General features: G+C 34.4%; 5 protein-coding genes and 1 long non-coding RNA gene across 7 annotated transcripts; 3 read left to right on the top strand and 3 right to left on the bottom strand.

Annotated features, from left to right (window-relative positions):
- Window positions 1-513: 513 nt before the first annotated feature.
- On the bottom strand, window positions 514-4,161 carry LOC130806328 (14-3-3-like protein B). Its single transcript, XM_057671351.1, has 7 exons — window positions 3,965-4,161; window positions 3,545-3,851; window positions 3,357-3,444; window positions 2,513-2,622; window positions 2,275-2,423; window positions 1,006-1,061; window positions 514-910 (listed from the first exon to the last, which is right to left on the bottom strand). The coding sequence occupies exons 1-7, from the start codon at window positions 4,035-4,037 to the stop codon at window positions 908-910; spliced, it is 786 nt and encodes a 261-aa protein (XP_057527334.1). The 5' UTR covers window positions 4,038-4,161; the 3' UTR covers window positions 514-907.
- A 1,225-nt stretch (window positions 4,162-5,386) lies between these two features.
- Window positions 5,387-14,857, bottom strand: LOC130805358 (long chain base biosynthesis protein 1-like). 2 transcript variants are annotated; one of them, XM_057670126.1, is made up of 13 exons: window positions 14,644-14,857; window positions 13,853-13,958; window positions 12,954-13,048; window positions 12,470-12,561; window positions 12,094-12,187; window positions 11,941-12,013; window positions 11,719-11,851; window positions 11,110-11,284; window positions 10,529-10,669; window positions 10,164-10,259; window positions 6,871-7,012; window positions 6,092-6,219; window positions 5,387-6,011 (listed from the first exon to the last, which is right to left on the bottom strand). In XM_057670126.1, the coding sequence occupies exons 2-13, from the start codon at window positions 13,956-13,958 to the stop codon at window positions 5,853-5,855; spliced, it is 1,434 nt and encodes a 477-aa protein (XP_057526109.1). In that variant the 5' UTR covers window positions 14,644-14,857; the 3' UTR covers window positions 5,387-5,852. The 2 variants fall into 2 exon arrangements, with proteins under 2 accessions (XP_057526109.1, XP_057526110.1); XM_057670127.1 differs by lacking the exons at window positions 12,954-13,048; window positions 13,853-13,958 and having other exon boundaries at window positions 14,644-14,798.
- Window positions 14,858-18,644: 3,787 nt separating this feature from the next.
- Window positions 18,645-29,281, top strand: LOC130806736 (protein CONSERVED ONLY IN THE GREEN LINEAGE 160, chloroplastic). Its single transcript, XM_057671932.1, has 10 exons — window positions 18,645-19,133; window positions 24,479-24,525; window positions 24,623-24,695; window positions 24,773-24,868; window positions 24,947-25,027; window positions 25,327-25,418; window positions 25,961-26,056; window positions 28,386-28,454; window positions 28,545-28,718; window positions 29,030-29,281. The coding sequence occupies exons 1-9, from the start codon at window positions 18,810-18,812 to the stop codon at window positions 28,681-28,683; spliced, it is 1,017 nt and encodes a 338-aa protein (XP_057527915.1). The 5' UTR covers window positions 18,645-18,809; the 3' UTR covers window positions 28,684-28,718; window positions 29,030-29,281.
- Window positions 19,141-24,472, top strand: LOC130806735 (uncharacterized). Its single transcript, XM_057671931.1, has one exon. It carries the CDS (start codon window positions 21,435-21,437, stop codon window positions 23,007-23,009), a length of 1,575 nt encoding a protein of 524 aa, XP_057527914.1. The 5' UTR covers window positions 19,141-21,434; the 3' UTR covers window positions 23,010-24,472.
- Window positions 29,282-29,596: 315 nt separating the features above from the next.
- On the bottom strand, window positions 29,597-37,272 carry LOC130806734 (phosphoenolpyruvate carboxylase-like). Its single transcript, XM_057671930.1, has 10 exons — window positions 36,612-37,272; window positions 34,393-34,787; window positions 34,061-34,145; window positions 33,738-33,960; window positions 33,225-33,328; window positions 33,049-33,136; window positions 32,692-32,846; window positions 31,203-32,201; window positions 30,685-31,071; window positions 29,597-30,236 (listed from the first exon to the last, which is right to left on the bottom strand). The coding sequence occupies exons 1-10, from the start codon at window positions 36,777-36,779 to the stop codon at window positions 29,940-29,942; spliced, it is 2,901 nt and encodes a 966-aa protein (XP_057527913.1). The 5' UTR covers window positions 36,780-37,272; the 3' UTR covers window positions 29,597-29,939.
- Window positions 37,273-42,181: 4,909 nt separating this feature from the next.
- Window positions 42,182-52,448, top strand: LOC130806529 (uncharacterized). Its single transcript, XR_009040319.1, has 3 exons — window positions 42,182-42,646; window positions 43,209-46,765; window positions 46,853-52,448. It is a non-coding gene; the product is annotated as an uncharacterized LOC130806529 (long non-coding RNA).
- The last annotated feature ends 3,882 nt before the right edge of the window (window positions 52,449-56,330 follow it).

The following is a 56,330-nucleotide window of genomic DNA, read 5'->3' as shown; positions in this document are numbered from 1 at the left end:
AAAGAATGATCAAATAATTTGTTTAATCCATTTTAGTTATTGATTTATTTAAAAAAATTATCAATAATTTTTGATATATTAATATAGAAGTTTAAATGTATATAAAGTATTATGTCGTAGATACATAAGAAAAGTACGAGTTAGGAAGGGTGGAAAATTGTAATGGCTAGATTCAAGATGATAGGGCTAAAGATTTGTAATTCTTTAATTTTAAATTGAAACAAATTATATTAAATTGACTCATTAATCTTGTGCACTTTATATTTACATGATGAAATTGTAGATGATGCTAATTACCTGGTGTCGACTTGAACCAACTTCCTTATTATCACTAATAAGAATAATATTTCGTATATCTAAGCTTTTAAACCCTGCCAAGGTGAGTGTCATTAATAGCGTGTGGGTAATGAAATGCGATGTTGGCTTGAACTAAGGCATATGTCCGTACATTATTCTCAACAGCCCCTATTGCTACACAAAACTTGTAAAACAAAAAGCAAAGACGTCAAAAAATGATGGACTCAATCATGATAATATCAGCCATAATGAAGTCAAGTGGTTTGATACATACCCAAAAGTATGCAGATCAAGAATATCGTTTTGGGGAAGGAAAGTAAAGAAAAAACGAACAATTCTCAATCTTAAAAAGACAATAAATGATCGAAACGGATTTGGATTTTGGCATCGTCCGCCATTCCTCAATCCTTATATCTTCCAAGGCTGCCAGGGGAGAAGCACAGAAACCACTAATTGGAGGTTATCACGTTTGTGTGTGCATCACGCCTCCAATAGCCCACAAGCGCCATATTATGCAAAGCAAAAAAATAAAGAACCAACTCATCTTTTCTACTTCATAGCTAAACGAAACGACCCCAAGCGGTCATTCATGATGAGTAATCAAGGCTATTCACTGCAGAAAACGAGTATATAAATTAACATTCGTTATTTTTTAACCAAAAAATCAACAAAAGACAATGTGCACATATGGATCATAAACCAACCAACCTCTGCTTCTTCACCAGCATGAGCTTTTGCAGCAGCATCTGCCTTCTGAATCTCATCTGTTTCAGGGTGAGAACAGCAAAGACATTATAATATTGAACCGCCTGACAGTTAAAAATGATAAAATTAGTAGAGTATGTTCTTCCCAGCTTATTTGCAGTTCAATTTAGGAATGCTATCAATTTCTTTCTCACATTCCACTAAATGAGTTCAATTTACCCAATCTTTTGGGATTAAGGTTCGAGAATGTTGTTGGTGTTGTTATAAGTTCAATTTAGTTCTAACAAGTTCATTTATAAAAGTCAGTTCATTATAGTTCTAATAAGTTAAAATGACCACGTCTCAAGTCATGAATCAGATACAAGATAGTTTGACCGTACATAAGATTGACAAACTCATGAGTCATGACGCTAGTAATTTAAGAAAAGAACAGGTACCAAGAACTGGACAGCAGAAAGCATGGCGATACAATATGTTGGACTTTTAGAAATAATCATAGTAATAAGATTGACAACTCCTAATCCATCTTATTACTATGATCATTTCTAAAAGTCCAACATATTGATTCATATAGTAGCAATTAGCATTGGTCTAACGGTCGTTCGATAAAAATTTTCCTTTAAAACATTTCCGTGAATCAAGTATGTTTTGTGTTTTATATCAATCAAAAACTTCAAGCATCCAATTAAAATATTTCAGTGAATAAAGTCTTTTACGATTTAATGTCCATTTTCATCAATCTATTATCCAATTCCACAAGCCTAAAATGTTTAGAAATAAAAGAAACCCGTTAATGAAAGAAACTCGGACCAAGAAATATGATAATCCAGATCTAAATTCTATGAGACAGATGGAGCTTGATCCCCCTTTGTTTCCTTTAGAGAAAGGGGTTGGAAGTTGAATTTGTGAAACTGAAGCAGAGGATCTGAATAATGAACCATTGTTCTTAATTACAGGGGATAGCCCTAGCTTATGGTGAGAAGGGCTTATGAATTAGTGCTACAGATCTAAGTTGTCTACTATGTGCAGACTTCAGGAAATTTGATAAACAAGGAGCAGACAAACCTAACACAATCAAAACAACATCTCATATCCCAATGTCCTTTAAGTGCCTTCCACCTAAGGTGAGGTTTGAGGTGTCGGATAAACGTAACATTACCCTTATTAACGATAAAACTAACAAAAAGGTTATTTCCGATTGATCCATGGTAGCAAACATCATGTGCAAATACAATGAAATTGTGTTCAAATTGTTTAGAAAAATAAAATTACCTCCTTCCTCTGGAATGTCAGAAGTCCAAAGGGTAAGGTTGTCCCTGAGAAGCTGCATGATCAAGGTGCTATCTTTGTATGACTCCTCATTCAGAGAGTCAAGTTCTGAGATAGCTTCATCAAAAGCTTGCTTGGCAAGGTGGCACGCCCTGGAAACATTTAAAAAAAAAAGACAAATCAGAAGAAATGCAGGATGCAGGCCTCCCCATCTTCGACATTTACAATTAAAAAAACAAACCTTTCAGGGGAATTCAAGATCTCATAATAAAACACTGAGAAATTGAGAGCCAGTCCCAAGCGTATGGGGTGTGTTGGAGGTAGCTCAGCCTCAGCAGTCGTAGTGGCATTCTGAAATTGGAAGTGTCAAGCTATGAGTAAATGGACTACTGAAAGAAAAGAGGTACTATAAATGCGTAATCATTCATATGTTACTGATGTTAGTACTATACGGTCACAGCTCTTCATACAACTTACACATACATGGAATAAAGCCCAAAACCTACACAGCAAATATGTTGAGTATCATATTACAAGTGCAAAGGGAAATAGATAATCCCGAGGAAAAAATCATTACAGTGTAGGGAATCCCAAACGCCAAATCATACTATACCTCTAGAAAACGGTATTCATTACAAGTAATAATACATAGACAATGATGAAACTTAAAAAATATAAACAAACGGAAACACAAAGAACAGACCCACTGCGAAAGAATGATCACAAAATACATACTAAGAATTTCAAGATAATATTCACAAAACAAATGGAAAAGAATAACATAACAAAGCAACCCAAAGCAAAAAGAATATTGCCAAATCTTTAGGGTTAACTCTTTTATAATCTTTGGGATTGAAAACATAAGCTACCAGCATGGATCAACCATTTAGCATTACTAAATCAACCTAAAAACTCTAACAAGAAACCCGTCTTTTGAAAGGGTACAAGACTATGGAATTTGAAGCAAAATACAGCATACAATACACTATGTACATTTGATAATAGGTTTAAAAGCAATTGATTCTTTTACTATTCACATAAGAACAACACAACAAATTAAAAAAAAATAAGAAACAAAATTTCACCTCATATGCTTTCATGGACTGATCAGCAGCCTCTTTTCTCTCATTACCGGACTTAAACTCGGCAAGATACCTATAATAATCCCCTTTCCTGCAACAAATAAAACATAAAACACATTAATACAAACAAACAGATTAATTCTCAATCACCAATCACCTCGATTGAAGACGAAACCCTACAAATCCCATACATTTTGTAATAAAAGACAGTGGATTCGCCAGCAGTAGCAGAAGGAATGAGATGCTCGTTGATAACAGTCATAATATCAGTACAGATGTTAGAGAGTTCGGATTCCACTTTCTGCCTATACTCCTTAATTCTCTTCACATTCTGCTCATTTCCTTTTCCTTCCTCTTTTTGTTCAATCGATGACAAAATCCTCCACGACGCTCTCCTAGCTCCGACAACATTCTTATACCCTACAGACAACAAATTCCTCTCTTCAACAGTTAACTCAACATCAAGTTTCGCTAATTTCTTCATCGCATCCACCATTTCTGCACAACTCAAAAAAAGAACTAAATCAAAACCTAAATGCTCTATAAACACTAACAAAACTACAAAAAAACTAATTATTAGCAAATAAACAGAAAATATGAGAAAATAAGACCTTCATAGCGTTCAGCTTGCTCAGCGAGTTTAGCGATGTAGACAAAGTTGTCGCGGTCTTTGGAAGAAGCCATTGAAAAGAACAGATCTAAGAGATGAAAAAGCGATTCTCCGCAAGTATATCAGAGGATAAGAGATTCTCTCTCCTGGAATGGAGAAGGAATAGAGGAGAGAGAAATATGAAGAATGGTGGGTGGGTGGGAGGGAATGAATGATTATTGGGGGAAGGTGGTGGGGAGAATGGGATGTTTAAGGTAGGCCCCACTCTCACCCTCCTAGACAGCGACATGGAATCTTTCTTGGGTTTGGCCGGGTCAATTTTTTTATTGGGCCACGGTAGCATCGAACTTTCATAAAACGTGAGTGGTATAAGGTTTTTTCATATGGTAGCATTCAGTTTATACCTTATCTAACTACCGTAGCATTTTCTGTTAAATTATTGTCACTTTTTGTTTAATTTACCATTTTGACGTTTCTACCCTTATTAAGTATTGGTTCTTGTCTTTATAATTTTCTCTAAGCACTTGAGATCGTTGATGAATTAAATGTCAAAATAGTAAATTAAATATTTGAGAGCATAAAAATGGTTTAAGGACAAATTATAAAGACAACAACTAACACTTGATAAAGGTAAAAACGTCAAAATGGTGAATTAAATAAAAATTGACAAGAATTTAACGGAAAATGCTACGAAAGTTAGATAAGGCATAAACTGGATGCTACCATGTGGAAAAATCTTACAAAAATGCTACCACTGACGTTTAATGAAAGTTCGATGCTACTACGTGGAATTTTCCGAAAATGAATCCGTCTAATATTATAATAAATTATTTTAAGATTATAAGTGATGACTCTAATATTATAAGTATAATTATTTCTTATAAAAATTGTGAGTTATCATGTTAATATGAGATAATTCTATAGTGATATACTTTCTTCTATTAGGCTGGTTCAATAGGTATATTTCTAATCTTAGAATAAACGCTTAATAACCTTACTGTTTTAAAGTTGATCCTTTTCCTCTATTTGCAAACCTCTCTTTTTCGTATGATATGTAACCAATCGTAATGAAATAAACCACAAATGACTTTTTAATATAAAATTATGAATACCTTTAATAAAATTGTTTAAAATGAAAATAAATAAACTTATGATGAATTGGACAGAGTAAATAATACATTATTTTGGACTAAAAATTGTAACAAAAAAAGTGTAATACACTATAAAGGATTCATTCTACTTGATACACTACAACGCCAATCTGTAGTGTAGAAAACACCAACAAATTTATCAAGTTGTAGACTTGCAAATCGGTATAGAATACACCAAGTTTGATTCACCAACAAATTCACAAAGTTATATAGAATACCCGAAACGTAACGATTCTCTAGCATTTAACATCCAGAACTTCAAACAGCAACGAGTCAAATGAAAATCTCGATAGATACAATCATATTAGCTAAAAGGGTTAATATTCACATAACTCAAAAATTTGAACAAATTCGCCCAACTCTGGCTAATCGCTGTAGACATTTATGGGTACAACTACAAGCAGAATAGATCAATGGAAAACTTATAACAAGAGTCTAAAACCAATTTCCCTAAATAGAGTGCTGTAGCATTGGTACATTCCGGATTCACAAAATGTCATTTTTTCAAACTTTCAAGATACGACATACACCTGTTCCATTCCCAATATGGGTGTATCTTGTTAAATGCAACTATGCAAGTATGTACTTTTTCGGTTAACTTGAAAAAATAAGAGCCTTTCGCGAGATTGCCTTTCAAATGTGTCTTGAGTACCCATCTAGCCGTCGCTGACCACTGGCTAGGCTATTTGGAATCCATAAGCAAACATCAAATTGAAATCAATTTTCAGATGTCAACTTTCAGAATGGCACAACAACTTTCAATGCATCACAGATTTTCTTCAGGTCAGATTCAGAATGTCCGGCCGATACAAACAATCTTATTCCGAGAGGTAGAGGACATTTATCAAGTGTTGAACGCTTCGAACTTACAACAAAGACATTATGCTCCTCTAAAAGCTGTATAATATAATAAGAGTGAGAATTATAAACTTACAATTCAAATGCATATCTAGTGAAAAGCTCGGTGCTTAAGGTACCTGATAAATGATGTCTTCAAGCAACTGCATGTCATTCTTTAAAGAGCCTGTGGAATTTACCAGTTTAAGGAAAACTATAGGAGAATGAGGGTTGCTTGTAATTTCAAAGCCTTGGAGATCCGACAAACCTGCAGTTCCAAAAGTGTCAAAGTAGCACAAAATTGCTCGTGAAGCTCATAAGAATTTACTCGGATGAACATAGCAATTCTGCAAAGATAAAGGGTATTATTCTCTACTTAATTTATAGACAAACTATATAATTTATGGCCTAAACAACACCACCCCAATCCAGACATATAAACATAAAGAACTAGTAAATTAAAGTCTGATCAGTGTTTTAGTGATTATTTTACTCGACTAAAACTTAGGCTATATGATAAATTAATTTATGTACCAAAAATTACAACCAATATAGTGTTCTTAGAAACTTTTAAATGGCCCAGATGTACCCGTTCTTACCCTAACGTTCTAGTCTCGCACAAACCTCAGTCCCTTTGATTTTGCTATAACAAGCAAATATTGTAGAGGAAGATTCAGACCAAAAAAAGAGGTTAAAAGAAATAACGTTCTGGATTCAACAATATGCCAAGCCATGATAATATATAGAAATCCACAAGCCAAATTTTGTAGTGGCAAGAGCAACACTGTCTATCAGAATTCATATGCCAACAATTTTAGTCTTTAGAGCAACTGCTGTCATACATGAGACTTGTTTTCAACAACAACAACCGTGTTTACCCCAATGCCAACTTGTTAGCAACAGAAAAATAAAAACATACCAGCCCATAATATTGCTACATTTTCCTTCAACTTCTTAATCAAATTAGGATTTTCTTCAAGAATGTCAATAGCAGAGATTGCAGCACTAGCTAGGTATGGAGGTAAAGAAGCAGAAAAGACATAACCAGAGCTGCTTAGCCGCTGCAAAAGAAACAACAAGCACAAGCAATTGCATGTCATTTAACAGCAGAGACGTTAGCTTTCCAATTGTGTCTAGGGAAGAAACCAAGTTGACCATTACCGGCACTGTCATCATCATCATCCTACCCAGTGTGTACCGCTTATAGAAAAAACTATGGATAGGGTCTGGAAAGGGAAGGACGGCGACAACTCATACCCATAAAGGAGAGCGCGGCCAAAGGAGTCCCCTTAATCTTCGTGCAAGTATAAGGTGGACTTAGTCTACAATATTTTTAGTGTGAACCCTTCCTTAATCTTCCATTTACAAGTCTACGCTGTTCACTCTCCACTCCACTTAATTACACTCTCTACTCATACTCCTTAAATTAGGTTGGTGCACACTATATAGTGTACACTAAGTCCATACAAGACAAACTCTTGAATTTCAATTTGTGATGCAAAATAAATCATGAGCCTAAAACTGATAAGCATAACAAATTTACAAGTGTTGGATCATGTTGCCACTTTGGCCCCCAAATTCAAGTGTCGAAACTTTCTCATAGAACATGCAATATCAAGGTCATGATTTTCCATTTAGACACCTAGCTAATTAGCTTAGCTTCGGTTGAGTGATTTTAAGCCAAGTAGAATGAACTTCTGAAAATCAGGGTCACAAACAAGCTTAACTAAATGGATCAAACAAAAAGTCAAAAACCAATATGAATGAAAGTATGAGCGTTAGAAGAGTATAACTCTAACTCACAATTTTCAAGCACAAACTCTGAAGATTTACTCAAACCACAAGTGAAAGATATTGGAGGTTATTCATAATAATTTATTTAATAGTCTGTCTTATGTTAAGCAGTAATCCTTTGGCATTCTTAGTAAACCTTTGGGGTTCAGGGGGACATTCACTTTACTAGCAGGCTTATATTAATTATTTACACAACTCAATAAAAACCAAGACAAGCGTCACAATGCATCAAAAAAATGAGTATAAAACCTAATCCTAAACTAAAACAAACACATCCAACTCATATGAAACTCACATGGAAAGCTCAAGATGTCTTTAGAAAAACTCGTGAAAGGAACGACCTACAAAAATTCGAAGTTTTAAAATAGGTTCACGTCATATCCTACTCAACAGTTTCAAGAGTCATTTTTAAAGGTGTCCATTCGGATGTTTCGGTAGGTTTCTGGTATTATATCTCGAGTTAGGTTATTTTAGGTTCTTGCGTATATGTAAATATCTCAAGAGTTGAGTCTTGACAATCTGATTTTAATATTTAAATACGAGGTGTTTCAAGTTGGTTCAGGGTCTGACTTGGTTTTGGTCGATTGTAGTCATATTACACACCAAAGACATGAAATGGATGTTAAATGGCCACCCTACCAACCTCACGTCATCACAATAACAGTCCATAAGAGAAACCTACATGACACCAAGAATAGGCTAAACAAGCATCCCAAAACAGCTCCAATAACAGTCCAAAATGATTTTACGATGCTTCAAAATTTAAAATCACTCTGTATGTATGGCTTCTTAGAATTGTTTCGACATCCTATTTAAGTCTAAATAAAGTGGTTGAAACTCTATGAAAAGAAACGTTCACATGCGCACTAAAATATTCCTTTGTATCACCTTTCACCCAAATAATCCAAAGTATTAAACCTTTGATTATGCTTTTTGCCTCATTCATGACTCTACAAGGGTCATAAAGGATCCGTTAATAAGTGCTAAGTTTCTCCCTAAAATAGCTTCAAAAACATTGATCCTTAGTTTGAGAGTACTTATCTCGAACATACTTGCATCCCAATATTATCTTGACTCATTGGATTCAGTTAACTGGTTGTATCTTCGTAGTTTAGCTTAAAAAATCTAAACAAAATGTTCAAATTTTATCCCTTGAAACAAAAGAAAATTAGTCTAGGAAGATTCATCGTCCAATCCTTCTCTCAATAATTTTTTTATTTTCATAGATGAAGTGTTAGACAAGGCCGGATGAAAATAATGTATTGTTACCAATGATCTCTCATGTTGGTTTGTTTTGGTTTGTATACCTAACAGACCCCAAATTTTAGGATTAAGGCTTTGGCATTGTTATGTGTTCATCAATGGAATTACAGAAATCAAAACAAAATCAGTATTAAGTACTTAACAGAATGATGTCCGCTAAACGAGTCGTAACTCGCGAGGTGTCACATCTTCGTTATGGTAACCACTATCACGACGAGATCTACAATTTTTTCTATGGTAATATCCCTAGATTATCCTCTTTATTTTATCATCATATTTAAGAATTTTCCTAGTCGTCACTCATCTTGAAATACTTTTTTGAAACTTACAATATTCTTATGCTTGGTCCTAGGCTCATGTATAGCATGAGAGCGCAACATAGTTAAGTAATGCACCAAGCTTCTAGAACGGGAATATTACTAAAACAAGATTGGTTATCAAATAATTTCGAATTTGTTAAGAATATCTGAGAAGCGGTTGTTATGTGGCATTTCTTTTATTTAGAAAACTCATAATGTAGAGGGTATTATGAATACACTGGATGGGGCAGAAGAAAGGATCTAAAAAATTAACGCAACTGTGTACTACACCTTGAGAGCTTTGAGTATGCTCAAAATACTCTAGTTGGGCACTTTGTTCAACTTATCAATACGATATTTCAAACATCCTCTCTACGCTACTGCTTTTCTATTGTACTTTTTCATATTTTGTGCCGTGCAATGCTTAAACTACAAACCCACGACTTTCCCCTTCAAACACCTATACATAGCCTTTCCACCACTATGACAACCACCCTGCACATTACATATTCAAAACTCACACATCTTAAAAGCCGAACTTGTTTTCTTCCCAAACCTGTCTTCCGTTGTTTCACGAAGACTGCCTATTCTTGTTAAGTTTTTCCTCACTAGCTTTGTACCTTGAGAATTTGATTGTGAGTGGTCAGTGCACTCGCTCATTTATATATACATACTACAACCAGACCAAGAGTAGCAATTGAAAAATTGAATAATTTTAACAAGAAAAATTAGGTTGCCTAAAAACTCTTGGTGTCAGGCCATAACTATCACAAAAAACACCAGTCTGCAGCTAAACAAAGCTGCAGCATACAGAGATATCTCATCTAAGTGGTAGATTGTAATCCATCATTCATACCTGGTGCTCAATGACTCTTGAATTTCCAGTACAGAATCCTCCTTCTGCAGCTAGTGCATGACCCATTGCAGCTGTTATGATATCAATCTTCTCAGCCTGAAAACATGTCACCAGTGGGTATTTTAAAAGAAATATAACAAACCAATGTTACTTGAACTCTTCCTTTGACTTAAGTACGTGCGTCAAATCCTCAAAACTCAAACATAAATATGAAACTTTGAGTCTTTGACACTTCTTTTTGGGGAAAAAGCAAGATTTTTACAGAATAGAGTCAACATTTTGGGCAGTACTCAACTCCAACATGAGTACTCGAGTCCAAGTAACGTAGAAAGAAACAAGTAAAACTTCAAATCTCATGTACATACAGGAATTCCATAATATTCCGTAAGACCTCTTCCAGAACCACCAAGAGCACCAAATGAGTTGCTCTCGTCCATCAAAAGGCGGAACCGATATTTTTCTTTTAGATTAATAATCTCATCTAATGGAGCAATTTGACCAGAATTCTGCAACCAAAATTAATTTTGTTAAACATTACATTGGTATAATATTATCTGTATTAGTTCTTTCAATAGAATATCCTCTACGCATCAAGAGTATATTAACCTCTGTACATTCCATTCTTATTTCAACATTAAAATGAACAAACTTGAATCAAAGTCAAACATATACGAGGTAAAAAAAGAGGTATTTGTTAGAAAAGCTCTAATAAGAAAAAGTAGCAAAACCAAATAGAAGATTTCACTTATTACTTAAAATCAGCACATGTCTTGCCGGCAAGATATCTTGTCAATTACAATTGACTCATGACTGGGAGGCAAGATAGATAAAGATCATGTTTTAGAAGGTTCCTCGTCTACCAAGGTAAAATGAGTATGAAATTATCCGATAAGTCTACTGCTTCTAGAATAATGCCAGCCATTTAACAGAAAACAGTAAAACACACCTGATAAACTCCTTCAATTACAATGTAACGCCGTATCTGTTTTGCCCGTTTGTTGGCAATAGTTATCTTCTCCAATATGCTTTCTAGGGATTTCATATCATTGTGTTTAAAATACATAATTTTACTTCTTGACAAATGGAGTCCGTTTTGAATGCCCCAATGAACACCTTCGTCCCTGAATAAGCACCCAGCAGTTAGAATAAGAGCATGAAACCTTATCTACAAGAGAGAGAGAGGACATAACACCTCAAATTACAAAGGGAATTGCATGATAGTGATAATTCATTTAACCGCATTGGCACATATGAAAAAAAAGAAACAAAAGAATCATTCTAGGAAGAAGCCAAATGGTTTAAACAAGCAACAAATGGTCAACATTTGAGTGAACTTGACCACTATACTAGATCAATCACTGTCAAACTAATACATAAGCACTCGCTATTTCTTCCCTTCTCACAAACAAGAAAACAATGGTGAAACCAAAAGCAGGTGAGTACTGCTTCATAATTCGCATACATAAAATATTAGAGGACAACAAGTCCATCTTAACCACATGGCTAGCCATCCTCTAGCAACTTAAATACAGTCAAGACTGACAATTATACTTACACAACAATAATATCGCCTTTCTTGCAAAATGCTGGAATTGTGCTAAACATAGTGGAAAGGCCGTAAGAGTAAAGTATTGAGTCTGGAGTTCCCAAAAACTTTGCAATTCTAGACTCACAGTCCAGGTGCACATCTACAACAGAGAGAGCAAGAAACAGTTCCACAGGAAACATGAGTCAAGTTTAACAAGAGTTAATCAAATCATGAGCAATTAACTCTCACCTATAGTTCCATAGAAACCACGAGGACCACAAGAACCAACTCCATATTTCTCTAATGCAGACGTACAAGAATCCTGTAAGCAAAACAAGTGAGATTCAGTAAGTATGCAACAGGCAAGCAGAACATGGTTCAAATATATAAGAATTTTCTCACAAGTAATTTTTCATGTCCAATTAATCCTAGATAATTAGCAGATGCAAAATTCACAACTTCCTTGCCATTGATTATTGTGTGTGGGCCTGCAGCACTGCATCAACAGATTCCTCTATTAATTAAAACTCTAATTTATAAAACGCAAAAGATTTAATGTTTCAAATCAAACTTCAAACAAAAATTGGTAGTTAAAACTATAGAACCTCTAAGTTGTGATCGAATAGCAATATTAATAAACTGTAGAATAGAAATACACACACTGACACACACTCACGCACATATATACTCATCAACACCTTGATAGTAATTCATACTAACAATGAAAATTCATAACACGTCAACATGAACCAAAACTCAAAAGAGTAACCATGATTACCTTTCTAATTTCGGAGGTTCACGCTGCATTTCTTTTGTAATAGCTGGAATAAGGGGTTCAGGAGTCCATTCCTCACATAGCTCATCGATTTCCTGTCAACAAAAAAAGATTCAAAGGGATTTGAAACAACAGTGAAATATAACCATCACAATAGGCCTACAAACTAGCTCACTGAAACAATCGTTTTCACATATAGCAACATGAGAAAGTAACAAATAAGCAGTGAACAAGAAATATTATTAGACTACCAGATTGCATTACTACACCTTTAGCAACTTTACAATAATAACTCATAACATAAAGCAACTATATATCTAAATCCAATGTAGAATCAAAGATATACATAGAAAAAGGGAAGTAGGAAAAAGGCTGAACACCCAAAATAATAAACACAGAATAAAACAGTATGAAGATAGCGCCATAGAAGGGGTATAAATAAAATCTACCTGGTAAACAACGAGGTGCTTACTACTTAGTAACCTACCTTCTTTGTCAACGGTCTCTTTGGGGGCGCATAACTTTTCTGAGTAAGCAAATAGACAATGACCACAAAGAGAAGACCTTCGACAAACAGATGACCTTCAACAAAAGCATAAGACAAGTTTAAGAAGTTTGCAAGACATAGTAACAGTATCTAATAAGCTAGTCCTTTGTTTGGACAAAAGGAAATGGAAAGAAAGGAAGGGGATGAAAATAAAAGGATATTTCCTTCATTTAGATAGCATAAGGGGATGGGAGGGTAATGAAGGGAAAGGAACTGGAGGAAAAAACCAGGGGCGGAGGCACTAATTGTCTTATCGGATCATTTGACCCCACTTGACTCTTCGGACTCTTGAAAACTTTATGTATTTTGGCTATGAATAGTAAAAGAAAAATAAATTAAGGCTATTGCATTGAACTCACTTGACATAAAAAGTATCTAAATTGAAATTAGTATACTAATCAATTTGAATGAGTAAAAATGTATTATAAGCTATGATTTTTTGTGTGAGAAAGGTTATGGTCTATGGGCAAATATAAATTAGTAGTGCTTTTTTTTAAAAAAAGCAGAACTTTATAATTTTCAAGCGAATAGCTACTTGATATTTCTAAGCTTTATATATTCATTTTATTTATTTGTGAAAATTGGACATAAATTGACAAATGAAATTGTATTCATTACTAAGTACAAAATTTTCATTTAAACAATATTGACTTTGTTATCGACTTTTGACATTGAATTTTTTACCCACTTAATTATAGTTATAATGTTTGGATCCACCATTGGTAAAAACTCTTAACATTTTATGTTAAAAAGAGTAATAATCTTCCTACCCCCTTCCTTTCCATCGTAAAATGGTATCCAAACATACTCTAAAAGGGATGCGATATAAAAGTGAATACCCCCAATTTGCACCCCAAAGACATGAGCACGAGCAAACGGAACTTCAAAAGCCCTTGTCACCCAATCTACAGAAGTTTGCAGCAAGCTTGTGATAGCTGCTTCCATCTGCCGGAATTCAACCAGTTGAGAACCATATAAATTCAAGTGGTAATCTCAAAAAAAAAAATACTATGAAATGCATTATAGCCAAAAGAACAGAAAAGTTGAGTGAATTATACCCTACTTTCAATATGTATTATAGATGAACTAACACAACCAATTCTTTGAGAACCATATAAATTCAAGTGGTAATCTAAAAAAAACTATGAAATGCATTATAGCCAAAAGATCAGAAAGTTGAGTGAATTATACCATACTTTCAATATGTATAATAGATAAACATTAAACTAACACAACCATCCCAATCATCCAAAACATGGACATCAACAATTGCACAATATAATCATAAATTTTAAGATCATCAACTATAATCCGATAATTGAAGAAGCATCAATGTAAGATATCAACTGAAGTTGTCGAAACATATGAGATTGATTCGCTGGAACAGAGCATTGAAAAGAATTACAAAGCTTGTCATCAATTAGGGTTGGATAAAATTAGAAAGAAAAGTTTCATTGCTATTGAAATACAAATTGGGGAAAAGAAACTAAATTAATGCTAACTCATTGCACAAAGAAACTAAATCTGATCAAATGAATGAATAAAAATAATTACATACAATCCACAATTTGGATCAGAACCCTAAAATGCGATTCATATGCAAATAAAGAGCACAAATCAGTGTTCTTACAGTTGATATCTGATGCAGTTGAGATCTTCTTGCAGAGGAAGAGAGGAAGGGACACAAAAGAGAAAAGCGTCTTTTTTTGACGGGTAGATATTAGAATAGCGTTCAAAAACAATGAGCAATAATGGTAGGAACTAGAAACTATCGGTTCATCGGCCTTGGGAATGTACAAATCGCGTGCGTGGGTCCAAAGAAGACTCTCACCAAGATGGTTTAGTCACAGAGCGCCACTTGAACGGGCACAAATCTTTGTATGCCACAGACCGAGGACGTACCTTATATTTGGGTTAATTAATCAATAATAGAAACTTTTAGCATAATGAATCATTTGTATGAAACTTCTGGCATTAAGATACGAGTTGTTTTTGTACAACTTGTCTTGTATGTGACCGTCTCACGGTGAGATAACCTTAAAACAAGAAATTCATAAGCTAATAGTTTTTATTATTGAATTGTTTAATCCTAAGTATGAGGCATGTCTCACGGTGAGACCGCTTCATACAAGAATTTGTGGATTTTGTAGGGATTAAGCGCATGTTAAAGGATGCATCAATCTTAAATACTCTCTAATTCAGAGTTGATGTTTTATTTGCTTTTTGAATACTATTTACAATTCACTCTTAATTTGCATATAATTCTTAATCTATAAGTTTAAATATAGTCAAGTGTGATCTTGTTTGATTCATCTCAATGTGAAGATTGTTAAAATCACTTTTTTATAATTTTAATTATACACAATTAGAGATATTGTGGATTAAATTAGTGCATTGGCAAACGTACAAAAAGTAGATAAGACTTTAAATCTGAATTTGAGGGAATATGAGGAGTGTGAGCTAGAGAGTGTATTAAGTAGAGTGAAGACTGATGAGTATGGACTTGTTAAATGAAATATTAAGAAGGGGTGCACAATAAGAATAATGTATACTAAGTTCATTTTAGACTTACCATTAAGATTTATGGTCTATTTAGCAAATAACACTTGGGTAAAAAGTTGGATGAAGCTGTTAGCTCAAGTAGACTATGTTGTCCAAATGAGAGCATTAATTATTATTTAAGTCAATTATTATGAAGATGTTTGGTAAAACTTAGTTTTTGATTGTTGGTCGAAGAGTTTTACAAGGTGGATGAGCTTAGATGGGTTTCTTAATGATCTTCGAATGCTAAATGAGCTTGTACCAAAGTAAAGACACAAACAAATGTGAGCAAAACATAAATAATTTTCAAAAACCTCATTTCATATTTAAGTCAGATGAAAATTTCGATAAAGAAATTATATAAGAGCAACTAATAAACTTAAAAATAATTTTGAAGAAGTTTAATTTTTCGAATATCGATAATAAGGTTATGATGTAAATAAATGTAATCTTGTCATTATGTGTCTTGCATATATTCATTTTATTCGGTAGGCAAATTTTTTCTTTTTAATTCATGTTGAGACGGTTAGGATGGGGGTCAAAACATTAGCTTTAATAGTCCCTTGCATAATGGTAGATGAGGTTCAAAATATCAACAAACATTATGTAGAGACCCCCCCTATTTATCATGGATGTACAAAATTTGTTCAACTTTTGAGCAACATAAATCATCTTGGCATAAAATAAAAAATATTTTAATTTAATTTTATATATACGAATAAATCATAATTGAGAATTCGAAATTATGTTTGATAAATTTTTCTTATGCTTATTCAAATCTCAACTTTTTTTATAGTTACTACTTCTTTGCTGGTGCGCTAAGCAAATGATGAAATGAATGTGAAAGGTACATCTGCATCCTTGATTCAATAGGTGTTGAACTCGGATTACATTAATAAAATTCAAAACTATAAAATCATTATGTGAACTAAGAAATACACTACATATTATATTATTTCTTTTGTATTTAATTTATTTAAAAATATAAAATTAGTATATAATTATATCATGGTTAAAGGGGTGGGTGCAATTTCACCTCCTCCAATATCAGGTACTGATAAGAAAGGTGGTGGGATTGGAATTCCAACACCATCACCGCCGCCGATAATGGGTATGGGTGGTAATGATATAGTACCTCCACTGTCACTACCACTACCAAAAATAGGTCTTTTGAGTAGAAAAGGTATAACGCCTCCACCTCCACCACCATGGATAGTAGGTATTTTGGGTGGGAAAGGTATAACACCTCCACCTCCACCACCACCAATAATAGGTATAGGTGGGAACGGGTAAATACTTCCACCACCAACAATGCTAGGTACAGGTGGGAATGGAAATATACCTCCACTTTTACCACCGCTACCATCACCGCCTCCAATAACAGGAATAGATGGAAGCGGAATAATACCTTTACCACTAGAGCACACCCTCTTAAAAACCGAAATTATCAATGGATTTTGTGGATATATCTTGGGTAAACATGCATCATCAATTTTTTTTAAAGAATCGCAACATTTTTCACTAACTCTCTCAAAATATGTCCAAAAATCAGCCAAACACACTTGAATACTTGTAGCAGTTAAAATACACTCTTGAGGTTCATATGGCAAGGGTCTACTAGCATACCCTATTTGAAATAAGAGAATCATGCACAAAAAAAGAACCAATTTTTTTGTCATGGTTAATTACTTAATTTTGTTCTTGAATATTTTTGTGTGGTTTCTCAACTTGTATGTGTGACTTTCTATGTACATACATATATTGGTTCATAAACAAATACTTATTAATATATTTAGTGGTAACTCTTTGAGAATGGGTTATAAAATTAATTGTAATTAATTTCTTAGGACAATAACGTTTTTATTTGAATGGTTGAACGAATTTACTTTAGGTTTCAAAACAATTAATTAGGTTGAAAAGATCAAGTGACTTTGGTGTGAATTATTTAACACTATTAATAATTAATTTCTTGTATTGATTAAATTAAATGTGACATTTTATTTATTTGAATTTCACTTGAATAATCTAGCATTTAAACAATTTTGATGGTTGGATATATATATATATATATATATATATATATATATATATATATATATATATATATATATATATATATATATATATATATATATTTGTACTTTTACAAAAATAAAATTTGCTTGATAAATTCAAAAAAATTTAAGATCTTTTTTGAGACATGAAGCAAATCAACGAGAGCGGAGAATATACATCATAGATTCCATCTTTTCCAAAAATATAGCAACAATATTTATTGATTCATTTAAAAAAAAAATATCTGATAAAACTAGTTTAGAGTTGTTTACGAGAAACGAAAGCAAAAACAGTCGAATCAAAAGTTTATATTAATAACCTTCACATAGAGACGAATCAAACAAAATCTCAATTGACTATGTTTTGATAAAACAAGGTGTATTATCTAAGGACAATATTTATATTTTACTATCAACCAATTATTTCCTTAATACTTACCGAACTGACGCAAGTGTAATGGAACATAGAGATAAGAATAAGAATCAATATAATATTAATTGATTTACTTTATCTATCCTACTCAATTTACACCACTTTTTAATGTATTTTATCGATTTTACACCATTTTTTTCAACAACTCTTTACTTGGTCTTTTTCTCCGCTTTAAATTTTTTCCACCTAATTCCATAATCTCTCTGTTTTCAAATGATCTTTACATTCGCTTTTTTCATAGATTCTAATGCAAGCTTTGAAATCAAATATTTTTAATTATGAGTTTTTAAACCATGCCTTATGCGGGATACTGGGATGATCTTTTACCTTTATTTTTAATTTTAACCGTGAGTTTCTAAAATTCTAAAAAATTAATATTTAGATTGTATACATTAAAACGAATCTAATAAGATTCCAAATAAATATATTTTTTCTTATCGATCTATGAGAAATCATAATTAAAATTTGAAACTAAAATTCATAAATTCGTAAATTTTATTAAATTCGTAAATTTTATTCGAGAACATCGTGAAAAAACGGATGTTGAGTATTGTCTAACCGTACCAAACTATTTTCAACCGGAGCTACTAGTGTGGGAATCTGCCAAATTGGCCACTAAAGAATGAGTGGATAGCAACATATGATCATCATCTTCTTCAATAAGATATTTTCTTCACCTTAATTCATCGTTTTACATACTTAATTGCAAGCTTTTCCAAACAAATACTTCTCCATTTTTACACATAAATTAACCTTTCGGAGCCAAAAATGGCAATCCTAAACTATATGATTATAAACTCAGCAGCAACACCAATGTCCAAAGACTCACCGAATCCGAATCCGGAGCAAAGGCCAACAAAAATCCTGCTACCAAAGAAGAAGGCCATGAAATGGTCGACGGGCGTCGCACCGGGGGATTACGGCGGCCCACCGACAACCACGAAGCTGCGTAAGTATTGGGGAGGTCAGAAAGAAGATCCAGTTACATCTTCTGAATTTATTTGGAATAATGATTTTATGCCGCAGATGGAGAAGCTTGTTAATGATCAATCACAAGTTTCTGATTCTAATCTTCCGTCTTCATCTGCGGAGGTAAATACCTAATTTTGCTGATTTTTTTCCTCAATCGATTGAACTGGTTTTATTATTAAGTGAATTAGTGAAACAATAAAACGAGGAGGTTGATTAAGTGGAAAGAGGATAATTAATTTTTGCAAAATCAATATGATAATTAAAATTTATTTTGTACCAAATTTGTAAGGATAAAAGATAAAAGATTAAATGACTTTTTATTTAAATAATGTTTTTTATTAACATTTTGATAATAATTAATTCAAAAAATTAACTCAACTAGGGAATAATAAATTAATGATGTTTTAAACTGGTTAAATCGACCAACAATTTCAGTTAATAGCTCACTCAAGTCAACAATGGTTTGGCGAATGAGTTAAATAATACAAATGAGAGGAGTAGCGATTTGCACTATACTTTTTTCGAATACAAAGTAGGTTGAGGGCAAAAATAGACTAGTGAAGGGACAAGAAGAAATGAATTCATATATTTTTCAGAAAATAGTATTCAGACAATACTCAATTTTCTTAAACACTATACTTCTTGAATCTTAATTTTGACTTTTGTACATTGAGTTATAATAACAATTTTATTTTGAGCTAAATGACTCATCTAACTTAATTGAAATATATCTAGTTTGGGTCTTGAACACTCTTTTGTTAAACCTTTTAGACGTTATTGGCACTTTTTAAATGCTTAAGACTAATTCTTCGTTAAGACCGTTTTATGGTTAAACGACCTATATTGAGCTGGTCTGAATTATAATTTTTAAAAAAATGTATTTTATAAAGGGTTTTAGATAATAAATCAGTTAACAAATTTCTGTTTTTTAAATGAGCTTCTTTTGGGTTCTCTCATAATAAATGGGTTTCGTAAAAGACAAAATGAACGTTAAAACGTTTTTTTAAAATTTAGACTTTTCATATGGGCCTATCTCACTATAAGACAGTCTCCTGCAAAAGTTATTCTACATTCATAGGGCTAGTGAGTTGATTGAGGCCTGCCCATATGCTATTTAGCCCATTCTCAATACTCCCTCCGATCTTTCAATATAGTCCCATATAGGTTGGGTACGGATATTAAGGGTTGTGTGGGGTCCATTAAAAAGGGTAAATAGTAAAGGGTAAGTAGTGAAGGATAAGTAGTGAAGGGTAGTTGGGTAAGTAAGGTATATGGGGGTATATTCGTAATTACTTGTGTGAACTAAGGGTATTTAAGTAAAAAAGGATTGCCAAAAATAGAAATGGGACTAATTCAAAGGTTTTGCCAAATAAGGAAATGGGACTAAATTAAAAGATCGGAGGGAGTATTATTTTAGCATCACCCAAATTAGTTGAATGGGCCTATTCATGTGCAAATTTTGCCCATTTTCAATTCTATTTGGGCATAGCCCAATTTAGTTGAATGGGCTTGCTCATGTGCTACTTGAGCCAGCCCATGTGCTAATTTAGCCCATTCCCAATTCTATTTGGCCCCACCTAATTTTTTCCATTTAAAACTAAAGTCCAAATTAATTTCACTAAATCTTTATTGAGGCCGTCTCACTGTGAGACGATTTTAATTAGGTCAGCCTAAACTATTTTATAATAAAATTGCTTCTTGTACGATCGTGAACTCATATTTCATTGTTTTTTTAATGTCTTTTTACTAATGAACTGCTTGTATGGTTTCGTTTCACGGTGAGACTATTTCATACAAGACTTCTGAATTTCTTCTTTTTACTTTTCAAGTTTTTTTTTTTGTTTTGTTAGAATTTACAAGTAGGTGAAAGAGGGGATAATTAAATGAAAATTGAGTCTAAAATTCTTTTAGAAAAGTGATATTTGTTTTCCAACTAAGACAATTTAACAATTGTTGTGCACTTTAAAATAAAATAAAAATGGACAATTAACCAATTCTCTAATTGGTTAATTTAAAATTATATATAATTATTTCAATAGACTAAATATACATAAACTAGCTTAATAAAAATAATTTAAGAATTGCAAAATAAAACATATTTCAGTGTTTTATGGGCGAATAAACGGACGATTAGAAATAAATCACCATGTAACTATCATTATCCAAATCAAATCGGAGCGTATATAAGATGAGCCGTTTAATATCCAACGGCCCACATTCTTTAAGGAGCGGCCTTATAACGTTTGAAATTTCCTCTCCAACGGTCACAAATAAATTCCCAAATTACAAAATACAAATCCTCTTGTTCTTCCTCTAAGACCCATTTCTTCTCTGCATACACTTACAAGAATCAAGTTCCTTTTCTCTTTCAAGATACAATTTAATTCTTTTTTCTTTATTCCTTCAATCCAGAAAGAAAAAATGAGTGTAATTCAACAATACCCAGAAACGATTAATTCTAAAGACCTTCAAATTTGGAATAATGCAGCATTTGATAATGGGGAATCTGAAAATTCTGCAAATCTTAAGTTTTCTTGGTCAGATATGAAACAATTATCGTCAATCAATCTATCTGAATCTCTTCAATCTGATTCTACTAAAGAGAATCGAAGCCCTTCAATTGTTGAATCCCTTGTTTTAAAATCTTCGTCTTCTAATAATCCTCTTCGTAATAATAATTTTATTGAAAATACCCCACAAAATCCGACGTGCAAAATTTCTGCCTCAGAAAAGGGGAATATTTGTGAGGAAAGAAATATTGATAGTGAGATTGAGGAAATTGAGAAAGAGATTAGTCGATTGTCATCGAGGTTAGAGTCTCTTCGCCTTGAAAAGGCGAAGAGAAATACTAAGATGGTGGAGAAAAGAGGAAAGATTGTAGCTGCCAAGTTTATGGATCTACCAAAGCAGAGTATTCGAAGTTCGAATGAACAGAGTAAGATTGAGGAATCAATGAGTTTAAGTGCTAAAATGAAGACACGCAGAAGGGGATTAAGCATGGGCCCCACTGAGATCATGAGAGGAGTGAGAAGGGGGATTAGTCTTGGTCCAGCAGAGATATATTCTGCTACAAAACTGAGGCAATTGAGTAAGCAAGATATTACAACCCCTGTTCAGCAGAGTGCAAACAGAAGAAAATCTTGTTATTGGAAACTAGATGAAATTGATGAGTTAAAGGTAACAAAAGAGAGAGGAAAATGCTCGAGTCTTAGCCCAAAATCGCGGTATAAAACTGTTTTGAAAACGCAGGTGCCAAGGCATGCTGCAACAACTGTTGGGTCTAAGAAGACAACAAAGAAGGAAGATGCTGTTGTTTCTTCAATTCAACCAAAGAAACTTTTTACAAAAGAAGGGGACAAATCAGCTGTCAAGAAGCCATTGAAGAGTGGTAGAGTGGTTGCTAGTAGGTATAATCAGGTTTCAAATGGGGGAAATTCGGCGATAAAAGAGCTTAGGAAGAGATCATTGCCTGAAAATGAGGAGGATAGAATGAGGTCTGATAAGAAACGTGTTTCTTTGACTGAGAAATCTCAAGTAGGGGAGCAATCAACCACCGAAAATAGGGTGAAAAAGAGGTGGGTTATCCCAACTGAAGGGATGGTTCCAATATTATTTGATCAAAACACTCCTTTATCTGTATCGAAAATCCGGGCTCCAAAAATAAAGAATTTGAGGTGCATACATGAGAGTCCACGAGATTCTGGCCCGGCAAAAAGGATATCTGAGTTGATTGGGAGGAAGTCTTTCTTTAGTATGGATAATGGCCTAAATGAGGAAGTTGAGGAATCTGTAATTTGTCAGTCTTTGAGTTTTGCTGATGAACAGGTCATGGAGGAGTATCCTAAAATTCGTGTTTTTAGACATATTGATGAGAGTCCGCGAGATTCAGGTGCAGTTAAGAGAGTGTCTCAACTTGTTGGGAGGAAGTCATTTTTCAATGATGAAGATGAGATGCCGGTGTTCAGTTTCGAAGAGGAAGATGGTGAAGAACATTGAAGTCTGAATTTTCATGCTAATGTTGATATATATTAGCAGTATTGTTGGGGGGGGGGGGGGGGGGGGGTGGGGAACTGAGGTTAAGCATGCTTGTGCTTGCGTTGGACTAGTCTACTTTTTAGTACCATGGAGACTTGCTTTTATAATGTGTTTTGCTTAAATTGGATTTAAAGATAGTAAAATGAGTTGTGGATGATTCAAAGATGGTAAAGTGAATTTATGTTATTGGATTTTTAGGCTTTGAAAGATGTCTTGTTGCTTCCATTTCCATTCAGTTGTAATAATGCATTGTGTGTTTTGTGATTGAATAATAATTTCTTGGTGAAGTGGGTTTGATTAACCGTGAGCTACATTTGCTTGGTCAATTGATTTGTCTCTGTGTCGAGATGGTGGGGGATGTGTGGCAATTGGCTGTAGGTTGATGACTTTGTTTGACTAGTTGATAATATTTTTATGTGTGATAAAATTAGTTGTTGCCTTTTGTTTCTTAAATTTAAAGTAGGTCCTAAAATTCAAAGCCAACTTTTTTGACTTTACCAAATACTTTCTGCCGTTTACCTCACACGTCTTTCCGCCGTTTGACCTGATAGGAGTGATTGAATGAAATAATATTGAAAGAGTTAATTTACAAACTAAAGCTATGCACTACAAATAAGAAGTAAAGATTGCTAGAATAATTTTAGGAAGGATATGGAAACTAGAATAATGAAAAGAAAGGCGATAATCAAACTAATAGTAGTGTGTAGCCACTGGATGATCATGGAGGATAGTCATGAATATCAATTGTACTATTCTCCTTAACATGACCAACCAAAAAGGCAAAAGTCAAATGTCAACCAAAAAGCCAACACCATTAGCCAAACACACGGTATGATTGCATGGAGCGAGGTGTTGATAGAAATTGGAACAAGTCTTTTGGGAGCAAATCTTGCTGCTTCCGACTAAATTGTGTGATTTTGAGCTTAACTTCAATTAGTTAAGTTTGATGGAAGTGGAAGCCAATGTTGCTTGAATGATTGTTTTATCCATATTATATTTGATTATTTCCGCTATTTCTGCAAATAACTAGCTAGATTCCGTTACTCACGATAACTATAAGAATGACTCAAGATTCCACTTAAGGCCCGTATGCTCGAGTTGGAGAGTTGTGGAACTAGGTGTCGGTAGACTGATGTAATGGTCTTTTGGTGCATTTTCAGACCTTGCAGTTATAGATCACATAATTCTATTCAGTCATTCAAACACCAAAACCAAATTGCCCATTTTCTGCTTCACATCTATAGGATATAGTCAAGGCTGGAGACTATAATTTAAGTTTTCAGCGAAATGTACATTTCATACAAGTATCTACATCTACACTGAGACTATATCAAAAAGATAGATGCTTAATTTATCTTCTTTTAGTATATTTCTGTGAGTTATTATCATATCAGTAAAATAATGACACAACTACAAATTCCTGTGGGCAGGAGTCTTCTGGATTTCTTAGCCTGAATAGAGTCATGAGTCTTGACAGGTATGCTAATATCTCATTTAACCATGTAATGCTAATTAGTCCTTGGTGAATGTCGAGGATGTTGTCTTGCTGACTTACGTTAAACGTGTGCATACAGTTTAGAAGTTGATCTCAGTGCTTCTCTAAAAGCAACTCCAAAGACAGCATCAGAACAGAAAAATACAACTGAAGTATGCACATTGCCACTGTTCTTCAATGTTATAGCAATATTTTTTATTGATCACTACTTACATGATTTCATTCTCAGAATGTGCAAGTTCCTACACGAAGATGGAAGCTGGCAGCTACCAAGCGTGAGCAGGAGAAATGGGATAAAGCAGCAAAGGCTTCAACTGCTGGCAGTGTAAGTTGTGCATTAAGTGTGGCAAAATCGTTCTCTATAAACTGTTACGACAAAATTGACTTTGGGTTATTACTATAGGATGTGTTGCTCCGCGAGTTAAGGCAACCTCAAGGGGACCCAGAAGTTTTAGCTGCCCAATCAAGAGAGCAGTATTACCAGGTTAAGTGGTAATTGATAAATTTATTATTGGGCTTGTACACAACAAGACCCGCATAAGAGGAGAATTGGCTGCTCACAAACTCGATGAGGTTCTATCCTAAAACCAACTGGTAATAGGAGGAGTAGCCCATCAGGCTTATATGTTAGTCAACCTCTCTAATTCTTGGATGTGGGATCACGTGGGTTATTTTTCCAACAGTAACTACTTAGGGTCTAACAGAATTTACGTTTTTATTTCTTTACATCCATGCTTTTGATGACTTATGAACGTATCACTGAAGCTATATTGGCTGTTGCAGCTGAAAAACAAATTGCAACTGCTAACAGTCGGAATAGGTGGCATTGGTTTAGTTTCAGCTTATGTCTCTTACTCTCCGGAAATTGCAGCAAGGTGAAAATGTCACGAGTTTCAAGTTATCCCTTGTCCTGTGTCTACTAAAATGTGTTAATGGTTAGGTTTAGTTTCAGCATTATTCCTTTATATCATGTCCTTAACTAGTGCACTGGAATTGCCTGAAAGTGTAATTTCTCGAAATTTTGTTCAAATTTATACCAGTAACAAGACATGAGGCTTCATGATTTGAAATCCAAGAATGTATGCTGTCAATTGCCTCATTTGCTTGTTATTTCAAAATTTTCATTGCTTTTTACTGTATGATGCTGCTGAAAACACTTGCCTGAACCCTGAAGCTTTCCATTGCGGATCCAACACTTTATTTTCTGATATATCCTGTGCATTATTTTGCGACGTTTTTGTTGAAAGCCAATCACAATATCTTGTCCTAGAGGTTTAGTCCATGGTTCTTGGTTTATAATCAAATGTTGTTCTTGACTAGTAGTATATGAAGTAGCAAAACCTTTGAGATTTTTACCCTGGATCTTAGATGCTTTAACTTCATTTCGGCTAATGCGATTTCCCTCAATCACTTTCAGTTTTGGTGCGGGCTTACTTGGATCATTGGCCTATATACGGATGCTTGGCAACAGTGTAGACTCCATGGCCTCTTCAGGATCTAAGAAAATGATAAAGTATGTGCTGTTTTTCCTTTTCTTATAGCCAGATTAAATCTTTCTTTATAACTTTGTTACGTCCTCACTATGTTGCTTTAAATTACATTTCAATACATTTTCACCTCATTTGAGGGCAGATTTAGGAGATCTGTTTAAGTTTTAGGTTCTCTATTCGAGGCTATTTTTTTTTACACTCCTGCCCTCCAAATCATCTTCGGTCGTCCTCGTTTTCTTTTTAAATCCCCAAACTCTAACTTTCTATCTCCCTTTTCGATTGACTAATGCCTCGTCTTGAGATATGCCCAAACCATCTTAGATGAAGCATTCTTATATCTTCGTTTCCAATTCTGTCTCTCAAGGTTGGTCGCTCATCCATCAAAGCATCGTATCTCCACTTCTCCAATCTTACTACTATGATTCTTTCTGAAAGCCCAACATTCTGATCCATGTAATCAAACTTTCCCTTTAACTTTATGGGCACACCTCGATCATATGATATCTCAATAGCCTCTCTTTATTTTGCCATCCACACTTAGGGGGCATTTGGTTCGCACAAGGGAATCGGAATGGAATGAGGAAAGGGAATGCAGGAGAAAGGAATGGATTCCCCTAAATTAGCCTAGTCGTTTGGTTGTGTTCAGGAAACGGAATGAGCTGCTGAATGATTCCCTTTGTGACTGTTTGGTTCAAGTTAAGGAATCAAAATTTGAGTTTTTAAATTCTTTTATATTTTCTCCAAAAATAAGTAGTTGTTATATGATAAACTTGAAAAACTTATTTTTTGAAAAAACATAACTCTAAATAATAACAACGTAGCTCGATTAATTACATATAATCACTTGTTTGTAGATCAAAATACATACGAAAAGTGTTCTAGTCCTTTCATAGTAATTATGAATCGAATACAGTCCCAATTTCTCTTCCTTTTCAAAAAAGTACCAATGCTAGCCATTTTCTGTACAAATGAACATCAATAAGAACATCAAAGAAGTACCAAGCACCTTGTTTCCATGTATTCTTGAAAACCAAACAAACAAACAATGATACATAATCAAGTTTCTAAAATCCCAATTTTTTATCATACTAACCTACAATTCACAACCAAATGCGAATATATTATGAAGAACAACAATATCAGTAAAGAGCATGTAATATCAGTTCCAAGACACATTGTTTGCAACTGCCAACATTGAGTCCTCAAAAGAAAAAAACTAAATAAAACAATCATGCTAGAAGCTATGTAAAACCGAAAAATATTGTGATGCCACCACCCACAAATCTCACAGCTATCCAAAACAGAGCTGCTCAATGCACAAAACAGTCTCAAAAGCTTCAAAAGTCTACAAAATTGGTAAAACTATATCACAAACAAAAAACTGCCAACATTAAACTACAAGATGCTCATCAATCCTCACAAAGTTCCAAAAAGCAGCTTAAACCCCAGAAAAACAACAATTGAGAGAAGAATCTTAAAGCAGCTTAAAGCATTAAGCATTGAGAGAAAAACAACAACAAGATGCCAACATTAAGCTACAAGCAGCTTAAAGCATCAATAAGCATCAATTTGGGTCAAATAAACGAAAACTTGAACTCAGATTTCAATTGAGAGAAGAATCTACAAATAACACATAAGCTACAAGATTCAAGCACCAATACAGTGAACGTCAAACATAAAGAAAACAACAATAAAACGAAAAGAACATTGTAACAATCAACTTGATACAGTGAGAAATCTAAAAAGGAGAAAGAAGAAAAAGGAAGATTCAACTGTTAATGGAAGATTTAGGGATTCTGTTAATGGAGTGAGATTTAGGGATTTGGGGAGGGAGGAGGCGCGAGGAGAAGAAGCAGCAGCAGCAGCAACAGCAGGAGGAGGAAGGACGCAGCAAGGATTTTGGTGAGGAAGGAGGCGCGAGGAAGGAGAAGGCAGCAGTAGGGTTCAAGAATGGGGAAGGAATGGAATGGGAAAGTGGAGGGGGGAGGTGGGGAATGAGGATTACCTCATTTAGTTAAACCTAAACCTTAAAATGGGGAAACGGAATCATTCTAAATGCGAACCAAACAACATCAAAGGGAATGGGGTATTTTCATTCCCTTTCCCTTTCCTTAAGACCCCCAACCAAACGCCCCCTTAATTCTATGGGTCACATCTTGTTGTTTGTCCCCACTACGCTCAAGAGACAATCATCATATATTGAATATTAATACAAATAAGTGAATAACACATCCATTTATCTCAATGATGCAAAATTGTTCTTTTTCTATCTCTTAACTTGGATTCTTAGTTTCATTTTGCTGATTATGATGAATCTGCATTATTGTTGGTTGCCTTTTAACATGATTGCAGGGCAGCAGTTGGACAGCCTAGGTTGTTGGTTCCGGTTGCGTTAGTCATGATTTATAATCGTTGGAACGAGTAAGTTATACTTGCTGATGACAGTATGCGCGATAACAGTTTCTCAAAGAATGATTGTAATATAGTTTTTTTTACCCATTTTGGATGCAGGATTGCGGTTCCTCAATTCGGACTTATGCACCTAGACCTAATACCAATGCTGGTAGGGTTCTTCACCTACAAAATTGCTACATTCACCCAAGCAATTGAGGATGCACTGCCTGTAGCGGAGAAGAAGACAGAAACATGAGCAGTTTCCAGGCATTTTAATAATATCAATTTCAGGTAATAAGACATAAGCTCTCCTTTTCACTTTTTTAAAGTAGCCCGGGCGTTGCCTTTTTAAACAAGCTCAATTGCTACATTTTCCTTTTTAATTTGTTCTACTGAATTTGCTACACTTCTGTTATGGGAAATGGCCTTACATTCTCTCACCAATTCTCGTCCACACATTTAATCTCCCTCGACCATCTCCATACTAGAGTCCTATAAGTCCTGAGGTACTTGTAGCATTCTCTAGAGGACGTAGTAGTATTTGTTTGCAAATTAGTTTATTCGACAAAGCAAGTCTTAACTAGTGACTTGCATTTTCTTAGTTGGGTTTCGGATGAAGAAGCTGTGGCTTGAAGAAACAAATACTCATCAAATAGGAAGCGTCAACAAATAGGCAACCACATCATTCTTTGTTATACATTCAAGAAATTTAAAGATGTGGAATTTGTGTTGTTGTCAACACTTGTTAATTATATTCTTGTTACATTAGCTGATGAATTATGTAAAGCACGGATGTTTCAGTATTTCTCTTGAAGATGTACTTTGATGTATATAATAAGAAATTGATTCGATCACGAATGACTTACGCTTGCACTCTTAACTTGATTCTTACCTCACTTCCCCCTATTTCTTACATTTCCGGGAATGATGCTGAACTTGGTTGAAGCAATTCATCCCGATTCCCAACAATGCCCATTTTGAGCTTTGCACGGACCAGCCTTCTCGTCCTGTGACAAGGGAGGGGGCTTTTGAGAGTTGATTCGGCTAAATGATACTTTCGATATTGGTTGATACTTCCGAGTTCCTACCTCCTTTTCTTTGTTAAGTGCACATTTTGCCTTTGACAATAATAACTATTTGAAAATGTGCCAAGGCAAAGCAATTTCGAGTTTTTGCTTTTCGGTTAAATACAAAAGCAGATGTGATCATTATAACTCAAAAAAAGCAGTTCCAGTAGCAGACTGTTCTTTCGTACGAAAAGCAACACATCACTACACAGGTAGCTGGGTAAAACGACAGACAACCCAGTCATCCAGAAAGCACACCGAGAAACATCAATACTTGGTACAGAAAATTTTTTGGGGGCGACGGAAAGGTGGGGTTTGCAAGACAGCAAGCAGAAGGGCCGGGCCATTCAAACCAAGGACGACAAGTATCTTCAACTAGAGCCCTGCAACCGGAGAAGCTGGATGATATACATACAGAAATAGTTGCAACAGGCCTACAACTTGCTTAACCTGTGTTCTGCATGCCAGCAGCAATACCCTTCATGGTCAAGATAAGGGTATCCTCAAGGCCGGGAGGATACTCGCTGGTAGGGTTGAGCTTCACAAGTTCCGCTGCTGGGCTGTCTGAATCCATTATTTCCTTTGATAAGTGCGGCCTCTCAGTCACATGGAAATTAGGATCACGAATCCGCTTCAGGGTATATGCTTGGCAGACATTAAGGGTTGTGGTGTAAGGATCACGAAGTCGGAGTCTTTGTTTCAAGTAAGGGTCTGCATCCAGTAAGTCCTTGTGTCCAGCAACCTGTTCAAAAACATGACACTTTTAGTTTGCTCACAGCTGACTCGTGAATAAAAGGCGGAACATATCTTTGGATGGAGGAAGTAATATAAACAGACAAATCACTGTCACATGGTCCACTAATCTCCTTGAAAATCGCGAATCAAAAAAACGGACAATGGTCGATTTTGGGCTATTTTAGGGTCGTTTTGAGCGAATCACGAATTCAAAAAGCGAATTAACTGCGAATTATGTTACATTGAAACATATATTTTACCTCCAAGAGAAGTTGTTTTGTATCTTCATAAACAGACAAATCACTATCACATGATCCACTAATCTCCTTGCAAATCGCGAATCAAAAAAACTGGATTATGGTGATTTTGGGCTATTTTAGGGTCTATTTAAGCAAATCGTGAATTCGAAAAGCAAATTAACTGCGAATTATGTTACACTGAAACAAGTATTTTACCTCCAAGAGAAGTTGTTTTGTTTCTTCATAACTTTTTCGTAAGTGTTCCCCGAAAGGCTTCAACTCCTCCGACACGAGAAGTTTGTCATATAGAGCAGCAATTCCAGGGTCCCCCTTAGCAAAAACCATTTCAAGCAAGTCAATAGTCACTCTGAAGAAAGACCATTGATTATACATCTCTTTGAGCATCGTAAGATTCCTAATATCTTTTTCGCTGACATGCTTAAATGCCGCTCCAAATCCGAGCCACACGGGTAGATGGAATCTGGTTTGTGTCCATGCAAATATCCAAGGAATCGCACGAAGAGATTCAATTCCTCCACTTGGTTTACGCTTGGAAGGACGACTTCCAATATTCATACGTCCATACTCCAATTCCGGTGTTGCCTACAGCACAAGTAAATAAAGTGTGAAAAAACATTAATATGGAAAGCAATAAATGACATCCATAAAGGGAATTGCTATAAAACAGGGAAACCAAGAACAAATATAAAATTACAAAGTTACGGGTAACTTACAAGGCGGAAGTACTCAACAAAACGAGGCTCATGGAAAACAACCGAGCGATATTCCTTGGTGGCGACAATAGCCATCTCATCCAAAAGTGCACGCCATTCTGGCTTAGGAGAGATCGGAGGATGCATTCCGTGCTCGAGTGTAGCGGCCGTGTATCGTTGCAATGTCCTAAAGCACAAATGCTCCTCTCCAAAGGATTGTTCAATTACCTCACCTTGTACCGTGACACGTAGTGATCCATGAATAGTATCGGGTGGCTGAGCCAAAATGGCGAGATGAGTGGGACCCCCTCCTCTTCCTACAGTCCCTCCTCGCCCATGAAACATGGTAAGCTTCACGCCGAATTCCTTAGCTACTTGAATTAGTTCCTCCTGGACTTTGTACAACTGCCATGCGGCTGACAGACGACCAGCATCCTTTCCCGAGTCAGAATATCCAATCATGACTTCTTGCACCCCATTAATCCTATTCTTATACCAATCAATCGAGAAGAGACGAGTCAGGGAAGCAGGAGCGGCCTCTAGATCAGCAAGCTTCTCAAACAGCGGGACAACTCTTAAAGGATTCTTGATATGACATTCGCGTTGGAGAAGCTCAACAGCAAGAACGTCAGATGGTGCGGTAGCCATGGAGATAATGTAGGCACCAAAGTTATCGGATGGGAGTTCTGAGATTACACGAAATGTGTCTAAAACATCAGCAATTTCTTCGGTCTTAGGGAGATCAGGGCCAAATAGAGGACGCTTTCCGCACAATTCAGACAAAAGCCACTCTTGTCTCTTCTCTTCTGACCAGTCTCGGTAAGACCCAACACCAAGATATGTAGTAATGGCATCCATCACATCAGTGTGTCTATCAGATTCTTGTCTAATATCAAGCCTTACAAGAGAGAGCCCAAAAGTGGAAACTTGTCGCATAAAGTCAAGAAGAGTCCCATCAGCAATGGGTCGATCACCACAAGCACAAAGTGATCTGTAGCATAGCTCAAGAGGCTCCAAAAACTACAACAATAAATAAAAGCAACGAAAAAATGAGATTCATGAGCCAACACCAATAACGAATAAGAAGATAAAGATCAACTTAAATGGTCAATTATGGTTAGAGCCAATGTGTAAAAAGGTCACGGGTTCAAATCTCAACCATCCTTCATTTAAAGTGGAATATTTAGCGCCAGGTATGAGGAGGGTCTGTGTTGCATCCGCACTTGTAGGCCAAAGGGCTCTCGCGTGAGGATGCGTGTTAGAGTATATAACATATTCTGAGGCCTCAACCGTTAGCTTAAACTTTTGGTTGAGTTGGTTCCTTTAACAATTATAACATCAGTTAACAAAAACGGTTCTAATAAATATTTCCCAAACAAGAGCGATCAGTACCACAATTCAACATACAAAACACTTGAAACAGAAAGCAATCACGAACAAGCTAAACGATAAGCAATAAATTTATGTTAGTTAAATTTTTATTAGTGACACAACATCAAGAACACCTAACCTGATCAATGTGTGTGAAGGTTGCTTCTTCGGGAACATCAGAGGCCCCGTTTGACAATAACTGACGAGCATGTTCACGAGTATTATAGAGTTTATCTCTCACATCAGCAAGAATAACCCGATAAGGCTCATTAGGGGGAATTCTTTGCCAAAACTCTGTAAAAATTTATAGAAGAAAAATGCCTTTTCAATAACTAATATGACCTCAATCCCTTTCAGCTCAAACAAGGGAAAGGAAATATAGTAAACAAAGCGTATGGAATGACATCGTTCTGGCGTTCTCCTACGGTCCTACCTCAGCTACAATTAAGAAAACATATGTTTACTTTTTACATATGGAAGATAGAGTTAGGCATACCAATATAATGTTTGGCATCACCCTTTGAATGTCCATGCATTTCGTGGGCTCGAGCACGGAGTTCATCATTGCATCTCCACATGGAGAGCTGTTAGGATAGAAATAATACAAAAGGCTTAAAAACTACAATATGAGATCTTAGTTAGATTGACCGAGCAAAAAGTATTGTTCCATACCTCGAACATGAGGTCCTCTATCTGAGAGAAATACATATTAGCTGCCATCATTCTAGCCAACAAGCATACATCTCTTGTAACTTCTGGTGTTACTCTTGGATTTCCTATAGTTCAAATTAAAACAGATTATGTGAAACAATGTCATTTTGACACACTAATCATTGAACTAACAACTCACAATTATTTGTGCACGTTTTAGAATGTAATTATACATTTTGGTGTTCAGTATTTTTATACTTAATGCATGCAATTTTCTTTAATAATTTGTAAAGGTGTAAGGGCTCCATTTTGAAAGAAATTGCAAAAAAAAAAATATAGGGCCTCATAATCTTTGCTTCGCCCCAAATAAAAATTACGTCTGAAATATCAATCAACAGCTACATTAAGCACAATCAAGTCTTGGGTAAAAATTTCACTACTTCCAAAATGACTAGCAATACTTATGATACTCCTTTAAGGAATACCAAATAGTGCTAACACATCAATAAACTTGCCACAAAAAAGAGATCATACCATCTCGATCACCACCCATCCAAGATGAGAACTGAATGAGAGGGGCATTATAGGGAACACGCTCATTGATCCCTATATTTTTCAATGCGGTGTCAACACGTCTTAGAAATTTTGGAACACCTTTCCAAATTGTCTCATGGAAGTAGCTCATTCCGGCCCTCATCTCATCCTGCGGAGTTGGTTGAGTCCTCCTGATTTCATCTGTACGGAATGCAGCTTGAATCTAAACAAAAAATGGCATATTGAGATTTCAATATTTCGAGACTTACTGAAATCCTAAAGTAAAAGTAAAAAACACTTCCCTACTAAAAACCAACTCATACCTCTCTTTGGAGAGCTTCATCAAGCTCTTGCTTGTCATCTGGGGTAATATCTTTTGCATACAATTGGGTCAAACATTCTCTAATCCTGAAAAGAAAAAAGAGTAGTTCCCATTCAGAAAGACCCAAGAGACAAAACATGCTTTAGATATAAAAAAGTATGTGCAACGGAACTGAGGATAAAGCCATGTCAAAGCCATGCTTGATGCCATAACAAAGTCTAAAATCGAGTATCATAGGCACCGCTACAATTACCATAACCAACGAAATCCTCAGCGTAAGCAGTAATTTTCCATTTTGAAAAAATTACAAGTCATAAAGTAGATCGATCGAACCTCCCATGTTTCTGAAGCAAAGATCTACGAACAGATTGGGTAGGATGAGCAGTTAGAACCAAGTCAACTGTCTGGTTTTTCAAGGTAGCAAAAACTTCTTCAGGGGATTTCTTCAAATCCACCACAAGCCTTCTTAGAGTTTCTTCGATATCAGACTCAGTTGATGCAGAACTCTCATCAGCAAAATCTCCTTTCTTAATTTTTTTGATTCTCCTTCGATAAGCAATCTGAACTTCCTCAGCCAGATTAGACAGATTAAGCATGTGCGAAAATGATTTCGCGATTACAATGGAATCTCCCGCGTCCAAACTAGTTATCATGTTTCCGAGCTCTTCCAACTTTTTAGTATCACGAGTCCTTTCGTATTCAGCAGCATGCTCATACAGTTCTTGAACCTAATCCATGCATACTAATCAATTAATTACACATATATCATTACAATTGAAACATTCATCATTACCTACATAAATCATCACTTAAAGACAACAAAATATTCTCTAAACGTCCAAAATTAATATAACCCACAATATCAAAGCATGGTTTTCACTTAAGGAAGCAAAAGAGAAAAAACAAATGGCAATAGTTCAACAAAAATTCTCCAAGAACATGACACATCACTACCATGAATGTCAGATAGCAAATCGTTTATCTTTCCTTCCGCTAAAACCAAACACATGTTCAATCTCATCATCATCATCACATCATATCCAGTATATCTCACTCATAAAAGCTATGATCAAGGTTTGGGTTTGATTGGATGACGGCAAATCATACCCTTATCATAGTCGGTATAAACCAAAAATACTCAAATGGCAATGTAATGTATTAGTAGTACTCGTTACTCTTCTTTTTCCACGAAATCAATACAAGTTATACACCAAAGAAGTCCCCCCAAACAAAAACCATTAGGTAACGAAATGTGCTTTCATGATCAAGCTAAGTTTTTTTGAACTTTGAGGAGTCTCTTTTGTGGTAAACCAAAAAGCGCAGTCCGGAGATGATTCATAACAATCAACACTATTATTCCAACCACTGCTACTTGAGCTCTTATATTAACCTCAATCAGCTACACATCTAAGATTTTCCAACTTGAAAAATAGACAGTTCAGCCCTTCTATGTAACAAAAACAGGGATTTAATTTCTCATAATAGCTAATGTAGAAACTTATTCCATCTCTCAAATTATCCTCTAGTTTGGACTTTGGATAACAAACCAACATGGAGTAGTAGTACATAATAAGCAAAATCACATGGAGATCTAATACAAAACAACAACAAATAACAAGGAAGCCTTAATCCCAAAATATAGGAATCAACTACATAGCTTTATAAACCAATAAATCAGTTCAAGTGGCCGGTGTAAAATCTGATACTCCCACCAAAAATAAAACGAGACCAATGCTAATATTACTTATCAAACCAGAATATTCCCATATGTGTACTTTTCAGAACTCAATAACATTAGCACCCACTTTAATACACTCAAAAATATATGAAACACCTACAACAACCTTACGCATGCTCAAAACCACATCTAGTAGTCAAAGAAAGCAACCACACCCAACTATCATAACAACATTTTAGGGGCTCTATGCGGTCAAAACTTTACACATGCCCAAAACCAGAAAGCATCAATGCAAATTAGAGGTGTTCATTCAGCTTATCGGATTAATTTCGGTCAGGTGTTTCGAGTCGATTCAAAATAAATTTTATGTCCACATTGGTTTTAACTTAGTTATAAACTCGTTTTGAAGTCGGTTAGTCGGGTCAAAGTTGGATTTGGTTACAACAATGTGTAAATATCAAATTTGTTTTAAACACCTCAACAATAACAATATTTTAAGCCTTGTGCAATGGTGCACTTTACACATGTCTGAAACCAGAAAACAACCAAATCCAACTATCATGACAAAATTATAGGAGCTATGAGATCAATCACTTTACACGTGCCCAAAACCAGAAAGCAACCAAATCCAACTATCATAACAATATGTTAGGAGTATGTGGTCTATCACTTTATACATGCCTAGAACTAGAAAGCAACTAAATTCAACTATCATAACAATATTTAAGGCAGCCTATTCAGTCGAACACCTTAGAAATGCCTAAAAAAAAGCAACCAATCCAACTATCATAATAATATAAAACTGAAAGTTAAATCTTTAACTAAAACAAATTACTTCCAAAAAAAAGTAAAATTAGTAGATAGATTGTAATACCGTTTCTCTGATTTCTCCACCATGTAAAGACTCAAGAATATCAAGAAAACGATCAAGCAATAAAGCATCATACTCCACAAGCTTATCATCCTCAGAAACTTTCTTAGGAGCAAGCAATCTCAACTGAGCATCAATTGAAGTCAATTTCTCCAACTTCACAGTAGACATAACTTTTTTTTTTACTTTATTTCAAAAACGCACAAATTTTCAATCTCTAAAAATGCAAAATTAAGTTAAAAAATCTTCAAAAATATAGAAAATAACAAAAAAATCAATAAAAAGGCACTAACTTTTCCTCTCTTTTTAGAAAGTGAAATAAAGTGTGTGAAAAATATTGATGATAATCATGAAAAAGTATGCATAAATTTGTAGGTATTGTAGGTTATCAAACACAAGATGACTAATTGGGTTGGTAGAGGATAATGGGTTTCTTTTTGTGATGATGAAAGTGTGGAGAGGGAAGGGGGATTGGATTAGAGGCTATTGTGAATTGTGAGTGATATTGTTGGTATAAATCTTGATGGGGATTGGGGAATGGTGAGGAGATTCTAGAAAATGTTAGTAAAGATCAAATCTTTATAAAGGACTGCCACTCACTTGCAGACTGTTAACCCATCTACATGAAACAAAACAACATAACCTACCTTACACCAAGATTCATTGCCTCCTTGGCTTTGTGCTAACTAATATATAAAACAAATTGCTCTGAGAACGGTCTTTTTAAATAAATTGGCCGACACATTATATATTTTTTAAAATATTGTAAGTAGGCATTAAGAATGATATAAGTAGACATTTACAATATTAAAAGTAGACGTTAAGGATACGGTAATTAAGCATTAAGGATAATATAAGTAAAAACTAAGAATACGATAAATAGATATTAATGTTTAATGGGCTGGGCTTGAGTCTCTTTTTCAAAGAGACAGACTCAAGAGACTAGCTGAATATATAATATTACTCCCTCAATTTCAAAGTAATTATCCCATTTATTTGTTATATTCCTTTCGTTTTTTAAAAAGTTTCTATTTGTCATTTTGAGATGTTTTAATTGTTATTCCCATAGATTTTTTCTATTTATTATAAATTTTGGACAAAAATAACCTATTCATCCTTATTTTAATATTTTAATAATGTTTATGGTTTCCGCATGTCTTCCATTGAATTCATTTTAATATATTAATATATTGGTTTCCACATTATTCCCACCAACTTTATAAAAAAAAATTATTAGTTGTGGTCCCTTTCTTTTAATATTTTTTTAATGTTTATGATTCTCACTTTTCTTCTATCAAATTTATTATTCAATATCTACTATCTAAAAGATTATATTTTTCTTTATTCTTGTAAACTTTTGTGTGGGAACTTCATTAAGTAAGAGAGGGAGTACTATTTAATGATTACTCTTAATTTATATTTTATTGTTAATCTAGATGTCAAAATATAGTCAAGTGAGATCTTATTTGATTTGTCTAAATGTAAATTTTTATTAATATTAGTTTTTTATAATTTTTAATTATACACAATAGAGATTTTATATGATTAAATTAGTGCATTGTATAAAGTGTAAAAATCAATTATGAGTTTTGGTGTTAATTGAAGAGAATATGATAGTGACACTTTTTTGTAAAATCAAATGATAATGGCGATAGTTAAGATTTATAGATAATCTAGTTAGTGAGTATTTGAAGGATTTTTATTTTATCCTTCAGATGTAAATTTGATTCTTATAACCTATAAGACAAATTAAATGCCTTATCTTTTTATCTGTTAAGATTTTCTAACTTATCGTTAGTTATGCCCATAAATAGCTGTACTTGTACATTGTAATTTGTAACTATATCTAAATACCTAATAAGTTACGTAAGTTATTACTATTCAGTGAAATCAATGTTTATTGTTGTGATTGAAATATAATTAATTTCTTGTAGAAAATGTTGAAAAAAAATTTTAAAATGTTATTTTTGATTTTAAAATGCTATAAGTTAAAATGTAATGAAAATAACTAATTGCATGTCTAAATGCTACTTACACATAGACTATTATTTTATACAATAATAGTATTTTTTAAAGGGTATTTTAGCCTCATTAAACCATTAACAATTAATTAAATTGTTAAGATCCACATAAGATGCTTGTTGAAACTAGTAAAATGTCAATTATTTAATCTTTTCGTGTTTTTTTTAAGAAAAATCTAATATATAAGTGGATATTAACATTTAAATAACAATTTTGAAAAGAGGAATTTCCATTAGCTGATGACCAATACTTAAGGGGAAAATTCAATCCATGGAAAAAAAAAATTGTCATATTCGCATAGATCAGTTTATTCAAAAATAAGCCATAGATTAGTTTATTCTCAGCCGATCACCGATTACGAATAGATTGTATTATTAATGATAAATTTCCAAAAAAAACTTTACACAAAAGAATTTCGATGGGGAATTGTAACACCCCGTAATTTATCGGGTTTAAAAGTAAATAAAATATAATAAAATAAAATATAACAAAAATAAAATAAATAAGTGATATTAAATTATATTATTTTACATAGTTAATTATAAGTAATAAAGTAGGTTAAATTTAACGGTAACAAGTTTTATCGCGTACGATGTTATCGCGTGACGTTTCTTGCTGTTTTAACAATAGTATAATAATTGTTTAATTAATTAATTAATAAAAAAAATTAAATAGGGGAAGGGGAAGAGGCAGCCGGTTGTGAAGTGTAAGGGGAGGAGTTTTGTAACTCCTCTCATAAGTGTGAATTATGACACTTAAAGCCATCCATTAAATTGCCTATTAATCCTTAAGCTTCAATTTAAATTTCTCACATTCCTAATCACATTTTAATCTTCTTAGTGAGAAAAAAATTCAGAAAAAAATATTCCCCTTGTTGTTGTTCTTGGTTTCGGCTCAAGAAGAAAAAAAAAACATTTTCTTTGCTCAATCCAATCTTCTAATCAAAGGGTAAGTGAAGTTGTTAATTACTATTTTTATTTATAAGAAATTTTAGTATGGGATTACATAATCTTCTTTCTTTTTATGATGATATCCTATGACTTATTAGGAGGATTGAGTATTTTATATAAGTTTTCTTTAATAATCATTTGATAAAATTGGTTTGTTAAAAGGATTAAATCCTATTTCTATTATATAAAATTTTCCTTGATTTGCATTCTTTAACAAAGCTTAAATTTGTTATAAGAATAAAGTCTATTCAAAGGATAAAATGGATTTATTTTACAATTTATATTTCTCTAGCAAGATTTTAGTTTGTTAAAAGAAATTTTAATTGTATCAATTAAGTAATGTAAGTATCCATGAGTTTATAAATCCTTTAACAAAATTTGATTTGTTTAAAGGATTGTCCTTATATATATGTTTTGTTTCAAAAAAAAAAATGATGATATATGATTTTCTACAAAATTTTAATTTGATAAGAGAATCAAGTACTTAATTTAATTATTATGGGTTATGAAACTTTAATTGCTCTTGAGGGATCTTGTGGATGAGTATATCTTAAGTTGCTAGTTTAATGTTTTTGATGATGGTTTAGATTGTTGATGGGGATTTTATGTATTGTTACATGTGTGGAAATATCAAGTGGATTGTGTGATAGGAGATTTGGTTTTATTTGTTTTATTTTAGTAAAATGTAATTTGGTTTTTGGTTAGGTGTATTTTGGTATGGAGATTTAAAAAGGATTAAATAATTTAAATAGAAAAAAATATATAAAATAAAAATAATTTAAGTAGAAGGAATTTCGGACTGCAACTGCTGCCTCGGTAGTGGCGCCCCGATCCGAGTATTAGGTGTGTTTCGTTGTTGTTTTATTTAACCGATGCGTTTTAAAACTCGTTAAAACGCTTAAAATAATTAAAAATAGTAATCGGATGCTAGAAATTATGAAATTTGGTACCCAAGATAATTGATGCGTTCCGGACGCAGCGGTGAAGTCGGATTTTTAATTTGAATTTTCTAAACTGTCCGAAATGGTCATAAAAGTTTCTGGTCAGAATGTAAAATTTGGAACTATTGGGAGTTTGATGAAAACATTTGAAATTATCAAGTCTTAGTGATATCTTAATGGTATTGAGTGGATTTAATGTGTAAACGCGGTCTAATACGTGATCGTTTTGTGTTATTTAGGACCTCGTTTCATAAGAGGGCGAAATTTTAATTGTGCTTGAACAACGTGTGTTTGCAACGTTCAAAGGTACACACTTAGACCATACTGTTTATATGGTTGTGCAAGTAATGTTGTTTTATTCCTAATCAAGGCATTGTAATCACATAAGGATTAGACACCTCAAATAATATGAAATAATTATGTGGAAATTGAGAATTTATGGATATGTTACCCAAAAGGGTTAACAAATAAATTGGAAAACTATCAACTATTTTTCCCATGGCATTCAGGGATCTTTATGGTCACCATGGGGGTATGCATATTTAGCCTTTGGCGACCCGAACAGGACGGGCAACGTCTTAGGTAGGTGGTTGCCTTGGGATTTGCTCTCCCAAGTGTATTCCACCAAAACAAATTTGGAATATGACTTGTACGACCCGAACAGGACGGGCAACGTTACAAGGTTGGAAATAATGAATAAAGATTACATAATAGAGCCTTTGCATGCTAGGGTAAACACAATGCTTGTATTCAACCTGTTTAGTATATGTATGAAGTCTCTGACGTGTATTGGTTGTTCTTTGGATCCTGCTACGTGTTATCATACAACGTGCAGCAGGTTAACTGCAGGAGGGGGCTGGAGTGAGAATTCAGCTTAGAACCCTGTAACTATTCTAGACTTACTTTGTAATGAGTCTAAATAACTCAGTTTATGTAATCAAAGTTTATGATGTTTTCTTTTTATCTCGTACAATTTTAGTTAGTCTAGAGGCCGGTGGGTTCTCGAGTTGTATGTAAAGACTTCCGCTGATTTGTTTGTTTTGTTTTGTTTGGCGCTGTTTACTTTGTTGACCATATTCCTTTACCGTTGGAACGTTGATGATCCGAGTAAAGATGAGTTTTCTCGCGTCCGTTTGTGAGCCGGATTCATGTTCTCATATGATATTTCCGGGTCACTTAAACCGGGCCGTTACAGGAATTATACAATTTGTGCTTTTTTTTTTTCCAATATTAAGACAACTAATATTTAAGTGGAAAATTCAATCCTTTCAAAGAAAATCTCAGCGCACAAAATTTAATCATTCAATTCATTTCAAAAAAAAAAAAAATATATATTCAAACCATTTTCTTAATCATCGATAATGCAATAGCATGTTGTTGCAAATTCTTCTTGACAAATGCCCTAAAAACAAGTTTACATCCGTTTTTAAGATACTTGGTATGCAAGTATTTTTTATTTTGTTTATTATTTAAACCTATTTTATATTTTACGGGTTAATGTATAAGAAAAATATAGTCAAATAAAATTTTATTTGAATCCTTTAAATATTAAATATTAATTTTTTTGTAATTTTTAATCATGTATTAGAATATAAATGACTAAAAGTCTAAGACAACACATTGAATAACATAACAAAGTAAAATATATGGAGTATAATAAAGGGAAGAAGTACATTCCTATATTCGAATATTCTGTTAAAGATTCCGTCATTTTATTTTATTTTCTGAAAATTCTCTCGAGCAATCATCAATAACAGTCAAAAGTCATACACACCAACACTCCACTTATTGTGCCTATTGTGAAGTCTGAAGAGAAGAATCGAGTTTTCGACATTAATGGAACGAACTTAAGGTTCGTAATTGCTTATCTTCCTCTTTCTTCCATTGATTTTATGGAGAATCGGACACTCGAAACACTTCTAAAATTCTCTCAAACCGAAGCAGTCAAATTGTTGAATCATCACAAATTCGTAATGTTACTGCTCAGTGCTCACTCAGAGATTTCCTTGCAATTCACAAGCAGGAATTATTTGGAATTTGCCGTTGTATTTTCTCACTTAAATTTGATTATAACTCTGAAGGCACTTGATTCATTTGGCCGCATGTTAGAACATCGATAATCAAGGTTAGCCTGCAAACCTAACTATTTCTTTTGTAAATTATCGAATAATTTTAGTTAGTAATTGCAAATTTGATTAGTTTGGAGTTAGAATTCTTCATTTCTAGCGTAACTGGAAAATTCTAATGCCTATTTGTTTATTTTATTTCGTATTTTTTTTTTGCTACTATAAATCTAATTAAAAACCAAAACACAAGTTATAATAGCAAGCTTAATGCATCATGGAAGATCGTAGCAGCTTGGACTTTTGAAATTGCACACTGAAATGTTGTAGATACAATAAATTAATACTTCATTCCTAACTTAGTTAGAAGTGTAAGGAGAAGTATATAGCGTCCTCTCGAGAGACTGAGAGAAAAGTCTTCATAGGATGGCCGAAAGGAGACATGTGATCCCACCGTGTTGTTGTATTGACCGAGTTGTAAAGGTCTTTTAATCTATCAAACCGGTACCACTTACGTGGTAATGGTGTAAAAAACCACATTTTAGACTGGTTAAATGAATATCTCATGGTTTCGGACAATATATGGGAGTTTGACAACCTATTGCTTCACATTCGTTTATGTAGGTTTGGTCATATGCAAAAAAGGGTGAAAAAATGCACAAGAAGTGAAAAGTTGGAGCTTTGAAATGGAAAAGCTTGGTCGAAAATGGCTTCGATAAAATGAATGAAGAATTAAAATTTGCTAGAGGTAGAAATGAATGTAATGAGAAGAGTATATGTGTGGCCTCAAATGCTTCTTGTTGGATTATCGTTTTACATTGGGGCTTTGGTCCCAAGGGCATGTGTCATGCACTAAGTTAGCATGATGGATGTGACGCGTTATCCACCTTGAAGAACAGCTCTTGATGGCTTAAACATGTGACAAACTGTTTTAAGTGGCATAAAGACCTTGCTACGACAACTCTATGTCGCTTTGAGCTGCCCCCCATAATCCAAAAAACTATTATGAAACACTAAAAGAGACTTTAGTTGCTTGTCATATATAGTCTGCTAAAGACAACTACATTAAGGGAAGGCACTAAAGTGCTTGGACTAGTGATAACTAAGCGTGTGGCACAACGAGTACTTTCACATCATAAGGAGACAACTCTTTTAAGAGTTTTGTTGAATTACTACCCGGTGCACAGGAAAAGGTTTGAGAACGTTAATGACATAGTTAGTCTAAGCGTGCGGGGTAGACTATCATGAGAACTAGAGAGCCATAGGTGAGGATTGTTATATTTGGGTCAACAAATGCCTTGAGGAGACAATAAAAGACCTTATCAGTGCCACACTTTGACAAGTTGTCGGAGACAACTAGGGTCGCCACCTTATTGTTGGTTTTATCTTCAATTTGGCTTGAATAAGGAAGTTCTATCCACCAAGATATCCCTCCTATGACTTATAGGCTGAATGGTTAGAGTTTCAATGAATTCTCAGCCAATGCCTGAGATAGTTCTTGAGATTAGGGATAGACATTTCAGAGACTCTGGCGTCATACCCTTATTTTAGGGTCGGCCACACCGAAATCCTAATTTTAAGGGTGTAGAAACTAGACCCATTAGGGTATAAAGTCGAGTCTAGACCGGACTCAAAGCCTAAAAAATAATATTATCATAAGTGGATAAGGACTAGTAAAAAGCTTAATATTGATCAGATTAACTAAAATTAAAGCACTTACCCAAATTACCAACCAAAATAGAAATAGTATATCACCAAGGTAAATCAAAAGCTTAATTTTGTCTCTCTGAGTTTGGCCCCTTTGATCATTTAATGTGAGAATTTTTTTGTCAAATGGGGTAAACTCTATGGGACGAGGGAGTAAAGCTTCAATCGAAAGCTCCGACATAAAGTCATACTTACTAATTGATCCAATGGAATTTGAGTAAAAGTGAAAGCAAATTCTCAGAATAGTTGTAATCATGAAAACATTTTTCATGTAGTTCACAATACTAGTATTTACTTAGAAATAAAGACGATAATAATATAATCCAAAAATGTTCTCTAAAATAAAATTAAGCCAATGAAAATAATTTATACATTAATCCAAAATATTCACGAGTAAAGATGGAAAAAATCTTGCCCGATAAATTATTCAACAAAAAGAATCCAAAACAACTTGCAGACTATCTTGCCCGATAAATTAATTACCAAAAAAATTCCCAAACAACCTAATCTTGTTTGCAAATTGGATCAGTGCGTTCTATTTTGTCTTTGAAAGCAAATTCTCATAATAACTATAAAATTCTACGATTCGATCCCGAGAGCTCTTTTAGATCTAAAGTATAATCTAAATCATCGCAACATTGCTAGTCTTAGAATTTATGCTTGAATTTTGTCGGAATTATGGATTGATCGTTGGTGGTGAATTAGTAGTTGGTCCGATTTTGTATGATATATTTTTCGCTTGATAGGTACCTTTTCGAGCAGCAAAAAATTGTTTTGTAGAAAAATTTAGATGGTAAAATAGTGAATTGATTTATTTGGAGAGGAAGATGAGTGAATCTGTAGAATGAATATTCTTATTCATTGCCAAAAATTGATTACATCAATGGGTATTTATAGTGATGAGTTTGGTTATAAGTTTACTAAAATATCTTAGATATTTTTTTATTTTTTAATTACTTTTTCTAGGTTCTTCTATTATATTATCTTAGATATTTTTATTTTTTAATTCTTTAGTTTAGATATTTTTATGTTTAATTAAAATCCTAGATTTTTCTAGATTATTTTAACACTCCCCCTAATTTGAAAAATCTTGAACTATGAGTTGTCTTCTGAACTCGATAAATCTATCAGTTGATATGGGTTTTGTGAAAATGTCTGTGAGTTGCTCCCCTATCTTGCAGAATTGTAGTTCGATCTCTTTCTTGTCTATTAACTCATGATTGTAGTGATGTCGTATCTCGTTGTGTTTTGATCTGCTATGAAATACTGGATTCTTCACCATTGCTATTGTTGACATGTTGTCGCAGAACATTGTAGTTGGTGTTTCTTGCTTATGTTGTAGATCGATTAATATCCTTCTGAGCCAGACTACTTCACATGCTGCACTTGTTGTTGATGATAAAGCTACTGTCACCTGTTTTTTTGATGACCATGAGAGCACTTAGTTTCTAAGCTGAAATACGTACTCGCTTGTACTTTTTCTATCATCCACGCTTCCAGCCCAGTCGCTATCGATGTATCCCGTGAGCTTGAAATCTTTTTCAGTTTCGTACATGATCCCATAGCTTTTCGTTCCCTTAATGTATCTGAGAATCCTCTTTGCTGCTGTTAGATGATCCTTGCTCGGTTCACTCATGAACCTGGATACGATGTAACAACATTGACTATATCTGGTCTTGTATGTGTGAGATAAGTGAGAGAGCCGACCAAGCTTCGATACATTGCTCTGTCAACTTTTGGTTTGCCATCGTACTTTGATAACTTCTTATTGATTGCCATTGGTGTAGTCAGCGGTTTACATTCACCCATGTTGAATTTCTTGAGAAGGTCTTCTGCATATTTCTCTTGTGATAGAAATATTTTTCCCGGGGTTTGTTTGATTTGTATGCCAAGGAAGTATTTCATTGTACCAAGGTCTATCATCTCGTACTCCTTCATCATAGCCTTTTTATATTCTTCGATCATCGGATGTGTGCTTGTATTAGATTAGATCATCCACGTACATGCATAAAATGAGAAAATTGTTACCTTGTGTCTTGATGTATAGTGAAGGTTCACTCGAACTCTTGATAAAACCATGTTGGAGAAGATAATTGTCGATGTTGTTGTTCCACGCTCGGGGTGCTTGTTTGAGTCCGTACAGAGCTTTTCGAAGGCGGTATACTTTGTCTTCTCGGCCTTTGACGTATCCCTGTGGTTGCTCGACGTACACTTCTTCTTCGAGTTCTACATTTAGAAATGCTGATTTGACATCGAGCTGAAAGACTGGTAGCTAATGTTGTGATGCTAATGCCAGGACTGTTCTGATTGTCTCCATGCGGAGAAGTGGTGCATATGTTTCATTGAAGTCGATTCTTGGTTGTTGCACATATCCCTTTGCTACGAGCCCTTTGCTTTGTACTTGTTGATGGAGCCATCATCCTTATGTTTCACCTTGTAGACCCACTTGAGTCCGATGACGTCCTTGTCTTGTGGTTTGTCTACAAGTTCCCATGTGTGATTCTTCTCGATCATTTTGATTTCTTCGTTCATAGCCTCAATCCATGTTTCTTCTTGTGCAGCTTCATGTTTGTGGCTCACTAGAGAAGAGAGCAATCATTGCTTGGTCACAATGGTAATCTTATAGCCATGATAGCGGTTGCCGATCTCGTGTTGATCTTCGGGCTTCTTGATGTTGAGGAGTTGAATGTGATGTTTGGCTTCTTGAGCTTGGGGATAATCTTGTACTTCCAGGTGTGCTTGGACTCGGAGATGATGGGTTTGTTGGTTGGTTTGCTCCGTCTTTTTCACTTGGATCTCTTGGGAGAGTATCTCCTTCGCGAGCTTCAATTTCTTTTTCTTTCCATGTCTATTTCGCTGCTTCGTCGATAATTACGTCTCTAAAGATGATTAATTTTTTAGATTCAGGCTTGTAAAGGCAATATCCTTTTGTTTCGTGACTGTATCCAAAGAATATGCATTTTTCTTCCTTCTCATCGAGCTTTTCCCGATTCTCCTTTGGGATGTGGGCATAAGCCACGCATCCGAACACTTTGAGGTGCTCTACTCTTGGCTTTCTCTTGTGCCAAGCTTCATATGGTGTTAAATCTTTAACTACTTTTGTGGGAGATCTATTGAGGATATATACTGTCGTGTCAACAGCTTTGGCCCAGTATCTTTTGGGTAGATGTTTACCCTGCATCATGCTGCGGCCATCTCTGCTATAGTGCGGCTTTTCCTTTCTGCGGCACCATTTTTTTGAGGTGTATGCCTTGCTGTAAGTTCTCTTTTAATTCCATGCTTTTTACAAAAACTGTTGAATTCGTTGCTTGTAAATTCTCCGCCACGTTCCGTTCTAAGAATCTTAAGAGAATGTCCACTTTGATTTTCTGTGAGGGCTTTGAATTGCATGAAGTGGGAAAAAGCTTCTGTGTTTTTCTCCAGAAAATATACCCACATCATGCGGGAGTAGTCATCTATGAACAAAAGAAAATATCTTTTTCCGCTAAGAGACGAATTCTTAGTAGGACCCCAGATATCTGCATGAACAAGCTCTAGAGGAGCCTTGGCCCTTCAAGATGCGGTAGGAAACGACAATCTATGCATCTTGCCATATATACAGCCTTCGCAAATTTTTCTTTCATTTTTTATTGATGGTAGTCCAATTACCATTTCCTTTTGTTTTAATAATTTTAGACTGTTAAAATTTAGATGCCCGAATCTCAAATGCCCATAAGGTGTATTCATCATTTATTGAGCTTAAAGCCAATTTTTCTTTCAAATGACATTTTTAATGGGAATATTGTGTTAGGAGCCATTTCGACAATTGTTATTATCCGACCCTTATTTTTATCATAGATTTGACATTTGTTATACTCAAATTTAACCACATATACTTTTTTAATTAATTGGCCTACACTTAATAAATTTTGTGCAAGTCCGGGAACATAGAAAACATCATAAATTAATTTTGATGAGCCATTTTTTGTTTTAACAGCGATTGTCTCTTTTCCGGCGACATCTTTTTTTTTTACCGTTGCCAAGTGTGATGTGTGTTTTAACATTTTTGTCAAGAGTGGCAAAATAATTTTTATTGCCAGTGATGTAATTTGAACAACCCCTATCAATATACCATATCTCACTTTTTCTTGTGCATTTAATCCAGTGTAAAATATTTGTTCTCCGGAATTATTGTTTTCGGAATAGTTTGCTTCTTCTTTTTGTCGATACAAACAATCTTTTTGGAGGTGATTGTGTTTTTTACACCTCTTACATTTATACCGACAATCATTAGTATCGTGGTTAGTTTTCTTACATAATTTACAATAAAGGTCAGTTTCATTATTTACTCGACTCCATTGATTTTTAAAATTTCTTCTCCCCTTGCTACGACGATTAGTTGATGTTTTTCCTTTTTCATAATTTTTACGATGACTATTTTTATTTTCACCATTAGAAAGTTTTAATTTAGTTTAAAAAACTTTTTCTAGTAGTTCTTCGTTAAATCTTTTTAATCTATTTTCATGTGCAAGTAATGATCCCATTAGTTCGGGTATACTTAATTGAGATAGTTATGATCTTGGCTGACTTGTCTGAAAATATTGTCTTGCGGTTCTGGAAAGATCAGAAATGGGATCGAGATGGGCACTCAAGGGTTCATGGATTCTTCTCATTGTTTTATTGCCTTGTTGGGCTATTTTTTTATCTGTGAGTTGGGATTGGGTGGATTGTTTCCCTCTTCCACAGTAATTTTGGTAAATTTCAACTTTCATTGTCAGAATCTGTTGATGGGAAATGTTTGAGGGTTGTGTCCATTCTCCTTTTTTATCAGGGTTCTTGGGGTTTATAGAGGTCTGTGATGAATTGGGGGACCCATTAGGCCATTGGGTCGAAAACGGGTTCAATTGCTTTTGTTTTTATTCACCTCATCTTTCTTTTTTTTTCCTGCAACCATACATATGTTTTTTTTGAAGCAGAGGGTGGTAATGTTTCCATTTTGAACCTGACGTTCTTGTTGGGTGTCCTTTTGAATGAGTGGTATAATGATGACAAGTGGGTGAATTCTAGAGACTCAGAGAAGAAATTTCTCATCACTTTTGTGTGTATGCTTGTTCTGGAACATGTCTACTCTCCTGAGCTCTTACTATGGGGATTGTTGATGTTGTTTTGATTTTTCTGGTAATGGATGAATGCCAGTGGCTGATCACCGATCCCCGGAAAACACCATTGGCTATGATATCTTGAAGAAATTCATAGTGCGGAATTCAGTTTGGGTTTAATCCGGTAAATACTGGATTTGTATTAATTATTCAATGAGAGAAACACCTCTATTTATACATCATTTGACCATCCAATAAGAAAATTTAATATTACGGAATATTAAGATTAAGGAAACTAAATCAGAATAATGCTCCCTCCTATGCAGCCTAAATGTCCTATTTGACTTTTTGCGGATTTTAATGTGAGTCAAAATGAGACCCTTAGGGTAAGAGAGAGTGATGTTATGCGTTTTTAATGACTTGATTAGAAAATTAATAATTCCCTCCAAATTTTAATGTATTTGTTGGAATATTAAATTGGTGAATATTTTTCACCTTCAAAAAGTGGATAATTTTTTTTAATAGCTGGAAATTACGTAGTTCAGGTTAATTACCTAAAATACATACGTCCTACAATTACAATATACACTTAGTCCGGAAAAAAAATTACATAGTTCGATTTCTTAATCTCGTCCAGCCTTCTCAAATCTTCAACAGCCTCGGTGTAGTTCAAATCTTTGTTGATCATGTGGGTGTGGATTTTTTTGCGGTCTTCGACTTCAGATTTTGAACGTTAACCAAAAAAAATAAATGCATTAAACTTCTCATAAATTGCCACCGTATGGTAAACAACTAAAATTTCATTTTTTTGTAAAAAAATCATCATTGTACGATCCCATTGTAAATCAAAAAAATCAAATTGGATGTCCAAAAAAATACAGAGATCAGGTGCCAAAAATGAAAACAGAAACCTAAACATCAAACACAAAACAGATTAGGCGCCAAAATGAAAACAAAACCCCAAACAGCAAACACAGACTGAAAACAGAAACCCAAACAGCAAACACTAACAAAACCCCAAATAGCAAACACAAACTGAAAACAGAAACCCAAACACTAGATACAAAATGAAAACAGAAACCCAAACAGCAAACACCAATGAATATAGGTGCCAAAATGAAAAATGAAAACCTAAAAGCATTATAACATTGGCGCCACTATTGAATACAACACACAAGGAGCTCATTGCCATAAATACTAAGTGACTCGATAACATTAATTACACCCACAAAATGGCAGGAACTAAGAATTTGTCCAGCCAACAAAAAACACTAATCATGCAAAAATTATTGACCAAATTAAACAAGAAGGGTAAACCGATGCTTGGTACGATTAATGAACTTGCAACAGAGTACCAAGTCTCTAGGAAAACAATAACCAGATTATGGCAGGAAGTTCAGAAGCAAAGGGAGAACAACAACACAGCATCAATCAACAACAAGAGGATTAGGAGACAAGCACCCAATAAAATTCAATTTGATGACGAGAAGTTCAAGTCCATCAAATTTTAATTCAAAGGGACTCAACATTCAGTGGAAAAGCAAATGCAAGTTTCACAGTCAAGTGTATGCAAGTGGAAGAAGGATAGAATAATTAGAAAGCATACAAACGCAATCAAACCCACACTGAATGATAACAACAAACTACACAGGTTAAGGTTTGCATTATCTAAGTTGCAATATGATGAAAACAATGATTCTTTCCAATTTAAACCACATACTAACATTGTTCACATTGATGAAAAACATTTCTATTTAACCCGAGAATCACAGACTTACTACCTAGCTTCGGGTGAAGTAGAACCACATCGTGAATGTCAATCCAAATGATTCTTTCCAAAAATAATGTTTATGTGTGCTGTTGCAAATCCAATTTATTTAACTAATGGTGACGTGTTTTTTGATGGTAAGATAGGGATATGACCTTTTATACTCAAGAGCCTGCCAAAAGGAGCTCAAAGAATTGAAAGAGGGGGGAATTGGAGACCAAACCAGTACAGTCAATAACCAAAGAGCGATCAATGCTCATCACTAATGTCATACCCACAATAAGAGCAAAGTGGCCAAACGGAATGTCAAAGCACATTTTCATTCAACAAGATAATGTAAAGCCACAAATAGCACATAATGACAAGGAATTCATGGAGGAGGCAATGAAAGATGATTTTTTTATACAACTTGTACAACAACCACCAAATTCACCTGACATGAACGTACTAGACCTAGGTTTTTTAGGTCAATTCAGGCTTTGCAATATCAAAATGCAGCCTACAATGTACCACAATTACTAAGTGCTGTGAACAATGCCTTTAACAATTTAAGTGCATAATGTTTGAGATTTGTATTCATTACATTACAAACTTGCATGATTGAAACCATGAAAAGGCAAGGGGGTATTGACTACCACATCCCACACATGAACAAAACAAAGACTGCTAGGGAGGGGACATTATCTGACTATCTTAGTGTGGACAAACAATTAGTGGTTGAATCTCTTCAACATTTATTCACAAGAATGAGTTCAGAGACAATGAACCAATTGGTTGACATGATAGGGTATCAAGGGGGTCTTTATGAAGCCCTAAGTAATGATGCACAATAGTAATACCACAGAATTGGAACCAGAAACTATAAGAACAACATTCAATTTTTCATAAAAGAAGGCCAACAGGAAGCACAAATCTCAGGGCAGAACAAGAACCAACAGAACTGGAACCAGAAACTACAACAACATCAGTCGTTTTTTTGTAAAGGAAGGGAAACAAGAAGCACAAATACAACAGAACAAGAACCAACAGAACTGGAACCAGAAACTACAACTATAGCAAACAATTTTTTGTAAAGGAAGGGCACCAGGAAGCAGAAACAGAACAGAACAACAACCAACAAGGCAACAGCAAATGCAAAACCCAAAACAACAGAAAGGGAAAACCACTTACCAAGTGAAGCGTAAAACTCATGCATTTTTTGGACAAATTTTTGAGATCTTGAAAATGGGATGTTTTAGATATAAGCAACAAGTTTAAAAATTTTGATGTTGTTTAAAATGAAACATTTGTACTCATGTTTACAGTAATGAAAAAGTGGTTATTTGTTACAAAGCTCTCAGATTATTGTTAATGTGAAATCATTGAGCAAAAAACGAATATCTTTGCGCTTAAAGTTCAGGAAAACAATCGAAACCCTTATTCTTTTGTTCGTTTTTTAAGTGGCAAATAAATATGCTCTCAAAAAATAAATCATTGAGCAAATGAAAAATGCATCAAAAAACCCTAAATCATCAGCCATAACACACCCACAGGAACAGAAACATACTCGAAAATGACCCAAGTTTATCAAGCCAATCTTCACCCTCACAATCAGTGTTAGAGAAAACAACATCTACAGAAGAGTACTCAAGATCCTGATAAAGATCAGGCTCAGGAGTGTAAATGGGTTCACCTTCAGAGTCTAGTTCTCTACCCCACTTTGGATCTATTTCACTGAAGAGTAATCGTCCTCATATGAGTCACAAAACTCATCATCATAATAGTTAGGGTTTAACAGAGGTGATTTAGGGATTTTGAGAGGGGAAACATCAGGTGAGGTTAGCTTCTCCAGAAGTGAGTTAATGGCGGTTTTAGGGTAATTGAGAAGTGAGGTTGTTGGAGTCAGGGTTTTCCATGAACAGAAGAACATAAGGGGTAGAAGAGAGAAGAAGAGAACAAAAGTGACCCAAATACACGAAGAAGAAAGCGGGAAACCCAAATCTAGGGTTTGAAGAACTACGGAAGATTGGCTCGAGGAAGAAGACGACGAGAAAGATAAAAGGAAATGTGTAAATAGGCGTGGGGTGGGTAGGTTAGGGTTAAAAAGGGAGGGAGTGATTAAATAAGGTTTAGATTAGGATTGTTAAATTGATTGTTTAGGGAAAAAAAAGAGAAAATTAATTGAGTTTAATAAGGGTATAAATGTAAATAAGTTAAGTGAAATAAGGGTATAAGGGTAAAAATTTCATGCCAAAAATGGAAATGAGACATTTAGGGTGACTTGACCCTAAATAAAAATGGGACATTTAGACTGAATAGGAGGGAGTATAAAATATAAAATAAAATATTTTATTGATATTCATCTTTCCTACATGGAAGGCATATTCTTACATGTTCTAGCAAACACTATCGGAAATGTAGTTGCAATATCAATCTTCTTAATCAAAGGTAAAGGATGGCTTATTGCAGATCCAGCTTTCTCTATATTCATATCCGTATTAATCGTATCATCTGTATAACCATTATAAAGTAACTTTGCTGAAGTTCTGTTGCAGGGGGTTCCCCGAGCTCATGAACAAGACCTTAAAGCTGCATGTTTTGAACTTTAACAAACACAGATGCCATTGGCACGTTTGATCTTCGTGTACATCAGAAATCAACAAAGCCACCATCAAAGCTCGTTTATAGGCACGTTTTTGAGGATGCCGGGTTAAGGATTTGACACTCCAGATAGAATCTGTTAAGTTTTTGTTATTGTTTGTGATTAGATTGCATGTAAACTTGCACATTGACAATGGTTCTAAATATTTTCTACTATGTCATATCTTAAAAATAGTCTAATCTTTCTTGATACTAAATTAAAGAGATAGAAGAGTATATTAACAAGCAATAATTAAATCTTTGTCACAAAGAAAAAAAAAAGAAAGTCTCAACTCCTTTTATTATTTCTTTTCCTTACCTTTCTTCTATTTTCCTCCTTAATCGTTGTTTAATAGTGTGTTATAACACTACAAAAGAAATAACAAATTGCGTACAACACATTGCGTCGCCCTTTGATAGCTAAATGGTCAAAAAGTGGGTCGGGCGACAGAAACCAGGGCAGTCGTCTTTTTGTTTGTCGCTAAATTAAAAGTGGACGCCATGCCCTTGCCAAATTTTCAAATACCATGGGGCGACCACTTGGCGACGACCGCCGCTCGCCAAAAGCAGTCTGACATGCGACAAAAACTCTCCTCGCCAAATCTCTCGCCAGTAGTAGGCGACCAAATGGCGACCACCTCCCCGTCGCCACCTGGGCGACAACATGTTCCTAGCCATTCTGTCGGCTGACATGGCCGACCATCTGTTCGTCGCCATGTGGTCTTCAGTACAAGCAGAATTTTCATTTCGCATTATATATATATATATATATATATATATATATATATATATATATATATATATATATATATATATATATATATATATATATATATATATATATATATATTATTTGTTATAATATTAAGATAAAAATATATACACATAAAACAAATAAATAAAAATCAAGAGCTGGGACATATTTTATATAAAACAAAAGTTTATTTACAAAGTCACAAAAATTATATATATATAATCATTGATTAGGAGGAGGTGGAGGAGAGGGTTGATACAAATTGAGATACGATTGAATAATTTTCGAAAAGAGTTCTCGTTCTCTTTGGATTTGTTCAGTCAGCCTTTGGTGAGTTTCATAGGCAGTCTGAGCATTTCCCATTCGTATCGCTTCCCATAATCGATTGTTGAACTCCATTTGCCGTGCTTCTAAATCCGGAAACCTTTGTTGAATGATGGCATCATAATCAGGTTGTTCAGGCTGAGAAGACGGAATATCCGTTGACTCAGGTGGATAAATAATTTGGGAGGCGGACCCAACTCCAAATACCTCTTTGTTTTTTTGTTTTTAGTGCTTGACCCGCTTTCTACATTTTTTATAGCATCCAACCAAATTTGACTTGGGTCGCGGGTTGGATGCTCCTCCATTAAAGCACGATATTCATCCTTCAATTAAACAAAGAAATCAATTACAAATAAACAAAGTGTTAATTGATACTTAAAAAAAAAAGAAATAAACAAGTTTAAAAGATTATCACGTTAACTTTTTGTGACTTGATATTAGTCCATTGGGGACAATGCCCAGTTTCAGTGTCAAAGACCCTATGTGTTCGTGTAAATATTTCATAAGCTGTGGGTCTTTGACCTTTCGATTGTTCCTGAAATTTAAAAAAAACGATTTAAAATTAAACAAAAGATAATAAACCAATTCAATATAATACTACTTAATTAACTAAATACTCACCAAATCCCGCATTGTTCTGGCATGCGGGACTAAGCCACCTATATGGGTGGCTTCAGCTTTGTCTCTTCTTTTACATCGATTGGAGGAATTCCTAGCCGAAACAGTTTTATTATCTGGGCGTTCCCAATCAGCTTTCCATTGCGCCCAAGTCTCATTATCGATGGAAGGTGTTTAAAATCAGGCTTGCTTTTCAGCTTTGTGGCTTTTTCCCATGACCTCCGAACGAAAGGTTCGAGGCGAGGGTCCCATTTGTATTGTTTCTAAATACATATATGTTTCATCAAATAAAATACTTAAAATAATGTCTATTTAATAGGTCTGAAAATAAACAACTAGATAATAATTATACTTTAAATTCATTAAAATAAAAATCTTTCGTAGGTTTGGTGACACCCTTCCAATTACTACATACCTTCAACATCTTGTTTATAGTTAAAGGTTGCCCTTATTTTTGAAGCAATGATATTTTCGGATATCGGATAAAATCTTATAATTATCAACAAAATTAGTTTACAATGAAATTTTAATAATGAAAAAATATTAATGATAATAAGATTATAAAAATATTTACTTGTTTATGGTTGGTAAGCATGGAAGATTCGGACGATGATCGTCTCCATCTTCCTCTTCCATATTATTTATGGAATCACTTTGAGTATTTTCACTACTCCCATGAACTTGGTTATTGTTTTCTTCATCGCTATTGTCGTCGTTGCTAGTTGACATATTATTCAACAAGATGTCGCTAGCCCAATCATTAGGGTCGCTGCTCATTTTGTCTATAATATTTATTTCAAACCCTAATATTATTTTCAACTAAAATCAATCTCATCTATACCATAAAATGTCTCAATTGACATATTCTACAACTAATA

This window comes from Amaranthus tricolor, chromosome 2 (assembly GCF_026212465.1).
Source record: "Amaranthus tricolor cultivar Red isolate AtriRed21 chromosome 2, ASM2621246v1, whole genome shotgun sequence".
Taxonomy (NCBI): Eukaryota; Viridiplantae; Streptophyta; class Magnoliopsida; order Caryophyllales; family Amaranthaceae; genus Amaranthus; species Amaranthus tricolor.
The sequence above is the reverse complement of the archived record's forward strand: the minus strand, read 5'-3'. Positions and strand labels throughout refer to the sequence as shown.

Bases quoted from the DNA above. Each gene is read 5' to 3' on its own strand.
- LOC130806328 (XM_057671351.1), bottom strand. From the start codon at position 4,037: ATGGCTTCTTCCAAAGACCGCGACAACTTTGTCTACATCGCTAAACTC. The intron at 3,852-3,964 runs GTCTTATTTTCT...TGAGTTGTGCAG, and splicing joins GCAAGCTGAACGCTATGAAG to AAATGGTGGATGCGATGAAG. The intron at 3,445-3,544 runs GTATGGGATTTG...TATTTGTTGCAG, and splicing joins ACTGTCTTTTATTACAAAAT to GAAAGGGGATTATTATAGGT.
- LOC130805358 (XM_057670126.1), bottom strand. From the start codon at position 13,958: ATGGAAGCAGCTATCACAAGCTTGCTGCAAACTTCTGTAGATTGGGTG. The intron at 13,049-13,852 runs GTATTCACTTTT...CTTTTGTTGAAG, and splicing joins CTTTGGGGTGCAAATTGGGG to GTCATCTGTTTGTCGAAGGT. The intron at 7,013-10,163 runs GTATGAATGATG...TTTCTTTTGCAG, and splicing joins CAAGAGTCATTGAGCACCAG to CGGCTAAGCAGCTCTGGTTA.
- LOC130806736 (XM_057671932.1), top strand. From the start codon at position 18,810: ATGGCAATCCTAAACTATATGATTATAAACTCAGCAGCAACACCAATG. The intron at 19,134-24,478 runs GTAAATACCTAA...TCCTGTGGGCAG, and splicing joins TTCCGTCTTCATCTGCGGAG to GAGTCTTCTGGATTTCTTAG. The intron at 26,057-28,385 runs GTATGTGCTGTT...ACATGATTGCAG, and splicing joins GGATCTAAGAAAATGATAAA to GGCAGCAGTTGGACAGCCTA.
- LOC130806735 (XM_057671931.1), top strand. From the start codon at position 21,435: ATGAGTGTAATTCAACAATACCCAGAAACGATTAATTCTAAAGACCTT.
- LOC130806734 (XM_057671930.1), bottom strand. From the start codon at position 36,779: ATGTCTACTGTGAAGTTGGAGAAATTGACTTCAATTGATGCTCAGTTG. The intron at 34,788-36,611 runs GTATTACAATCT...TGCATGGATTAG, and splicing joins GTGGAGAAATCAGAGAAACG to GTTCAAGAACTGTATGAGCA. The intron at 32,847-33,048 runs GTATGCCTAACT...AAATTTTTACAG, and splicing joins TGATGCCAAACATTATATTG to AGTTTTGGCAAAGAATTCCC.